The sequence below is a fragment of the Magnolia sinica genome, chromosome 10 (genome assembly GCF_029962835.1).
Source record: "Magnolia sinica isolate HGM2019 chromosome 10, MsV1, whole genome shotgun sequence".
Lineage (NCBI taxonomy): Eukaryota > Viridiplantae > Streptophyta > Magnoliopsida > Magnoliales > Magnoliaceae > Magnolia > Magnolia sinica.
The window spans coordinates 76,197,507-76,269,595 of record NC_080582.1 but is presented as its reverse complement, the minus strand read 5'-3'; the positions used below and the strand labels follow the sequence as shown (position 1 = coordinate 76,269,595).

At 39.0% G+C, this 72,089-nt stretch overlaps 2 protein-coding genes across 5 annotated transcripts; both read left to right on the top strand.

Moving 5' to 3' along the window:
* The first annotated feature begins 18,691 nt into the window (after positions 1 to 18,691).
* Positions 18,692 to 33,182, top strand: LOC131217042 (AUGMIN subunit 8). Of its 3 annotated transcripts, none has more exons than XM_058211730.1 (7): positions 18,692 to 19,017; positions 21,046 to 22,432; positions 24,153 to 24,272; positions 25,202 to 25,318; positions 25,519 to 25,608; positions 27,764 to 27,871; positions 32,003 to 33,182. In XM_058211730.1, exons 2-7 carry the CDS (start codon positions 21,155 to 21,157, stop codon positions 32,099 to 32,101), a joined length of 1,812 nt encoding a protein of 603 aa, XP_058067713.1. In that variant the 5' UTR covers positions 18,692 to 19,017; positions 21,046 to 21,154; the 3' UTR covers positions 32,102 to 33,182. The 3 variants fall into 3 exon arrangements, with proteins under 3 accessions (XP_058067713.1, XP_058067714.1, XP_058067715.1); XM_058211731.1 differs by lacking the exon at positions 18,692 to 19,017 and adding an exon at positions 20,321 to 20,781; XM_058211732.1 differs by lacking the exon at positions 18,692 to 19,017 and adding an exon at positions 20,321 to 20,797.
* A 5,189-nt stretch (positions 33,183 to 38,371) lies between these two features.
* Positions 38,372 to 71,427, top strand: LOC131217040 (alanine--tRNA ligase). 2 transcript variants are annotated; one of them, XM_058211726.1, is made up of 23 exons: positions 38,372 to 38,701; positions 43,591 to 43,829; positions 50,347 to 50,487; positions 52,903 to 53,049; positions 53,186 to 53,338; positions 57,652 to 57,781; positions 59,440 to 59,536; positions 59,746 to 59,866; positions 61,719 to 61,778; positions 62,333 to 62,383; positions 62,479 to 62,574; positions 62,771 to 62,872; positions 64,888 to 65,010; positions 65,991 to 66,134; positions 66,228 to 66,299; positions 66,698 to 66,773; positions 66,876 to 67,018; positions 67,484 to 67,592; positions 67,816 to 68,003; positions 69,166 to 69,255; positions 69,370 to 69,552; positions 69,904 to 70,077; positions 71,099 to 71,427. In XM_058211726.1, the coding sequence occupies exons 1-23, from the start codon at positions 38,377 to 38,379 to the stop codon at positions 71,168 to 71,170; spliced, it is 3,036 nt and encodes a 1,011-aa protein (XP_058067709.1). In that variant the 5' UTR covers positions 38,372 to 38,376; the 3' UTR covers positions 71,171 to 71,427. The 2 variants fall into 2 exon arrangements, with proteins under 2 accessions (XP_058067709.1, XP_058067710.1); XM_058211727.1 differs by lacking the exons at positions 66,698 to 66,773; positions 66,876 to 67,018; positions 67,484 to 67,592; positions 67,816 to 68,003.
* Positions 71,428 to 72,089: the final 662 nt, after the last annotated feature.

Sequence of the window (72,089 nt, the reverse complement as noted above, 5' to 3'; positions counted from 1 at the left end):
CATTTGAAAATTATGACTTAGTATGACACTACCCATTTGAAAATTATGACTTAGTAAAAACTTAGTCAATTTTTCGTACCATGCCCTGGGAGCTTGTTTTAGACCATATAGAGCTTTTTTAAGACGGCATACATGATCAATAAAATTAGGGTCTTCAAACCCTGTAGGTTGTTCAACATATACTTCTTCATGTAAATCGTCATTCAAAAAGGCACTCTTTACATCCATTTGATAAATTTTAAACTTTCTAAAGCATACAATGGATATAAAAAGTTTGATTGATTCAAGGCGAGCAACTGGGGCAAAGGTTTCATCGTAATCAATCCCTTCTATTTGAGTGTACCCTTGTACAACCAGTCTTGCCTTATTTCGAATAATATTCCTAAGTTCATCAGACTTATTTTTGAAAATCCACTTTGTTCTAATAATATGTTTATCTATAGGTCTAGGAACAAGGGACCAGACATCATTTCGAACAAACTGATTAAGTTCTTCGTACATAGCTACTATCCAGTTTTTGTCAGAAAGAGCTTCTTTTACATTTACTGGTTCAATCTGGGATGTAAAACACACATAGTTATATATGTTTTCTAATTGTTTACGAGTGCGCACACCAGTGAGAGGGTTTCCAAGAATTTGAGTGGTTGGATGATCTTTGACAGTCCTTAATTCAGAATAATTTTGACTTGATTAAGTATCCGGTTTATCAATCAAAAGAACTTCATCATTATCTTAACTAGGGGCAGGTGTATTCAAGTGATCATCAATGAACACATTAAGGGCTCTTAAATCACATCAGTCCTATTGTTTAGAACACAATATGCACGACTGTTTAAAGAATATCCTAAAAAGATCCCATCATTACTTTTTGTGTCAAACTTTCTCAGATTTTCACGGTCATGCAAAATATAGCACTTACTATCAAAAACTCGAAAGTATTTGATAGTAGGCTTCTTATCAAACCAAAAGTTCATAAGCAATTTTATTATTAGATTTACATGTATAAACTCGATTGATAATATAGCACACAGTTTTTAACGCTTCAGCCCAAAGATTTCTAGGGAGCTTCATACTATTCAACATTACATTTCTCATTTCTTGAAGCACTTTATTTTTCCTCACCACAATTTCATTTTGTTGTTGTGTTTTGAGCATAGAGAATTCATGCGATATCCCCTGATCGCTATAGAATTTCTCAAAACTACTATTCTCGAACTCAGATTCATGGTCACTACGGATCTTATAAACTTGAGAACCTTTTTCAGTTTGGATCCATTTGAGAATCCTTTTTACTTCATCAAGGGTTTCTGATTTATCCCTTAAAAAGGCTACCCAAGTGAATCTAGTAAAATCATCCATGATTACCAGTATGTATATTTTGCCACCTCGACTCTCCATCCTGGTAGGTCCTATAAGGTCCATATAGAGAAGCTCGAGTGGTCTGGATATAGCATTGGAGTTCACCTTTTTGTGAGAGCTCCTTGTTTGCTTGCCATACTGGCATTCACCACATATTTTGTCTACTTTTTGTAATTTAGGTAGACCTCTTATTAGTTCTCTCTTGCTCAATCTGTATAAATTACAGTAGTGTACATGTCCAAGGCGTTTACGCTTTAATTCTGTTTCATCGGTATGAACTATGTAGCAAGATTGATTAGATGAGCTACCATCGCTTACAATATAACAGTTTTCAGAAGTCCTGTGACCAGATAATATTACAGAATCCTTTTTGTTTAAGATTTCACAACTTTATTAGAAAATTTCACGTTATGATTGTTATCACATATTTGAGATATGCTTAACAGGTTGTGTTTTAGCTCTTTAACATATAAAACATTCCTAAATAAGGGGAGGTTATAGAGTTGAACCTTACCTTGGCCAATCATCTTGCAGTTGCTACCATCACCAAATGTGACTGACCCATCAGTCATATCTTTAGGATCGGTGAATAAAGCCTTGTTGCCTGTCATATGCCTGGAGCACCCACTATTAAGGTACCACTTTGAATGACTTTTAGCTTTGAAAAAAGTGTGGGCAACCAAGCAAGTAACCTTAGGAACCCATTTCATAACTGTTTTGGGTTTAAGAGTATAGTTGGTATTTTTCTGTCTGTTGTTGTAAGAATGACCTACTGAGTTAGATTTTAAGAGCTCCTTAAGCAAATCAACTATTTTTTCAGCTAAAGGGTTTTGGTTTTGAGTTTTATAGTTGACATAATTGTTTTTAGGTTTTTGAAAATTTTTAGCATTTTTAGAGAAACTTTGATTACTAGTTTTCCCTTTTGAGTTAGAGGTTTCTCCTTTCACAAACTTAGGAGGAGTATTTTTCTGTTTAGAAGGTATATTCTTATCATAGCCCAACCCGGATCTGTCGCCACATTTGCTAGATCTGGATAGAAGTTTTTCAAACTTTGGATCTCCCTGGGCATACCTTCATGTATCCTTTAAACTCAAGAATGAAGAGTTTTCAAGCTTAAGTTTATCATTTTCAGATTTAAGTTTTTCAATCAGGGAGGTTTTAAATTTTAAATCACTTTTAGTCTTTTTAAAATAATCTAAAATATAGGATTTTTCTAAAATAAGAGACTCAAAATTTTCTTTAAGTTTTAAAAACTTTTCTTTTTGAAGTTTTAGTTTTACAGCAATTTTACAACTTTCCTTGTATAGGGCATTATAAGCATCTTGTAGATCTTGTTCATTTTCATGATCACTATTCAGTTTTTCTTCACTAGTTGAATCATCATGATCTGAAAAAGTGAACTTGGCTAGAATCATAAGGGCTTTAACTTCATTGCCCGACTCAGTTTCAGAATCTTCTGATTCATAAGAGGCTTCAGTGCCAGAAGATTCATCCTAAGTAGCCAACATTCCTTTCTTTTTAGATTTGTCCTTTTTAGGACATTTGTTTGCTAAATGCTCATATTCTTGGTAGTTGTAAAATTGACTATCTTTCAAAGATTTCTAAGTTTTAGATTTAGGTTTAGATCTTTTCTTATCATTTGATTTTTGAAAATCAACCTTCTTCTTACTTTTAAAAATCTTGTAAAACTTTTTCGCTAAAAGAGTTATATCGTCTTCAGAATTTTCTTGGAAAATATATTTAGAAGATTTAAGAGCGATAGATTTACATTTAGGAGCTTTAAAGTTTAACTCATAGGTTTGTAAAGAACCAACTAGTTCTTCTACCCTCATATTGTTCGTATCACGGAGTTCCTGAATCACGGTTATCTTAGAGTTGAACCTTTTAGGAAGTGAGCATAGTATCTTTGCACACACTTTACTTTCTGAGATTTTATCGCCAAGACCCCACATAGAGTTTAATGTCATTTAATCTTGTATAAAAGTCCATAAACATTTCATTTTCTTCCATATGAATTTTCTCAAATTTAATTGTGAGGAGTTGGACTTTAGATTTCTTGACAATTGATGTACCCTCGTGTGTCATTTCTAAAATATCACAAACTTGCTTTACAGTATCACAGGATATAATTCTTTTGAACTCATCCAGTGATAGTGCGCAAGTGATTGCATTTAGTGCTTTTGCATTGACACTACTCTCATTTTTCTGAAGAGTGGCCCATGAGAAATACGGTGTTACTCTCATCGATTTTGAACCATCGATACCAGTCACTTCAGTGGTAGGTGGGATCCATTAAGTCACTGTGGCTTGCCACACACTCTCATCCATTGATTTGAGGAAAATCCTCATCTTGGCTTTCCAATAGGCATACTTAGAGCCATCAAATGGTGGAGGCCTAGTGACTGAAAGGCAATCAAAATTTGACATCTTATATATAGCTTAGATCGTTAGCTCAGGAAATGAATCAAAGAATAAAGAATTAAAAACGAGCTATTAGGCTCTGACACCACTTGAAACGGCCTAGCTATATGTCCTAAAGGGGGGGTGAATAGGACTATGCCAAGTTAAAATTATAACAGCGGAGTAAAAGAGTATGATAGCCAAATAAAGGAAATCAATTCACAATGCTGAAATAAAAAGCAGCTTTAATAATCAAGTATTGAGACATTGATACAAATGTTGTTCTAAGGACAACCTTACACCATAAAAACCAAGGGTTTATGGCAGGACAATCTTATTTCTATAATGTTCTTTGTATCAAAAACTCAAACTGAAAAGAAAATAAAAGAAATAGCAAGAAATAAATTCTAAACTATTACAACATTCCTACGATGCTTGAAATGTAAATATTACAACATTCACATCCACACATACATCCCCCAAATCTGAATGATAAAAGATATAGAAATTAAACAAATATTCAAATGACACGACACAAGAAATTATAGTGGTTCGCCTGTGTGTACACCAACTGTTAAACAACAGCCACACAGCTACTCCACTCCTAATATCCTCACACAAGGGATATCAGCGTTCACTATCAAAATAGGTTTCACAGGTTCACCTAAAACCTTCACAATTGTGTCTTTTAAATGGGCTTACACAATCTAAAAACCCTTTTTTAAATTGTGTTTTCTGGCTTTCCTTAGATAACCAGTACAATGAGATTTTTCTGACAAATCCCAAAAGAAACTAAAAAGAATGTAAATTATAATAATGTAAAATACCTGGATTTCTCCTTTTCTTTGAAGCAGCCCGGAAGAACCAATCGGAGTAGAAGTTCGAATATAGAAGTTCAATGTCCAATACTCACTTTAAAATAGTTCTAGGTTCTAATTGATTTTAAATTAAACCAGTTGGGCTTAACTTTATTTGATTTTGATTCCAAGAAGATGGAATACAGAAATTCCTCTTTTAAATCAAATTGGGATGTAGAAACAAAATCAAATGCATAAGCTAAAAAAAAGAGAATATTAAATATGCACAAAGTAGCTTAAAATGAACACAAACTTATCTCAGAGTGAAGTCTTGAATTTTCTTGAATTGAGTTATCAATCTCTGAAATTTGTGCTCTATTTATAAATGCAAAAACCTTGTCTACGACTGGTCTTGAAAACACTTCGACTGGTCGTAGAACCAACAACATTTTGAAATTTTGAGCGTTATCTGAAAAAAATCATTCTACGACTAGTCTTAGGATGTCTACGACTGGTCTTAGACCATCCACGACCGGTCGTAGCAGACCCAGGACTGGTCGTAGGAAAGCAGGATTGGTTGTTGTAGTTCGAGTAGTAGAACCAGGACTAGTCGTGGGACGAGTCGTGCACTGTTCACATGACCGATCGACTAGGTCTCAGGACAAGTAGCATAACCAAAATTTTTTTAAAATTTGCAATAACTTAGGACTGGTCGTGAAATTTCTTAAACTGGTCGAACCAATGCTAGGATTAGTCGAACAAGGTCCAGGACTAGTTTAGAGCAGACTAAAATTATATAAAAAGATTCAACTTGAATTATGTATACAAAATGGCCTACCCTAAGGTCAAACTAAGGTCTATCATACCTGAGACATGAAGTATGAACATTGCAACTTCATTCAATCAGAAGATGGTTGACCTTTGAACCTTATGAAGCTTGAGATCTTTACTTGATGTAGCTAGATCTTGAGATCTTCTAAAGCTTGGATTTGTCTTCTTAGGTTGTATTTCATTTTGCATTGAACATCTTCTTTAGACTTGAACAAGCACTCTTCTTATCGATGTAGTTCTAAATATTGAAGCTTACAGAAGAGGACCAAGTACATGACCTTACATTTCTTGAAGTAGATCACCGTACTTAACGTGAAGCATTGATGCAATGTCTTGAACATTCATATAACAACAAACTACACAAGACACATATAGAGGTTTTGGCACAACAGAATTTGACAACCAAAGGAGCATGAGACCATAGCACTTACAATCTCCCCCTTTGTCAAATTTGTGACAAAACACACTCAAATAAAAATAAGAGAAGCACAACACATACTTAACAAAGAATTATGCACCAGTTATAGCAGAAAACTAGTTACAGCCTGGTTAAAGAATCATGCACTAGTTGTCGTAAACTAACACACAACATTCATCTAGAGGCACTCCTCTATACTTACTCCCCCTAAGTAGCATACATAAAAAATTATAAATCTGCTAATGCTACTACTAATCCATGCTGCTACTAATCCATATCCATCTCCATTTCATAACCATAAGTAATCAAACTAAAAGCTTCTCCCCCTTTTTGTCACAAAATGATAAAGGAAAAATAAATGGACAAGAATAATAAATAGGAGAGTAATAGTTAAAATAACTAGGCAAGATATGAGAAAAAGATAAGTACAAGTAAAATCCACATATCATAATCCAGTTCAATCTAAAGATAGATAAAAACAATCTTACACACTGAGAGAGAGCAAAGTAGGATTGAAGTTATTACAGGCCATCAGAGAAAAACATTTAGTCAGATCCAGAAGAGGGAGCAGGAATAGATGGATCAATTTTGTGTAAACCCTTAGTAACGTGCCTCATATACTTACGCAGATAAGCAAATTGAGATGATTATGTTACACGTAATTGAGCTATCGCTTCCTTAAGAGAATTCAACCTCTCATCAACATCAGAAAGCTGAAAATTCAGATCATTTCCAAAGTTTGATCCCAGTTCATCAAAAATATCATCCATATCAACATCATCAGGAGGAAGATTCCCAGCTTCTGCTTCATTCCCTACTTCAGCACCACTACCACCAACATCCACTTGGCCAGGAGCCAATTCCAATTTCATCTTGTTAATATTTGTATTGTTGAATATAAGATGATGGATAGGTGCCTCTCCAATAGGCATAGCCACGAGCATGTGAGTGGCTAAAACAGTCATAAGATAGGCAAATGGAATATCACTATGACCTGGATGGAGACGAAACTGAATGATGGAATGACAGATTAAAGAAGGCAGACAGATGTTTACACCAGAGATGACAGAATGCAAAACACAAACCATAAAAGCAGTTAGTTCTGTTTTGTTACCAGAATGCGGGAACAGATTTAAAATAAAGATTCTGTGAAGAACCCTGTATCTGAGTAACAAATACTTTGAGGGGAGCACATTCCCTTTATGAGTCCATTGCACATCCATATTACACAGTTCTCTAGTGAGCATGCGCTTTTCTGATTCTGAGGGGTTTTTAACTAAAGTATGAATGGGAATACCCTCATCATTAACAGGAATGTCCATATGGCCAGCAATTAAATAACGATCTACATCAAATGGACCTTCTCTAGCATCAATTTTAAATGATAAATTCCTACTAGAAAAATAAGAAATACATGCAAACATAGATTGAGCAATAGATTGGTATGCAGGCCCACCCCAATGTACGATGTTATCCCATCCTACAGATTGGAGTAGAGGTAGGATACCAAAATGAGGAATATGATTAAGATCAATAGGACGTTCAACAATGACTTTGCGCATACACAAATCCCGTACATCGGAGGGATCATTTTCGAGTGACCGAAGATAGCGTTGAGTGATAGAAGTTGATCTAGAAGATGATGGACCACGGAAAGTTTTCTTTTTCCTCCTAGTATCCATTTGCAATACAAGACTCAAAGAAATAAATAAATACAAAAGATTTAAAGTGGGGTTTTGATAGATCAGATTTTTCAAAAGAAAACTCCAAAATTGTAATGAAAGATTAAATAGATTACTCCAAGAGTGAAAATGAAGTAATATTAACTAAAATCTACAAGAAAAATGCATAAAACCCACTAACCTTGAAGATCAATGAAGGTAGGTACGATTGGTCAAGTGTCGGCTTGTTGGAAAGAAAAGTGGAAATGAAGAAGAAAAGGTTTTCCCCAAATATTAAAAGATCCACCGAGTTTTACGACGGGTCGTGGAGGTGCTCGACCGGTCGTGACACGATCGGTCGAGTACACACACGACTGGTCCTGTACCGACAAAAATAAGCATTTTTTATAAAAATTTAAAATTTAAGTCATTTTCGCTAATTGCAAATAGGCCACACTACAAACTTAGTTAATTCAGACCTTATTACGCACAAGAAATCTCACTACCCAATTCATTCTAGAAATATCATGATTATCCAAACAAGCTCTAAACCGCTTGTTAGTGGGCCACTGAACCCGTGACTATAGAAATATATTCTTCTTAGTGGTCTTGACATCCATCGCGAGACATCGAGCCGAGATCGCGTATTGAATCATTCAATTTGGACTCGCAAGGCGAGTGCTTGAGTTGTGCGAATACCTTATATGAAATTCTAAAACTTAAGTGAAATAAGTCCATTACTCTTTCGCAAAGTTGTAACTTTCGAACCGTCGGTTCATGGCCAAATTTTGGGTACCGACTAAAGACATTTCTCCACATATATCTGTATAGCCGCGACCCCAATTAACTATCGGTGACCATTGAACAAACTTCTAATCATACCCGTCGATCGACGCATCTAAATGACAGGCCAATTGTATCGATGAGTAGATCATTGCTAGGGCTAATTATCCAACGGTGGGTGTCAACTCCTACGCCCCGTAGTGGCCCCCAAATGGTAGAAAAATACTCCTCTATGGCTAGTATAGTAAAAACTCAACCCTTAGTGCCATTTACACCAAATCTGGCACTATATAAAGGCTTTATTTGGGTATCCCCTCCTCCCATACGAATTTCATGCCCTAGAGCAAGAGAAAAGGGGAGGGGAAGGGAGAAGAGAAAGAGGAGAAAGGAGAAGAGAGAGAGCTTGGGTTGTGGGTGTTGATGCACCTCTGCCCTCACATCCCATATCTAGCCGCCTTGCCGTAACAAGAGTCATCGCCAGAGTTTTCCCTATAATAAATGGAGGTAAGTGTTGAATTTCACTTGTAATCTAAGGTTTCAATACTTATTTATCCTCATTCTCACAAGCTTATATGTCATTTAGGTATTTCAATGATCTTTCTCAAAACTCTAACCCAAGGAGGGCCATGAGTTGGACGAAACGTTACAAGGTGTAGACCATTATATCTATGTTATCATTTATCAACCCTTGAGGGTCTCAGTTAATGATTAGATGCTTGTACATGAATTTATACATGTTAATATGTAAATATTTTAATTTTTTTATAATATATGTTATTTGTTGAATATGGATGCCCATGTGTTTGATGAAATGCTTGAATGGTGGAATGTATTATTTTTTATGCTCATGTCCTTGATTTAATACTTAAGTGATTGTATTACTTTATGCATGCTCACATGTTTGATTTAATGCCTTAGTGAACGTAGTATCCTATGTATACTTACATGTTTGATGAAATGCCTATGTGGTTGTGTCGTTGAATTTATGTTGACGGCATGACGAATTGCTAAGTTTGTAGTGATGCTTAGGTTGCTTACAATGTTGGGTCAGTTGGTAAATCGCTCAAACCAAGGGGTGGCCCGAGTTAGGGTGGCTACCCTAGGCTTGTTTAATCGACCCGGGTTGCATACGGACGACCGACAGTAGCTTGACTACACGGGTTGTTTGCACCCAATGCCAGTTGTGTCGTAGTTCTCCCAGGTCAATTAAATTAGTCCACTAGCCGACTGATCATATATGTTTATAATGTATGACACGATTAAATGGAATCTAGGATACCCCGTTCCCAATTGATGTGTTCATTCATAACCGTTAATGCGATACGATCCCACTAAGACTCATGAGCCGGGCATGGTGGCATGGGACACCGTGTCCGAGCTGTTGGCCTATGCTGGGGTGACGAGCCTCCCTGTAGTGACCAATGAACAACTAAGACTCATGAGCCAGGCATGGTGGTATGGGACACCGTGTTTGAGCTGTTGCCCTATGCTGGGGTGACGAGCCTCCCCATAGTGACCCGTGAGCACTGATGGAGGTAATAGACCATTGTTCGAATGGCCCCTATCAAATTACCAGGCCGATAGTTGTGTGCTAGAGTACCGTTCGAACGACTCGGGCGTGAATGAAATTGGGTGACGAGCCATTTCCTTTATGTGTTTTTGGTTTTGTGTGACAAGCCCGCGCCTCAGAACTGAGTGATCATACCCCGTATTGGGTGACGATTCATACCGGGTTGATCCTCATATATTTAGGTATTTGGAATTATTGATTTGTGATATAAACGAGTGATACCTAAATTTGGATCAAGGAACACTGGTAAGGAGTCACTACGTGCGGCAACGAGCCACGTGATCTGGATAAGGACTTATGATATAACGTTGGTATCTTAGCTTCGCCAATATGCTGGATGAATTGAACTTAATAATTACTCGGCTAACATGATTATTCACCATATTGCATTAGCTTAGAATGTGGCGAACAGGCGTGGTTGTCGCGTGATGAGGAAGTGTTGTCATTTACGAAACAGGTAGTCGGAGTCGCGTGTGAGGGAGTATTGTTTGGAAAGGGCATGCATCATGTCATATCTTCATATGCACATTTAGCAAGAGTATTTAGAAATTATTTGATTTCTTGTTTGTCATTAACTGCACTGATTGTGTCGATAGCATGTGTAACTTAGAACGAATGGAACCACTGAGTTAGCTACTCACTCCCACATGAGATAGTGTTTTAAAACACCAACCAGGCATATCAATGATGCAGGTACTAGTGAGACCTCAGACCGGTAGGCTTACATCGGGTTGTGCCAATGCCATTATGTTTTGGAGAATTGAGCGTAAACTGAAAGCTTTACACTTTAATAATCTTGGGTATGTATATTGTGGCTTGTATATTCCCATTTTGGATGATCATCATAATTGGAACTGTATTTTTAACTCTTAGTCATATATTTCTAAATTTATTGTTATCTCTACCTTGCTTTAGATGCGCTAATTTGAATTGCGCTACTTTGATTATCTGTGTGTAAAATGAATTTGAATCTGAAAGGGGACACACGTGCATTCTCATTGGGTTAACACCCCGGAACTCGGGATCGAGGTCTTTATAATTGGGTGCCGATTTTCGGGGTGTTACAAGGCCCAACTTCAAAGTGGGTTGTCCATCATGCGAGGCATGCCTTACATGTAAGTCATTCATTGTTAGGGGCCAACTTTTAATGTGGATAGTCGATCATGTTAAGCTCTCCGTGATATGGGTCATCCATCGCACTGGGCTAGCATCAATGTTAATTATCCATCATGTGAGGTCACTTTTAATGTCCACTACCTATCATATAGGAAGTTGGATTGTGTATTGAGTATGCTTTTATCGTACTGAATAAACTCTATTGAGCCCACCATGAATGTAATCCACACCGTCCATTCATTTTTTAAAGCTTATTTTAGAGTTTGAGCCCAAAATTTAAGCATATCTAAAGCTCATGTGGACCACACCACAAGAAACAGTGGGAATAATGATTTCCACTATTGAAACCTTGCTAAGGCCCACAATGATGTTTATTTTTCATCAAACCTTTTCATAAGATCACACGGACATGGATGAAGGGAAAACACATATATTAGCTTAATCGAAAACTTTTGGGCCTCCCGGAACTTTTCAAGGGTAAACATTCAATTCACAGTGTTCCTCCTATTGTGTGGTCTATTTGAGCTTTGGATATGCTTCATTTTTAGGATAAGCCCTATAATTATTTGGTAAAATGGATGAATAGAGTGGATAAAATACATAAACTACATTGGACCCCACAAAGTTTACTTATAAAGTACACTTAGTAAGTAATCCTGTTCCATCATATAGAGCCCACCTTTAATACGAACCATCCATTACGTTGGTTCCACCTTAGATGTAAGTTGTCCATCATGCAAGGCTAGGGTTGTACACGAACTGAGTTAGGTCTAGGGTTGTACACAAACTGAGTTAGCTCGGTTAGCTTGCTTGACTCCACTTGAGAAAGCTCGATTTGACTCAGTTCGAAACCAAGTTCAAGCCGAGTTGAGTTGATTTTTTGAGCTCGAAAAAATTTCGAACCAAGTTTGAGCTTGTCCGAGCTTGACTCGACTTGAATCAAACCCCAACTCGAATCAAAATCGAACCAGTTCAGTGACTCGGTTACTTTGATATTGATGTCGCCCACCAAGTGTTTGATGAAATGACTCAATGAAGTGTGGGCTGGTAGCAAGGAAGGTATGCATATGATACAAATATCATGTTTTGTTGATTTTGATATTGCCTCCAAGGTGTTTGATGAAATACTTGTAAAATCGTTGTTGTTGATTTACATACAATAGAAAATTGAAGGTGCAGTCCATGCGTCTGTGAAAATGTTGCAAAGGCGAACTCGGCTCGAATTGCGCGAGTTGCTGACCAAACCGAGCCGGGCTGGCCAGTCAAGCTCGAGGATCGAGCCAAGCCAAGTTCAAGTGCCGAGGTCAGCAAGTGGCCGAGCCAAGCCGAGATATGCCAAGCTCGACTCGTGTACACCTCTAGCAAGGCCACCTTTGATATGGACCGTACATCGAGTGGAGAGATGAGAAAGAGAAAGAGAAAGACGAGAGAGAGAGAAAGGGTAAAATATCCACCCACTTTAATCATTCCTTTCCGTAAGAGTGAAGTAGTGAAACTTTTATATTTGCAAAATAGAGATTACACTAAATAATATAGTTTTTATTTAAAAACAGAGTTATTATTTGTTGAGGTACCAAACGACGCCATCTCTTATAAAACTCAGATTCTTAAAACTTTGGCCGTTTTATCAGTTGGATGTGGACGCGCAGTGCATCCAACAAGTGCCATGATTATCCAATGTGGGACCCAGGAAACCAATGGTCTAGATTAGATTACTGAACGGGACCTTCACTGTATAGGAACTGAAAACCCAAGTATAACGCGCAAAGCCTTTTGATGGCGGGCCACATCTGTCCTTTGAATGTAAGACAGTTGGCAACATTTCCTTAAAACCATTCATGATTTTCTATATGTGTGGCCCACCTGATGAGTTGACCACCCCATCTTTCGCGCTCTTGCTTTCGTGTTATTTTTAGTCTCTCAAGGTGACTTTGTCAAATCGAAGATACGAGGTGTGATCGCTCAACACGCTTGTGGGAGCCCTACGCTTCCACACGCGTACACATGAGTCATAACTTGACAAGTGTATAAGATCTGAGATTTTCATCAAGTAGAATACATGTATAGATCTTATTTCATAAAAAATCAGGGCATTTAGCTAACAAGGTGGGCCACATCGTATCAAAACAAATGAATGGCTAGAAGAAGTTACCAGTCTATTTATTTTTGTACGTTGTGGCCCAGATGAAGAGGAAATTATCTTACGTATTTATTTATAAGATATAATATTTATTTCCTACCTTATGGAAAGGTCAGATCTCTAACACGTGTTTCATATTTGCACGTGTGATCGCGTGTGAATGTGTACCGCTCTACATGCGTGTGGAATTAGGAAGCCGCCGAAAAAAGAGTTTTGCTACTATACGTTGATGTATTTTATAAGATACGTCACGACTCGAGACTAAATCCATTAGATCTCATCTTGTATCAATAATCCAAACCGTTTATATGATGGATCTATCATGGGTGGGGACAATAGAAAGCTCTAAAAATGAAGTATTTCACCTAAACAAACTTTCAATTTTTTAATTTTCAAAGATAGACGTTCCCATAACTTTTCTTTTGTTGACCATTAAATGAATTATTGGGAATAATTTTCAGTTTATAAATCATTTTTTTATATTTCATAATATCAACGGTTTGGATCACAAAATTTGAGCTCAAATCCAATGCTTATAGTACGGCTGTACCGTAAAAAACATACACCGTTTTGTAGCAAACCTTTCGAAACAGAAGTCGCGGCGGGCTACCTTCCATTCCTAACTTTGGTCCGCCGAGCAATCGTAGGTCCACACGCAACTCTGCACAGAGCGGCAACACGTGGGGCCCCACCTTCTAGATGACGTACGCGGCGTGGGATGATCAAGTCGTCAGGTGGGCCACAGATTCACGATAAGCATGGACGGCTTTGTAAAAGCTGGAAACAATACAAACAGACACTGATCGAGTCATCAGGTGGGCCACACATGCATGGTAAGCACTGACGAGTTAGAAAAAGCTGGAAACACTATACACGCATTGATCAAATCACCAGGTGGGCCCCACATGCACGGTAGGGATGGACGACTTAGAAAAAGCTGGAAACGGTATACCCAACTGTAAATGCGGGACGCGGATTGCGGCTCGCATGTCAGTGTCGATGGGAGGCGGGTCGCGGGTCGCGTCCGTGGGGCCCACCCTGATGTAATTGTTTTATCCACGCCGTTAATCGTTTTTGTCGGATTATTTGAAGATGTGATATTTGTGGACCACAAATTAGGCATTTCCAAGGATTAAGTGGACCACAAATTAAGGATTGAACGTACACAATTACATACTTATTGGGAGCTGAAGAAGTTTCAGATCAAGCTGATATTTGTTTTTTCACTTAATACATGGCTAATGAACCTTATGAATAGGTTGGATGGTAAAATAAAATAAAATCACGGTGGCCATTGGAAGGGTTTCAACGGTGGGTGTCATTATCAATGTAGCGTCTTTTGGTGTGGCCAATTGGAAATGTGTACCTCCCTTATTTTTAGTATAATATATTAAAATGGAGTCCGGATTCTCTGTTATCTGGTCAACAGATATTTCCTCATGCCTTAATCCTCATTGGTCCAGGTCACCCCTCACTAAAAAAATTAAAAAGAATTAAAAAAAGCTTCGGACGCCAAATCATTAGGGTAACAGGAAATCCCTGTTGACCAGATAACGGACGATTCCGACTCATTAAAATGTTTCGAGAAGAGCGATGAACGGCGTGGATAAAACACTTAGATCACTATGGGCCCCACATAGCCCTGCTTCGACATATTATCATCCGGCCGGGGGTCCTGCTACGGGGCTCTGCAGGATGTTCCTGCGTTGGAAAGCTTGGTAGGCCCAACATGATGTTTGTGAGAAATCTATCTCATTTATCCGTTCGGGTAGCTTATTTTAAGGTCCGAGACAAAAAATGAGAAGGATCCAGGAATGCAGTCGGCCGCGCCAAGGGAAAAGGTAGGTAGGAAAATTTCTATCTTTGAAACCTCGCTAGGCTGACAGTGATGCTGACATGTCATCCACACCGCACGTGGAATCATTCCTACTGAAATGAACTGAAATATATATATATATGTATATTGATTTAAAACTCCCTAACACCACTAATATTTCAATTGTGGATGTTCAATACTCACGTTTTTAGCACACTTAAGTATTGGGTCTGGCTCATTTTTAGCCCATGTATCTTGAAAGAGTGTGAGTGGAGGGATTTCTCACGAACAAGACGGTGGGTCCAACTTAGGAACTTCCTGCTAAAGGCTTAGGAAGTAAATTCGTGTCCACGTGGGCCCACCATGATATATGCATTTTATCTGCCCTGTTGATCCATTTCTTTCTTATTATTTTAGAATTTGAGCTAAAAAATGAGGTAAATCAAATCTCAATTTCACTACACTACCATAAAGTAGTAAAGTAATGGTGATTAAACGTCCACCATTTAAAACTTAAAAATAAAAAAAATGGGTGACATGATTCAAGATGAAACTTATGGGATGTCCTTGTACTCAGATCAGAGCCGATCAATTGGATGGTTGCAAGGAATATCAATGGCTAAAATGAGCGGCGTAGTTTTCTTGGCCATTTAATCTAAAATGGTTCCAATGTTTTAAAATGGGCCATTCAAATGGAGCAAAATCCTGGAAATTAAGGGTCCTGATTCAGTGATGGCCCTCATGATGGATGGAAAACGTGTCAATCCACGCCATTCATTAGGCAGCACTTCCTATCAACATGCCGTATATAAGCCAAAGTTTGAACTGTTGGGCCTTTTATCTGACCATCCATTTCTCTAATAGATTTTTGACCTGCCTGATTAGCGGATGGAAATTTTCTTTTGGTCCACGGAATATTCACAGGGTACCCCACTTGATGAATGGACCAGATCTCTGAAAATGTGTGCCTTTCGGCCGGATGATGGATGGAAGATGCCTACAAAATCTCATCCACCCATGTTCTCAACAGCCGTTGGATGCCCCAACTTCCAAAAAATGCCTCAAATGGCGAAGATGTGTTTTTCTGGAAAGCAATTTTTTTATCCGCGAAATTCTATTTTTGAAGAGGTTAGCTCGCATACATCCCAATGTATAGGAAAATGGTACATTGGGATTTTATCCATTGGAATTTGTATTTTCTAAATCATCCAAACCGTTCATTTGATAGGGCTACCTTTGGATGGGGTACCATTTGAAATTTTTATAAAATTGGATATTTTAACCCTTTGATTACGTAAAGTAAGTGTAGACCGTCCATTTTCATAGCAAAAACCCAAATCTCAAATGCTTGAAATAATCCAATTCAAGAGATTTTATCTGCTTTTCATCTAGAACACAAGTTGAGACTGATCCTATGAACGGTTTGGATCATTAGAATACAACCCAGATTCAAAGATCGAGCAAACCTCTTTCAGATGTGTGTATAACATCCTCACCGTCCATCATACGTGCTCCAAATTCTAGTAGTGTGGCCCACCAGAGTATTGGATCAGACTGATTCTATCCAGTGTCCATTCGTACTGTTGGGAAGCACCTGATGAACAGTTGGATGGCATGTGTCAAAGCCATGGACCCCACACAGAATCCAGAAGGTTCCTATGGGTGGCTGTCCCTATCTAGTCCACGTAATATGGCCCACCTGAGTTTTGGACCGACCTGATCTTTTGAGGTTAGGACACGACGTGAGCTGCCGCGACTGACAGATGGAGCGGATGTCTCACCAATGTCATGTAGGCCCCACACATCATTCCGCTTGCATGAGTGCATGGAACTTAAAACTGACTGTGCTCTTATTTTACAGGAATACGTGGAAATTCAATCATTTAATCCCGACCGTCTATTGTTCCAGCTCACAATTTTTCAGCCACTATTAAAAAACATACCCACCAATCAGACGATCCTAACCATCCAAAAGTGGGCCTATCTTACAGCCCTATGTTTTCCCAGCCGTGGATGCATATAACAAAGATTGTCTCATCATACCGACTCTTCACATTAACTACCTAACGGGTGCAACCACCATAGAGAAGATTCTAAATCGTCAGTTATCCCTCCCTCCACCAATAACCTCATTCTGTTATTTATTTATTTATTATTATTTATTTAGTTTTTGCGTTTTCACTTCATCCCGGTGGAAAGGAACTTATGAACGGTTGGGATGGCACGAAAAGCTTAAGTGGATATTGGAAAAGTTTCAACGGTGGGCTTTCAATATTAACTGTTTTTTAGGTGTGGCCCACTTGAATTTGAGCTTTGGTCTCATTAAGATTTTTTAAAAAAATGTATCAACGGGTTGGATTTCTCGCATACATGACGTGACCTGTCGCCGCTGACAGATGGAGCGGATGTCGAATGGGGATTGAGTCCTGCTTCTGTCCGGACGGACTCGGTCGCAGTGGCTCTTGGGCCCACAAAGATGTATTTGTTTTATCCACACCGTCCATTCATTTTTCCAGATCATTTTAGTAGCATAAAATAAATATTAGAGACATCAAAGTTTCAAATGAACCACACCACAGGTAACAGTTTTGATAATAACACCCTCTGTGTGGTCCACTTGAGCCTTCGATCTGTCTCATTTTTGGGCTTACAGACCAAAATGATCTGGAAAAATGGATAGACGGCGTGGATAAAACACATACATTAAGTTGGGCCCCACAGGAGCACGGGCAGGACAGAATCCGAGTCGCCGGATGTCTCACCCATGTCATGTGGGCTCCACATATCATTCCCCTTCTTGGAACTCGTGAGTCCATAGGACTTGACTTGTTTTCAGAGGGATCCATGGAAAGTCAGTCAATCAATTAATCCGGACCGTCTACGACGTCCGGCCCACAGTTTGCAACTCACCAATCAAACGATCCTGACCATCCAAAAGCCAGTCAATCTTATATCATCGATTTTACCAGCCATGGATGCATATGACAAAAATTGTCTCATCACACCGACTCTTCACATCAACCACCATACAGTGCAGCCCACCAAACAGAAGGTTCTAAATCGTCAGTTATCCCTGCTTCCATCAACAACCTCACCATTCATTTTCACAAGCTGGATCATGCAATCACAACCGTTCAACTGCTGCGATGCCCTTATACTTGCCTACGAAAAGAACACCTGACCACATGGACAGCTCGGATCAAACGATGATACGATCTACACGTCCATATTCAAGTAGGACCAAACCATTTCGCAGTGGACCCCACCACACTAAAGGCAAGAAACCCTCCTTGACCCAGGAAGCGGATTGCCTGCGGTGGGTGCCATAGGGATATCCATGTGGCACTGGCCCAAGCTCTGTGAGGCCAGCACGATGTATATATTCTATCGACGCCGTTCATCCGTTTTTACAGCTCATTATAGGGCATGATCCAAAAAATTATAAATATCCAATGATCAAATGGACCACACCGTAGAAAAGAGTGGGGATTGAGCGCCCACCTTTGAAAACTTCCTAGCGCCCACCGAGATGTTTTATTACCCATCCAACCTTGAAAATTTTTACGTGGTGTGGTCCATTTGAGCTTTAGATTTACATCAATATTTCCATCATGCCATTAAATGAGCTGAAAAAACGTAGGGACGGTGTGGATAAAACATATACATCACGGTGGGCCCCACAGACCTTGGGTGGTTCACGTCGTTGCTTAACCCAAGGGCAAAAATGTCATTTCACGTCCCATAACATCTCCCCTTATTCTTACTTAGCGTGAAAATAATCTCTTAAGTAGGTGCGTTTATATGAAAACAACGTGTCGTTTGTAGATTCCTCCCCTTCTAACTGAAATCCGTTTCTCTTTTTTCTCCCAATCTCTCTCTCTTTCTCTCATGACATTTCGATCTTCCTCTGCCCATCCACACATCGATTTCCAGCTGTCCGATCGATTCATCGCCATCAAGCTCCGATCTCAGACGTCCAACTTTTCTTGCCGCAGGCCGCAGGCGGAATTTCGAGCTCCGTAGATGAACAGAGGTCGAATTTGGATGATAACTGATGAAATTAGGGTTTGAAAATCTCATGAATTGCGATTCGCGGAGAGTTTTTCCTTTTCCCGTTTTGTGATCGGTAAGTTGCTCTGATCGAAGCTTGTAGAGTTTTATTTTCTCTTCTGTATTTTGCGACGGATGGAAGTTTATCTGGTTTTTGATGGGCCTCTGAGGTTGTCAGAAATGCTTCTGATTTTGATTATTAAAAAAAAAAAAAAAGTATTTCCATAATCAGAAGATTCCAATTTCGATGGATTTTTTTATAAAAATTTCTTTTCTTTTTTTTTTTTTGCATTTTGGTGAAAATTTTAATTTCAATGGATAAAATCGGTAAAAAGACTGCCCTTCAAAAATGGAGTGCTAAACTCCCTGGTTTTTTTTTTCCTGACGTGTGGAAAATAAAGGTTGTTCGCGGGAGCACATCAACTGGTGAACCGCCTATATCTAATCTTGTCTTTAGGCGATTGGACGTGTGTCTTGCTCTCCGTTGATCGGTTCGTTTGGTGGGCCCACTTTGCAGTTTCGACCGAGCATCCCAACTGTTTGGTTGGTGGACCTCTTCCTATCCAATGTGGGCCCATTAAAAGATGGTATACCCAGACCATTGTGCCCCACTACCCATGTGGACGAATCAAACAACGAAAGTAAATGTAGACAACTTTCTAGTACACATACGTGGCATCGAGAAATACTTCATACTCGGACAGTGTGATGGTTAATACACAGGCAGTCGGCAATTACTGAGAAATTGCGTACGTGGAGTAAGAAAAATTCAAATTAGGCCATCTGAAACATATCTACTAATTTAGATGTCAGTGTCCCATCAAGCCATTTCATAAGCTGGTCAAGGTTTATTAAATAGGAGCCCATGTTTGGTGAGCTAATAAAATGTCACCGAAGCTAAATTACTTATATTTAATCATTTAGATAATAAATTATTGAGCATTTATTAGACGGTTGGAAATGAAAATGTTAGATAACGTTATTTCAGAAAACAAGGATTCTAATCAGAGGTTTGTCCAACCAATCTAATTCTTATGATTTAACTATAGTAGGTTTTACAATTTGATTAATTTAATTTGAGCTAATATATGTCACTAGTTTCATTTATGAGTGCTTGCATAGGAAGCTTCATACTAAGCCAGAGCATCAAATAACACTACCTTAGCGTTACTGTCTTCTACGCCATTGATAGACAGTGGGGCTGTTGTGGCCCATCAATCACGGGTCCACTAGAAGCATCAGGAACACCAATTGTAGTTTTTTGGCGGGTTATTTAATCCTTTTTTTTTTCTGAAAAAATATTCTTGGGGATGGACATTGATCTCGGTAGCATGTGGATGTCCATGTCTCATCGCATCCTTCAGTCTATTTTATCAAAATCTCCAAAAATACTCGCAAATACAAACCGTGAAATGGAGTTATTGCAAACAAACAAAAACGCCCATTTAATACAATTCCATCCCAAACACGATACGCATCAAAAGGAGGTTTACAGCCGTCAAGAAGAAGCAACCATTGGTGGGTTTTCAGTAATTACCATTCTACCCTCTCGACATTGGTCGAGAATGTAATACACACACATGTAATCAGGAGAAGTACAAAACCCAACAAGATTCAATGGAAATGGATGCACGCCGTTCTTCTCATCCTACTCCACTTCTAAAATCCCAACGGCCTCGGCAGTGATCGTTATTTAACGGATGATGACCCTTTAATGCACGTATCTGCTGCGCCTTTGGTGTTATCCGACGCTGCGGGTACTGATCCAGCAGGCGTGTTTCCATGGGTAGATCTGCTTGGATTTGGGCTTTTGATGCTGAAAAAGAAAAACCCATTTCCTGTAAGGAGCTGCATTGGTGAATTTCCCTTGCTCTAGATCTACTTGTGTATAAAAATGGGTTCTTTTTGCCTTTTCCATTAATGGTTTTTTAATTTTTTAATTTCTATTTTCGCTTTCTCTCTCTGTAAATGTTCTTTCTTTTAATCATCTCTGTCTGCAAAAATGGGTTCCTTTTGCTTTTTCTACTATTGTGTTCTTTTCCTTTTTTCCTTCTTCCTCTCCTGTCTATGAATCTCATCAGTTTCAATCATCTCTGTATTGCAGATTTGCATCAGGGGTGGAGGGCATTTCCGAAATTAGAATAAATGAAGCCATGCCATGTTTGTGAGGTTTTATGAGGCCCCTGTCATGCGGGTAGAATTGGAGGGTGTGGATGGATTTGTGTGAGACTGAGCTAGTGCAGCAGAAGGATGCTGCCGACAACGATATAAGACCGCCGTTGGTACCATCAGAGAAGAACAATGCTGTCGTTGCTGCCCGCAAGCCACGGACGAGGGAGGTCACGTCGAGATACAAGTCCACGGTCACGCCAACACCTGCCACTCCCAGGCGGTGCTTGACTCCCAACTCAGCCCGGACGGTCAGCAGTCCGATCCCAAAACGGGCCCAATCAACTGAGAGGAGACGGCCCACGACACCCTCGTCCTCCCCATCGAGGCCTTCCACGCCTGTGAATGATTCGCCGATGCGGTCGATGGGTGGCAGGACGATGGAGGGCTTATGGCCTTCAACACGGAGCCTGTCTGTTTCATTCCAGGCTGATACTTTCTCGATTCCTGTTACCAAGAGAGAAAGACCGGTTACACCCATTTCTTCCGTTCACACGTTGAGGAATTCTGCCAATGTGGCGCATAGGCAGGCTGAAAATCCGGCTGTTCATCGTAAGGTGACGCCAGAAAGGAAGAGGACTCCTCTTAGAGGAAAGAACACTACGGATCAATCAGAGAATTCGAAGCCTGTAGAGAATCCACATGCTAGAGTCATAGATCAGCATCGGTGGCCCAGCAGAACAGGGGGGAAGGTGTCTGCCAACTCCCTAACTAGAAGCATTGATCTCACCAAATCCGCTTCTTTGCCAATTCAGGGACATGGGGTCTCCCCGACTCGGAGAACACCTGTATCTGATGGTAGGGGTTTACAGAAATCCATGAGCGAGGTGACAAGGCGAGTCTCTTTTGATGGAAGCAGAAGAGTAGAGTATGAATCAGGTTCGATTCGTTTGGTTGATGATGCCTCCTTGCGAATATCTGGAACTCTCAAGTCTGTTTCATCGAGTCCCAGGGTCTCTCCAAGTTCATTGGAAGCAGCTCCTTTCATAACTCGTCCAAGTAGAACTCAGTCATTGCCTATTACAGGGCTGCATCATCCTCCACCAAATAAGGCCACATTGTCACCGTCTTCTTCCTCTAGGGGTATGGTCAGCCCATCCCGCACGAGGCCATCAACCCCTTCAGCAAACTCTGTAACTAGTCGATCCAGCAGTTCTACTTCTGTACTTAGCTTTATTGCTGATGTTCGGAAAGGAAAGAAGGGCGCAAGCCACATAGAAGATGCTCATCAGCTGAGGCTGCTGTACAATAGATACTTGCAGTGGCGCTTTGTCAATGCTCGAGCAGACGTTGCATTGTCTATTCAGAAAGTGAGCGCAGAGGTAGGGTTCTTTGGATCCTCTGAATGCAACTCTCATATACTAGTAATTTACTAATACTTCCTACTGCTGCTATGCGGAAAATAAATACAATGCTTTACTTCTGTGGCAATTTTCATATGCTAGATGATATGGAGACTTCATACATTGGTACCGACAAAACCAGGGATCGATCAACCCTTTAGGAGAGTTTGGTTGTACGAGTGGGCAAGGAACAATCCATCTTCCAGATTGGTGTTTTGATTGCCAATGTTCTTTGAATAAGTTATCTAATGGACCCCTTGGAGACTTTGGTCTTTTTTTTTTTTTTTACACATGCACACACACCCCCACACACTCACGCCGTAGTGGGCTTTCACCACCTATGGATACTCGAACCCTTGACCGGGTGTTGAAACTCCCGAGAGTCCACCACCCGAGCAAGAGCAAGGATCCTTGGAGATTTTGGTTGTATGAATTATGTTGTTCAGATTGACACTTTAACTATCAACATTTTTGAGTAAGGTTGGAACTTATTGTCCATTCAAAAACAGCTTTCACCCATGATATATATAAGTGCATTTTTCTTGTATTCATATTCTTAGATTCTTCACTTGTACGTAGTGGGCAATGCCATCTTTCTCAGTGAATATTTCGGGTTTGATCTGTCATTCCACACCTTATATCAGTTATCAAGCTGTTTTTTCAACTTCTTTCACTGTAAACGATGCTGTTAATGTAGTTTTTAACAAATTCATGCTGAGGACTTCCCTTTGATTTCACAATGCAATGAAGAATTTTTAGAAGTTAGTTTCACAATGCAGCTACGGACACAATGGTCTCTTCATGTTGATAAAGCCATTACATGTTGATCTTGGTAAGAGTGTGATATGATTGGATATTTCTGGCCAGGGTAGATCTGTCAAAGTATACAACAAGTCGTCAGAATCTAATTTACATATTCAAGTGCTCATGGTGCATGCACTCCTAAAATAATCATCTGCAGAGCATTTTTCTGTTCCCAACAACTCTACACAATATTTCCAGGTTTCTTGCTTATGTCAGGTAAAAACTGCTACACATGAGCCTTAAACGTTAAATAAATAAATAAAATAAAACCTCAAACTTGTAGGAATGAATTACATTTTTCCTTACAATTTGAAGGTGATTGGAATCTTTAGTCTCTTTTATTTCTTAAACCTTCATAATGCCAAGATCTCTGGGTTCAGTAGACAGCAGGTATTTTGTCCTTTCATGCATCTACTACCCCGAGAATCTGATTATTCTGACCCCCCTATTCTGTTGCGGCTTTCCCTAGAAGCAAGTTGTGTTCTTTTACGTAATGAAAATATTTCATAGTTTGGAGAAAATAATAGCATGCAAAATCTGTAGGATGGCAGACATTTACAAAAGTACAACTACATAACATATTCATCTAGTTTGGATCAATTAGAGTGAATAAAAGTTAAAATATTCTTGGATTTGTGCATTGGCAATATAGCTTCCTTTGCATAAAGAAGAGGAAACATCTTATGGTTATAGAACTTAAATTTTTTTATTTTCATGCATCACATACCTTATAATTAAATTTGAATTCCCTTTGCAGTAACGTATGTATGGTGAGCAATATTTTGTTACTATCAATGGTTACAGTTTGGTATTGCATAAATTTCCAGTCTTAGTCTCATTGACTTCATGATAATTGGGTTTATAACATCTTGTAGTCCTCAATTGCATGAAACAGAATATTCTTTACAATGTGTGGAATACCACCTCAGAACTGCGTGACTCTGTCAGCATGAAAAGGATTGACCTCCAACAAATGAGGCAAGAGATGAAGCTGAACACAATTCTAAATGGACAAGTGAGCTCTCTTATGTTTTCTTCACCATTTATTCATTAAACTTGTAGACTTTATGTACGTTAGTCAACTCGCTTGGTATCAGAATTGCATGATCTTGGGCTTATTTGAAAGCTAACTCAAATAGGCTTTCAAGTGGGATCAATTTCTTGTTATTCTAGCAACATTTGAATCTGAAAAGCGGCCACCAAATATGTAATGACAAAACTAAGGAAACTCATTCCATGAGTATCCATCCCTAACAGCTAATTAAATAATAAACATATGGACTTGTGGAACCTGAATTCAACCGAACCATTTATTTTGGTCCATTTTTTTTTTTTAATCTAATCCAGATCATTGATTATACTAATCTAGATGGTTGGATGGTCTAGATCTTTGATTTGCTAGCTTGGGTGGCCTGGATAGATCATTTATAGCCTTGCATGCATCAATTCCCGTCTTGGAAGAAACTTGTCCTTGAGATAAAGTTGTTATCACAACAAACCGGCTTGTAAACATGTCTTCTTCAACTCTGGTGGTAGTTAATGATGAAGGCCTCCATGCTGGATTGTGATCTCATTCATATGATGGTGTCATATTACACCATACCTTCTTTTGCTTCTTCACAATCCTCCACATCCTAGGTGTCGATTTCCACTTCTTTTACAAGAGTAGATTTGTGAGCCTTGAATGTTGAATTCTCAGTTGTAGCCGATGCTCTTGTTCTTGATTGGCTTCTTGCTGTCGTCACACTGTCTTTCTCGTTGCAATACTCTTATATGTGCACCTTTGCTTGGCATGAATCCAGCCCACCAACCGCCCTAGTAGCGTTGTATCCTGGTCTTTGCAGGACTCTTTATTGGAATATTGGTATCATATCTCAGAATAAATTTTGGTGGCCTAAAGGATTTCTTATTCTAAATGCTTACATGGAATATTGACTGATTCAGGTGACCTACCTTGATGATTGGGCTTCAGCTGAAAGAGAGCATTCTAGTTCTTTATCTGGGGCAATTGAAGCTTTGGAGGCAAGCACTCTCCGCCTTCCCATTACTGGGGGTGCAAGGGTACGTGTTTAGTGATTATAGGAGTGCTTCCTGATTATAACAAATTCATTAAACATAAGTTGGCATGACTGGAACCAGGCTTTTGCAGTAGCTTTTTAATGAATGCATGAATGCTAATAAAATTTGTTGATAAATATAGTCATTTACAAGTTTCATGATCCTTCCAAAAAAAAAATAATACTAATTTCATGCTCTTACAGGCGGACATCCACACGGTGAAGGAAGCTGTCAGCTCTGCAGTTGATGTTATGCAAGCTATGGGGTCCTCCATCTGCTCTTTACTTTCGAGGGTGAGATTTTTGTCCCAATTTTGTGTACCAACCATTATTCAAACACTCATTTCTTTCTTTTCTTTTGTTGCCTGTTTGGAATGTGGGATTAGGTGGTATGGAAATTCATTTGGTCCAATGTAAATTCCATCCTGCATTTGGAATGGATGGGAATGATTGGATTAATCCAGGTAACATATCATCCAGCCCCAACAGGAGATATGGCGGGATTTCCGGTGGAATCTGAAATCCACTACATCTGTGTGCCCCACATTGATGCATGTGTTTTATCCACACCATCTTTCCATATGTGCCCTTTATCCACGCCATCCATAAGTGACACTTGAGTTGCATAAGCATATAGGTGACCAGCTCCAGTTGTGAAATTTGGTCCATTGATTATAATTTCATGGTCCACCAAATGCTGGTTTCACTTAATTCAGTGTTTTTTCCGAATCAAGAATTTGATCCTATACGTGGAATTGGCAATCAAAATTCCATTATATTTCCAAACATATAATCATTGTGTAATAATAGTGCTAATTCCACCTAATGCAATTCAATACCACCTAATCCTGCGTTCCAAACGGGCCCAAGTATCTGTACATATTTATTGGCCTTGTGTAGTCAGGGTTATGGGTGCAACTCAGGCAGGCTGGATGGGTTGAGGGTCAACCTGAGCCCAACCTGACCTCATGAGGACCCAACCCATAACCCAACCCGATCCCAATTCCAACCCGAACCCAACCCAATGTCCTCTATGCTCAACCCAACCTGACCCGACCCTAACAGACTCAAATACATGTGGATTATTCCCAAACTGACCTAACCTGACCCAAATTTGGTCAACCTGAATTCAAATTCGTTGGCATTTTTCAACCTGAACCCAACGTGAGGACCTTGACAACCTAATCTAAACTTGGGTTGAGTCTATCGGGTGGGTTGACGGGAACACAAGTTGCAGCCCTACTCAGGGTTTCCTGATTTCAAATTATTTTATCATTTATAGATTGTTACACTCCCAAGTGTTTTCAAATAGTTGTCTGAACTTTATACTTGCATGTGCGAGTAATGCCTTAAACGAACTTTTCAGCAGATGGTAATTACATCCTCTTTCTAATGACAATTAGCTACACCATATTGAAAGATAATTTTTTGTTCCCATAGTCTCTTCAAATTACTGATTTCACACTAGTGAAAAGTTTATATGCGACTAGGACGATAGGTGTGGGAAATACCTAAGTACTGTCCAGAAAAATTAAGAATAAGACTATCAATATATCCTCTTTACCAGCGAATGTAATGCTACAAGCTGGTTATGGAAATCAAACATTGATGAGCCATCACATGGATATTGACGATGATTTGATCATCAAATGTGTAAAGGCATTCTCAAGCTGCAGTTCTGGAGGCCCTGGAAACTTAGATTGTCTTTAACATGCCCTACATTTATTTTCACTGTAATGAATTTGTGCCTGACTTTAATAAGCTTGTGTTTATTGTCAAAGACTATGCAATTAGATACATGGCACATCTATTGTTGCAGCACTTACATTTATATCTGATTTCCCCATCGATGAATTTCAGCTGAACTGTCCCTATTGCTGTCATGGCTCATTTTCTGCCTTCTGGACTTGAATGTGATTTCTTGCTTTCTGGTCCTCCAAGGCCTTGGATTCTCCCATGCACGCACACAAACCAGCAGAGCTACCTTATCATGCTAGACTGATAGTTGAGTTCAGGGTGAGAATAAGAGGTCCAGAGGCAAAGTGAGATTCTGGAGTGGTAGGAAGATCTTGGGCAGAAGCCGGGGCGCTTGATGAGCCAAGCCTAGGTTTTTTGGACCCAAATTCTGAACTCGTGGTTGATGGCTATTCAATTGCTTGATTTGGCCCAGCCATGCCCATTGACAGCCCACAGTAGAAGCTGCCTGGACTAAGATCTGAGTGATCTGACATCCCTAGGCTTGAAGGAGTTACTGGTTGATATTTCAACACATCTCACCAGCCAAGGGCAATTGGCCAGTGCTTAATGCAAAAGATCTGCCCATCATGCTTGGATCCAACAGGGAGGTCTAGTCACATGTCAATAGGGATTTTCTGAATGTCAATTGCTAGTATGTTTTCTTTAGTTACTACCCCAGATTCATAACATTTGAGATTTTTATTTTGCACAGGTGGAGGGGGTAAACCATTTGGTTTCTGAACTTGCTAATGTAGCTGCACAGGAGAGAGCTATGCTTGATGAATGTGGAGATCTATTAGCTTCGACAGCAGCGATGCAGGTAAATAACAGAAATTCATGCATGCATCCTTATATTTGCACGTGAGCATACAAAATATGGAAGCACTATTCTAGCATTAACTCTCTTTTTGGATGCCACTATATTTTCTTTGGGTGGCCATTTTGAAGTGGCAATTTATGGCTACCAGACAAACACAAGTAGTATGAGCCATGGATTTATATTCTGCTTCAACACTTTATTGGGCCACAACACTGCTTATTACTCTTCCACATGACCAGATTTTATCTCACAAACGTACAATACCTAGCAGTAGACCTCCTATCTGTTAAAGAACCTACCCAGTCTGCATCAGATTACCTTACGATCCGAAGATGACTGTTTTGTCTATACAAAATTCCCTGTCATGGCACTCCTTTTAAGATACTGCAGAATCCGAACAATTATATCCATGTGAGTTACCCACGAAGAGCTCATAAACTGGCTTACCGCACTCATGGCATAAGGTATGTTTGGCTGAGTGATAGTCTAGTTGGCAGAGATAGTGTAGTGCTTGTGAGTTATCCAAGGGTTTGATCCCTGGTTGTGTTACTTTGTAAACCTTACTAGTAAAAAGGGGGGGAAATCTAGGTGGGTTGTACATCTCTGTATTCATTAACAGATATTAAGGTTAATAACGTGTGGTTGATTGAATTGTTTTTTTTGTTTTTTTTTGTTTTTTTCTCGAATTTGTAATTGAAAAATATATTTTTTTCCAAAAATTCTAAAAGTTTTGTCAATCTTTAAACTAGCCTCTAACCACTTTAATCTGATTTTTCCATGCTGTAATTGTAAGTTAAATGGGTGAAATGGGGGATATTTCGAATTTTCTCCAATGTCCCCCATTTTCCCCAAACTCACAAATCGGAGGTTAAAATCCATGATTAAGTATGCGAAATATGCAAAATCATAGATTATCATTTTTTATAATGATTCTAAGTGGTTTAAAGCAGAAAAACTGTTTAAATTCAAAAAAAAAAAAAAAGTAAAAGATTTCGTTCACCCACTCTCTGATCTTGATTTCTGCATCCAAATCCCATTTTCTCCAAACAATAAAAAAGGAGTGGTCAAAATCAGCTTAGGAGGCCAATGAAAGAAAAAAGAAATGATGAAAATTTTGATTTTTGATGATGTTTTTCCTAAAACTTGCAAGGGGAATGTTGTATTGCACAAGGGTTGGTATCGACGATATGATTTGTACAAAGTTTTTTTTAACTGAAATGTTGATGATATATCACAATGAATTGATATCTTGTCGCTACATTGCGTTATATGGGGAAATATCACTCAATGTTGAGTATTTTCATAACTACACATGGGTTTTGTATCGTCCACGTGCAATACCGATAGTATCGGCCAAATACTGAAATCACTGCATGCGTGTAGGCTTAGCAAACCTTAGAACTAATACTGCAAGCAATTAAAAATAACAATCAAGGCTTGTCTTTAACATCTGCACACGTGTGTGCTAGATATGTGTGTCAAACATGACATTGCCTATTTGAAAAAACAAAACAAAAAAACAAAAAACAAAAAAAAAACAGTTTCCTGGTAGTGTTACCCTTCAAATTGGATAGGATAATCACGGAGTGCTAAAAACTTCAAAATCTAATGCATTGAACTTCTGATTCTACCTATCCTCGTTTTACTTTCTTGGTAGGGTCCAAAATTTCAAACTGAAAGCTGCATGGGGAAGGAACTACTACCTAAGCAGCTGTTTGAACTTGCAGGGAAAGTCTACTTTCATATGACAAAATGGCTGACATTGGTAACGCGTACAATCTTGTCAGCAGGTGTTTTATATCACAGTATATTTTCTCTAAGAAGTTCCGAATGAGCCCTTAAACCTTTTAAAGAAATGAAACTAAAATTGCATAATGAAGTTTTTTTTTTCTGTGATCTTTAAAAACTTATATAAGTTAAATATTAAAAAAATCAGCTGTCTGCCTCGCGTTAGAATGAATTGTGATAAAAGAGGCTACACTCTCATAAAAACCAGCAAAAGCATGAATAATCAAGATTGAGTATCTTTTACACAATTTCTAGCAACTCATCCATCTCTTGGAAAGGAAGTGGAAATGGTTTCAGTTCATGAGACTTACCAACCAAAAAAAAAAAAGAAGCTACACACAATCTTATCAAAATCGTTATCGTATGGTAAATCGTAGTAGGGGTTGAATTGTATCGAATCGCAAATCATAAGTTTTTTTTTTTTTTTTTTTACAATTTTCTTTAAAAAAATATAAATAAATCAGTTTTTTTTTTTAAAAATAAAAATAAAAATTCATCAATCTTCCTTTTGCCATCAATGTGCCATGCAATGATAGTGTTAAAGGATTCTTATTCCTTTATTCTTTTACTTATTCTTTTTTCTTCTTTTTTTTTGTCTTTCTAGAAATTTCCCTTAAAGAAACATACAAGGGTCCCTTAATAATTTATGTTCTTGCTACCTTTCTCACCGTGGAAAAGTGGCCTTTGATACTACAGACAGACGAAAAAAAGATAATTTGATTTCTAAACATCATTCCATAACACATATTAGTCAGCATGATCATAATCATCCATAAAAACAGTACATGCAAGTCATACGATCAGTTAAGAAAGTAAGAAATCACAAAAAAAGCCACCTTATTTAACATTGAGTAGAGTATATATAATTTAATCTCTTATAAAGAACAAATAAAATAATTTACCTTTTCCAAACGATTCTTAAAGTCCCCACCGATATAAAAATATAAAATAAAAGCAAAGTGAAGTTTAAAATAGAAGAGTACAAGTATAATTTGAATTGTATATTGGGATTTGAATCGTAAATCGTAGTATTCAAATCATAGATTCGTGGGATGCATATAAAAAGGGATTCAAGGTTGAGATTCAAATCATTTTGCTTAAGGTTTGACTAAAATAGTAAATCGTAAATCATAGGATTTTGACAAAACTGGCTACGCATACCATAGTTCAAAAACTCATGACTCAACTCGATGTCCAGCTGGGTCAGGTTGACCAGAAGGCTTCTCTAATATTTATTGAACAAGTCTTTACTTGTCTCTATTCGATATGTGGTAATTAAGTTACTAATATTTATGAAATTTTAAAATAGTTGTCTGCTATACAGGTAAAATGTACAAATAGTTGAAAATAAGCAAAATATAGATCCCAGCCTGCTGGTTAGAGATGGTAATTCTGGTAGAGATCTTGGGTTCAAAACGTACCTCCTACTTTCTACTATTATTATTATTATTAATTGCATATTGTTTCCAAGCAAGTGACTCAGTTCGAGCCACGTTCCCTTGACCAAGTCATTCACTCAACAGGTCAAACAGAGTCGAGACTGAGTCACACTCACAATCAGGTTTCCTAGTGACTAAGGTTGAAATCTCGTCGAGTGACTCTGCCAAGCTTTGAGTAGAGTGACAGTCTTGGAACAACGACTCAGGCATGTTTGTTTTTGTGCAATACTGTTGAAATGAAAGCGATATGCACAGAATCCTAATTGATGCCATGCGAAATGAAGAATGGTGTAAAATCTGTTTTCAATTTCCAATCCAATACCCAAAAAATGGAGAAATCGATCTCTCCCAAACAAGTTGACAAATCTATTTCCAACTCTAAAAGGAAATAAAGCGGTCCCCCCCCCCCCCCACCAAAAAAATAAAAAAAAGATTTTATTGAGAGCTCAAAGATTATGATGACAGCCCAGGTTCAAAGCAAAAGAGCCCAATTATGGAAGGGTTGAGATAATCCAATTGACAGCTTTTATTGGTTGACTTTCCACCATAAAAAGTGATACTCATCAAATAAACGCTTTGGATCATTGTACGATGACCCAGATTGGAAGTTTAAAGTGTCGAAGTATCATATTGCAATATGTCAGGATGTATTCAAGCCAACCTCTCCACCGAAAACTCCACTTCAGACCAAATACACAGATTTCCCAATGGAGTACATTGTTTCCCATTGCCTGTGGATTCCATGTCTGTTTTCAATATCAATGAAATGGTTTCAACAAAAATAAACACACTTGAAGGATGTTTTCAATATCAATATAATTTAATTGCAGTTGTGCATACCCACACATTCGCATATGAGAGCACATGTATGTGTTGTATCTTACCCAATGATGTTCCCAAACAGGTAGAGGAATCCAGCCTCAGAACGCATCTCATTCAACGGAAACAAGCCATGCATAAGGCGGAGCAGCCAATATCAGCAGCAATTCAGGCATTCGTGTGACTGCCACTTGAAGCTCCTCGCACTTTACAACTTACTGTTTCCGATTGTCCTTGGCAGAGATAACAACATGCCCGCGATGTTCAGTGAGTGTAAATTGGCCTCTTTTTTACTGCAGCGGGCACATTATTTACTATTATTATTCTTTTCTCGCAAGAGGGCTCGCCGAGCTCTTCCCTTTTGCTCGTGTAATTTTTGTACCCCACACATGAAAAGAAAATCAAAGAAGGTAAATCGTGAAAAAGAAGAAGAAGATGCGTAACAACTGTATGTGTGTCTGTGAGTCCACGCATCTGAGTACTTTCTTGGATTCATGACCCATGATCATGGGGTCAGAAGCCTGCACTTGAGCATTATACTTGCATTTGGTCGTCTGCCTTAATAGAGCGGGGCAGCCTATCAAGCCATGCCACAGGAGTTGTGGATCTTTTGGTTGGTGCATTCATGAACCACAAGGATGTGACCGCTGAGCGCCCATCATGTGTGGCTTCAAAGAGGTGGTTCGAATTGGGCCTGAAAGCGGGACCCAGTGGACCACCATCCAATGTATATTCGGCTTATCAGAATGATTTGAAGGCGGCCCTGGTAAGATAATGCAGCTTCAATATAACTTGAAATCAGTGTTGCTCCCATCTCCACAGTCAGGCTGCTGGTCCGGGTCCCGCACATTAACAGAAAAGATTTGTACAATCATAGTCCAGATTCAGCGGAAGAAGTCAGGCTGCTGCTGCTTATTCAGAGGGCGAAAACCAGGATCAAGAATCTTAGGTTTGTGTTTAGACTAACATAATGCATATGGATTCCAATACTTCAGAGATACAGTAAGTTCATAGCACGATTGGAGGTTATTTTGAGAACGAGTTAGCATTGAACACACGAAATGGCGGCTGGGGGATTTATGGATGCAATTTGCATCTGTGAATGGTGATTTTGCTTGTAACAGGGATTGGATTTAAATGAATCATTGTTTAGTGTTGAAAATATTTGAATTTATTATTTATTTTATTTTTCTGAAAATTTGAAAACCTAATGTAATTATTGTATCTTGATCAATTCTAATTAAAATTGATGTTTTCAGTAGAAAGACTTGTCTTGCCAATTTTTTTAGACAGTTCTTTTCCTTGCGTTTAGAATTCCTAGAGAATTTTGATTGTCAGAGTGGAGGAGTGTGGGGCCCGCCTGGTATGTGCATGACATCCAACCTGTCCAACAGGTGCACCCCACCATGATGGTCAAACCAAGTAAAAATCAAGCCAGTCAAATCGTCAGTTAGGCCTCTCCATGAGAAACAATGTGCACCACACAAAAACCTCCGAATTTGCATGCAGCCCACCTGATGATTGGATTTGCCTGACTCTTTTTTTTTTTTTTTTTTTAGTTCACACTACACTGTTAGCCACGCCTGCTAGGGATCGATACCAAGACCTCAGTGTTGAAACGTGGTATCTTTCACTCGGTCTCCCACTTGAGCTATGGACCGGGGTGTCTAAGAGGTATGTTTGGCTCAGGTGCGTTTGTTTGCGCAAAAAAAAGAAAAAGAATTGCAATTGCAAGGCTGATAAAGTGCAAAATAGCCAACTTGCAAAGCTCACATTGTGTGCGTCGCCCCAAAATCCACTTGCGCACCCAAACGCACCCTTAATCATTTTACAAATTCTGTCATCTTTTTTGCTTGTTGGTTGCACCAAATCACCAAATCCAAACACACCCTTACCTGAGTTTCCAATCCCTATCTGATATTTGGTGAAACTACCTACTTGTTATACAAAGTATATTTTTGTAAATTTAGATATGCCATCCAATCCATTGACATTGACTCTCCACATCAAGATGAATCCCATCCATTCACATAAGATGAAGGTACTCGCCGAAAATCACGCTGTCCTTGGTGTACCACACCACGTAGACTATGGTGGGTGAAGTGACGAATGGAAAGCGGCCCCACCATAAAGACTTCAGGATGGGATATGCGGTCCACGGTGTTATGAATACGTCATCAAAACCATTCATCAGGTGCTCTCCCACCACGATTAGCGGACACCAGCACTCAAGAGATTCCAAAATTCAGGTGGGCCACGACAAGTGAATCTAGACTGTAGGTATGGTTGTACATTGCTTCCCATGCGTGTCCCACCTGAATTTTCAAAAGGTATGGTTATTTGGCATGTGGGGTTTGGATTCTACTTACACATCACAGTGGGCCCCACGCCGCTCAAACGTGTGGCAATTCCAGAATGCATGTGATACTATATAGGGTGGGCCACCATGTAAAATCACATAGGCTGGACGTCTTACTGGCCGATTAGTAGCATGATGGTGGGGATATCAGAACCGACGATCAGATGCTGATCATTTGAGTGAGAACCTAGTCAGGCTAATGACTACTTGCAAGAACTCTAGGGTGCCAATGTGCCAGGTGCAATGTATCTGGGCGGTTCATCAGGTGGGCCGGATTGGCACCAAGGTTGATCCGGTCACGGTGAGGTGGTCCACGTGTACACTGTATGCCATCTGTCAATCTCGGGACTGCCTCATCTTCAGCGGCGTAAGTTTTAATCCGCGGCATCTAAACTACTGGACCTGCCTCATGGACGGCTTGGATGCTCTGAAAGCATACTGTCGATGCAGTACGGTGCGGAGGACAAAGGGTCCATCACGTTCATGAAGTCAACGATGTATTTTAAAACGTCAGTGTCTGAAGAGGTTTGCACGGTCCTGATCGCCTGTTTAATCATGGGCCCGATTGACCCTCGTGGCCCACCTAAACAAAGGGGTATGTAGATTCCAGAACCATCGGACACCCCGGATCCTGCCATCTGTACGGCCCTGAACGCGGGCCCCACCTTGATGTATGTGTTATATATCCACGCCGTCCATCCGCTTTGCTAGCTCATTTTAGGGCATGGTCCCAAAAATGAAACAGAGACAAATCCCAGGTGGACCACACCATAGGAAACGGTGGTCATTGAATTCCCACCATTGAAAACCTCCTAGGGTCCACCGTATAATGTTTGTTAGCCATCCGACCTCTTAATTAGGTCACAGAGATCCGGATGAACAGAAAACGCAAATATCAGCTTGATCCAAAAAATTTTGTAGCCCACAGGAAGTTTTTAACGGTGGAAATTCAATCCTTACTTTATAATCACCTGAGATTCAAATGAGCTGGCAAAACTGACAGACCAACGGGGTGGATATACAACACATACATCGAAGTGGGCCCCACAAACCATTGGACGGCGTGCATATCCAACACATACATCTAAGTGGTCCCCACGGTCATTGCCCCACCCACTTGGCTGGATCTGAGGTTGCACCGAATCTACGTTCCATCGAATCAGACCTTAAACTGAAATCCAACTTCGTTAAGAATATTTTTGCATGTTACTTCATGGAATATAAGCATCCACCTGATGGATAGGACTTTTTTAAAGAAAATTTATTATTCTGATTCGCAACTAGATTAATCTAACTATGGTGGGCCCAGAAGCTGGGCCCACATGTCGAAAGCATCATCACCGTCTACTAAATCATTACATAATAAGCCATAACAAATGTCTAACAATATGATCACATGCCATGGGAACTAGGGCTGTACACGAACCGAGTTAGCTTGTACGTTGGCTCCACCCGATTCAAAAAAGTTCAGTTTGAAATTGAGTTCGAGCCAAGTCGAGTTGGTTTTTTAAGTTCAAAAAAATAACGAACTGAGTTCAAGCTTGACTAAGCTCGACTTGACTTGAATCAAACTTAGTTTGGTGACTCGATTACTATGATATTGACGGTACTGACCAAGTATTTGATGAAATGACTCGGTGAAGTGTTAGCCGGTGGTAAGGAAGGTATGCATGTGAAACAAATACATTTTTTCTTGATTTTGATACTGCATACAAGGTAAATACATGAAAAATTGGTGCTGTTGTTTTACATATAGTGAGAATATGAAGGTGTAGTTTATGTGTTTGTGAAAATGTTACATAGGCAAACTCGACTCAATCTTGGGTCAATTTGGCCTAATCTACTGGCCAAACTGAGCCGAGTCGGCTGGTCAACTTAAGGATCAAGCCAAGTTCAAGCTCAGGTCAACTAGTGGATGAGCCAAGTCTAACTATGCCAACCTCGACACAGCTCAACTTGGTTCAACTCATGTATACCTCTAATTGGAACATATCGTAATTACCAACCCTATGTGTGGGCCCCATCCGTCGTCTGTATGTGAAATCCAAACCGTGCATCTGGTGCAACTCTCTATGGGAACCGTCAATCCCAAGTATCACTCCTAAAAAAAAAAAAAAAAAGGTGGGACACACTACTGGGAGAAATGGACAATCACCCCTAAAACATGTATGCTTACAAATTTTTTTTTTTTTTTGGAAATGCCTTCGTTTCGGTGTCCCGTTCATCCCATGGTCCGAATCTGATGATTGGGTTGGATAACACGTGCACAAGACGGTGGACCCCACTTGTAAATCCCATGGAAAAATTGAAATAGATTCTACGGTCTCGATGTAAGGGTCATGGTGCACCCCACCCAGTACTTACAAATGATATCCATGGTTCGTTGATCCACACCGTTAATTGATGTATAAGGACTTCTGTTACCAACTCGCCTTTTGTTCGAGTGTCATGGTCGATATCCATGTTGCATGAGTGCTTACTAATCTAGATCGTCCAAATACTGGTCCCCCACCGTAGCCCATCTGAGCCATCCACTCACTGGGATTTTAACCATCAGATATGGGAACTGGCCATTTTTCTTTTAGATTGAGGTTCGAAGGGTTGTTTATCCGTTACCATCCGGTTGTTTTTATTTCAGGGATTTGGCCCGTGATCTGCACGGTCAGGATAGGTGCAACTGCAGGCACATGTAGGAGTTATTTGATCTGGCGGAGTACGATACTTCATACTCAGGAACTCGAAAATTGTGCACGTAGCATACATCAACTAAAATCAGACCGTCTAAATTGCACTATCCACTGTAGCTGAGCCACTGCCCTAAAATCTGGTTAGTTGAAAAATCCTAACATCTGATAGAGAAATGATCGGATAAAACATAGGATGCTGCCACATCGTGTTTCTTGCACCCCACATGTTACACGCGTATCAAATCCTAGCCGTTCAAAAATGTGGGCCCCGCTATGAAGATTAACTACAGTGTAACTCATACTGATCAACTCATCCGGGCCACACACGTTTTACATAAGTTCAGATCGTTGGCCACCCATTGACTTTTGATGGTGTGGCATGGTTAGGTCAGACTCTTCTTGCACGCCAAGTAATACTCATGATAGGCCCGCCTTTTGTACGTTTCAGATGTCCTACACGTAGGCAGGAAAAACACCATACCATGCTATGGTTGTATGGGACGCGGTTTGGCTGGGAACCCAACATCAGCCAGCTAGCTGATGTCAAAAGCTCTGTGGGCCCCATCATGATGTATTTGGTTTATCCACGCCGTCCATACGTCTTTACAGATTATTTTATAGGATAATACCAAAATTTAGGGAAATAAACATAACAAGTGGACCACACCACAGGAAGGAATGGGGATTGAACGTTTAGCATTGAAAACTTTTTGAGAGCTATAAAAGTTTTGGATCAAGCTGATTTTCATGTTTTCCTCCATTTAGGTCTGTGTGACCTTATGAACGGGTTGGATAAAAAATAAACATTACTGTGGGCCCTAGGAATATTTCAACGGTGGACATCATTCTCCGCACTGTTTCCTGTGGTGTGGTCCAATTGACCTTTGGATCTATCTAAATTTTTTGGATTATACTCTAAAGTTATTTTTAAAATGGATGGACAGCATGGATAAAATATATACATCAATGTGGGCCCCACAGAGCTTTGGCATCAGCTAGCTGGCTGATGCTGGGGTCATCAGCTAAACCCCGTCCGGTTGCATGTGATCATTCATAAACGGGAGGAAGCAATGGCAATTGATCTTGGTATCAGGACCGTGGATCTAGTGGGTCATCACGCCGCTGGGCCGTGTCCTAAAAAACCAACACAATCGTAGATGCCAGTCACCAATAATCAAGCTGGAAATGGCGATCAACGGTCCACAAATCAACAAGCACAACTCACAACCATCAGATGGATAGAACCATCCAGTCATCCCCATTCTTCGTACATGGACCATCTAGAAGACGTCCCACGAAAGCAACGGTCCATATCATATTTAAAAAACCGGTGGGCCCCACACTCAACGCACCTTCCACGGAAGACCCCGTCCATACAAGCATTTTCTTTTCTCAAAGCATTTTTGCATTTCAATGCCTCCAACCCTTCTCTCTTTTGGACGCTGCAATATAAAAAACCCTCAAAAGCAGTTGCTATCTGTTTTCTCTTCATTCCCATTTCTGCCGCCATCTTTCCAGATTAGGGTTAGGGTTTTGGCCCAAAAGAGCTTCTTTTCGTCCTCCTCTATCTCTCGGTGGTCCGCGGCGATGGCAAGTGACGGACTACAGGAGGTAGTGTGGCCCGCGAGCAGAGTGCGGGACACGTTCATCAGCTTCTTCGAAGGGAAGGGCCACGTCAATTGGAGCTCCAGCCCTGTCGTGCCGGTGAACGATCCCACGCTGCTTTTCGCCAATGCCGGTTCGTGTTTTTTGCCTTCTTCATTCTTTCTCTGTTTTTGTAGTTATGATTTTTGTTTCTGTGTGTTGCAGTTTTTGTTGTTTTTAATGTGATTGCAGCGGTTTTTTCGGATTAGTGTTGGAATTGTTGTATCAATTGGGATTCTGCTTTTAAAAAAAAAAAAAAACTTTTTGGTTGATGAATGACAATTTTAGTAAGGGCCTGTTTGGGAAGCTTGGAAAGTATTTTGGTGGAGAATGCTTTCCAAGAAAATGACATTTTCCCTTGTTTGGGAGTTCACTTTTTGTCAGAAACATTCTCTCTCTCTCTCTCTCTCTCTCTCTCTCTCTCTCTCTCTCTCTCTATATATATATATATATATATATATATATATATATTCATGGAAAGAATGCTAAAAAATCCCAGCCCTTCTGCTGTTTATTTTATTTTATTTTATTTATTTTTAAAACTTCTGTCCAGATGGTTTCTTTGAAATAACTTTCTCCAAGCTCCCAAACACGACCTAAAGAAAAAACAAAGAAAGTTTTAAAATTGAAATTGGTGTATTGGCTACTGTATCATTCACCACCTATATAGCGCTGAATTGGCCCACATTGCCCTGAATTGGGCTAATACAGCTGTATTGTTCATGGACAAGACTGGTGCGTGTTGGCAATAGTTACTGGTTTCAATGATACTTTAAACGTTGGATGCAAGGGGGTGGATTAAAATAGACATCTCTGGGACTATGCAAGCACCCGGGAGCAAGCTAAGCCTGGACAGAAGAAGAAGCAGACGCACACCACAAACACTTTATACATAATATTTTTGGCCAAAATCCTGGGATCTCCAGGGGGCGATGGAGATACCAGAGCATGGCTGGTCCAGACATGATGCCCCATTAGCACCCGTTCGCCTAGCCATTGGTGACCAGTGGATACCTACGGTTAACACCCCTATAGCTAACTTAATGCAAAGCCCAGAAGGGGATTGATGCAGGACAAAATGATCTAACCTATAATGATGCCATGAAAATTAAAAGACATTAACTAGAGCAATGGAACGATAAAATAAAGCTAATTTACCATAAATTTAGAAATTCATGTGTCCAAATCCAAGCCCACTACAATCCCGCATCGCGAATCTCATAAAGTACTGATGACCGGGACCTATGGGAGATAGAACCCTCATCCTAGCATAGGGTTAAATCTGAATTCAATGGAAATCATGTGTCTTGTAAGAGTTTTGGCGTGTTAGGGCTGTTTAAAGGCTATGGAATGTGGGAAATGGGTTTAGGGCATCTAGGCTTAGAGGAATTAGGGTTTCAAACATTAGGGTTGATGTTTTGAGAGGTTTCGGATTATGATATCACATTTTGAGTTTAAGGGATTTAGGGTTTCTAGAATTGGGAATATGGTTTTAGGTTGTGGGAACTAGGGATTTATGATTTGGATAAGGGATTTTAGAATTTGGGAAGTTTAGGGTTAGGATTTTGGGGATATTAGGATTACGGTTTTTGTGATTTAGGTTTAGGGTTTTAAGGCCCGTCTGATCTATGGGATTAAATGGTATGAAATTGCATTAGATGGGATCAACACCATTATTGCACAATGATTGCATGTCCGGAGTTTCCTGCTTGAACGCGTATAGCGCACGGAAGGTTCGGTGCGGGAATCTTGTGGGGTCCACTTGTGATGCATGTTGAGAGATCCACTCCGCTCGTCTGGTGCGTCATAAGGCGTTTGATTACTATCCCAAAGACAAGGCATATTTGTTGATCAATTGGGCTGCACTCCATTGTAAAAGTGGGTAGTGGAATGCCTACCGTTGAAACTTCCTTTCTTATTCTTTTTCCTTTTTTTTTAAAAAAAAAAAAAAACATACGCACAAGCACTGGTGTGAAAGCTTCACATGTGTATTGTTTATTGGATGGACAACCCAAATACCTAGCAATGGACGGTCGTGATGGCTGGTAAGGAGCTTCAATTGTTGCTATGTTATTGTCCAAACTGTGAAGAAGAAGATGTGGAGATGTCAGTGACGCAAATCTTGCTCCGGTGGTAGACTCTTAGGAGTTTCAACTCTTGGTCAAGGGTTCGAGCATCCATAGGTGGTGAAATCCCACTACGGTCAGTGATGCAAATCTCCAATTTTGCAATGACTGAGTGTCCCTCTCGCAATTTCCAATTTTGCGAGATAGAAGACTTCATTGTAGACCAAGTGGAATATGAACACACAAATGATCCAGAAGATGATGAGCATGAACTTGAGGAAGGCCTCGATGGCTTAAATGAAAACAAGTTATCATTAGTGGTCAGAAGGATTCTGATAGCACAAAAGGAAGAGGCCCAAGAAGACTGACTGCGAATGAATATTTTCCATATACGAGTATCGTGTGGTCGAAAGGTTGTCAATGTCATTATTGACGGAGGCAACAACATGAACTTAGTCTCACAAAGCATGGTGCACAAGTTGAAATTGAAACCTCAAACGCATCCCAAGCCATACGAGATTGCGTGAGTGAATGACACATTCATTCCTGTGACTAAGAGGTGCTTAGTCAACTTCTCTCTGGGTCATTATGAAGAATTGCTTTGGTGTGACATCATTCCAATGAAGGTCACACATATTACTGGGGCGCCCGTGGATATACGACAGGGATGTAACTAACAAGGGTCGCAAGAACGCATATAGCTTTATATACAAAGAAAAGCCCGTAGCTCTTAACCCTATGAAAGATGACGAATTTAAAGATGCAAAGTCGGCTTTCACAGTGTTGAGTATGGCCCGATTCGTGGAGGAGAGTCGTGAACGTTATATATAGACTTGCAACGAAAAAGAGAAGCTCTAATAATATAAAATGACCAAACTGTCCCTAAATCCCACCACTACAATATAGGCCTTATGTAAATGGGCCATATCTCACCCAAACGAACTTGGAATTGCATGATATTGGGCTCGTTTTAAAGCTTACTCGATAGGCTATCAAATGAGACCAATTTCGTGTCATTCCAACATCATTTGGTGCCCCAAAAGGGGCCCGCCAATAAAGTGATGTAAATACAAAGGATAATTTATTAACCAAATCATGGCTTAATCTCACACTAAAGACTAGTTACATAAATAAAACCTATGAAATTGATGACCATATGTATTTTTTTAAAAAAAGAAATCATATGATTGTTTCAATAGGCCCCACAAGTTAAGTTGAACATTGATCCCATCTTATTGATCATCAAAACATTGATTTGGTCAAGATCAACAATTAAGACAATACGAATGATATAATATACTAGATCTTAGATTAACCAGCTTATCTGGCCATTTGGTTACATCATAACTTGTTTGCTTTATTGTTCGCAAAGTGATGAACATGGATAAACTCTGTCTTGGCGAACCTTGTAGATCTTTGGTTTCGTTGGAAATGCTTGTTAGCCTCCAAGGGGAATTTTCGAGATTTAACCACTGGATGACATTCCGCGAATCCCCCTCAAATATTGTAGGATTGTTCTGCTTAGGTATAGCAATTTTGATACATTGTAGAACTGCATGGGCTTTGTTTCCGATGGAGCACCTATTGAAATTGCACTTGAGATCACCAACGGTGGGTGCCGACACCTCTCCATAGTCTTTTACAGGAACCACTCTCTTGCAATGAACTCCCTCCATTTGGTGAAGACAACTATTGGAAACCATCGGATCCGGCAAAAAAAAAATAAAAAATCCAATCCGCTAATTCATCGTACAAAATAATCCCTTGATTTCCTCTTTCAAGTATGGGCAAAGGGTTCTTATTTGCATTTCTCCTAATATGCTTGAGGTCGTTAGTGCCAAGCCAATGTTAGGTTAGTCATTATGTTTGGAAGGTATGAGTTTATAATGTCCCGTTCGGTTTAATCCTCCAATGTTCATGCATGGAGGTTCCAGGCATGGTATTTAAAATCAGTTACGTAACGGCCGTTACATAACAGTTACGTAACAGTAACGGTCATAACCGTTATGCGTTACAGGGTTGAAATAGCCATAACGGCCGTTATAGAAAAATGGGCCGTAACGGACCGTAACGGTCCAGTAACAAGAATTTTCAAAAAATAAAAAACGGCCATAACGGCTGATACGGGTTTGTAATAGCCGTTACGATCTGTATCATAATGGTAATGGTGGTGGCCGCTACGGCCACCGTTACCGTTTTGGAACACCTTGGTTCTAGGATTAGTTGTTTGATTATGTGACAAATAACCATAATAAGGGCACTCTATAGCATTTAGATCAGAAAAGATGTCTTTTCACATTGGCTTCACTAGACGTTCAAAAGGGCTATTCTCAGCACCAAGTTTGGGGCCTCCTCTCCAAGCAAGAGTTGCAAAACTGCTTCCTTTGTGTTGGCATCTTTTAGATTTAGTTTGAGATCTGACTTCTTTTCTTCATAAACATCCTTAGTTCTTACTGTATTAGAAACCTTGTTGTCAATGTATTAAGTACAGGGATATCCCAACGTTGAATGTTGATAGTCACATACTTTTGTCTGAATTTAAATTCACAAGTAAAAAAGAAGTCTAAATCTAACTTAGTTTTGGTTGGCAATTCTATTGTAATTGTGAATGTCATGTAAAGCTTTTGAGCTGTAAAAGAAAATTTAGTGAAAGCTAGATTACAAAAAAAGAGAGCAAAGGCATAGCCAAGATAGTAAACTTTGATGGGATTGACTTCCACTAGTAAAATGCAGAAGGCCATGCGGTTTGCATCATAGGATTCAAATGATATTTGCAATATCAATATTTAAAAGATGTGGAATATATTTGTTTTTAATTATGCCTCCATATCATCTATGGCTTCATATTGCACTATTGTATATCCAACTGCCTCATAATGTGAGCAGAACTTTTGTTTGAAATGTTTTACTTTTGCAGGAATGAACCAGTTCAAGCCAATCTTCTTAGGAACTGTTGATCCCAATACTCCCTTAAGTAAATTCAGTCGTGTTTGTAACACCCAAAAGTGCATTCGTGCTGGGGGGAAACACAATGATCTTGATGACGTAGGGAAAGACACCTATCATCATACCTTCTTCGAAATGCTTGGAAACTGGTCGTTTGGAGATTATTTCAAAAAGGAAGCCATTGGATGGGCATGGGAGCTTCTCACGCAGGTTAGTGGAGGTGGACCGGAGGGTCCACAACTTTCTGAAATATATTTGGTTAATTTACTAATATTGGTGTGGATTATTTTCTATGGGTTTTCATTTTCGGTTTTTATGGTTGTGTACATCATATTATGCCATAAATAGTTGTAGAATACTTAGATTAGATGATCCTTGTGTTTCTTGATTTGGGTGTTGATGATTTTATCTTTCTTGGTTCCTTTTAAATTTAATCTGAATATTTGTCAGATTTACTCATCCGCATGTCATTTTAACCTTTTTGTGGCTCTGCTGTGAGATTCTTGTGTGAATCTAGACCATATCATCCAGTATAATCATGCTTTTAAATATAGGTTATGAATTATGATACAACACATTAGTCATATCGTAACCATATCGGCCTCCCCCATTATGCAGTACAGGGTGGTGAACCAGTCTGTTATGAAAAAATGGTCTGTATCAGCCTATACAGTCGATGGCGTATCGCCAGCCTGTGATAATCAATATATGGCCAATATTGGCGAATTGCAAACATTGCTTGGGTCCCCACATGTGCCCAGTATCGCTCGAGTGTGTCCCTTTTCTGATGTACTCGGTATGAACTCCACCTAGTAGTTTGTGCCAACTGGTTCCCAGCTGGTCATTGTATATTACCAAACACTCTTGAAGCTGACCCCAAATAGTTGGGACAAGGCCGTTATGATTATGATTATGATGGTGTATTCGCTTCATTTGCATTTTCCGTCCACATGTATTCGTTAGCAATGGTGGCATTATTTGGCAATATGCAACCCTTTTTTTCTGGCAACTTGTACTTGTAGATGTTTTTCATTGATTGTCTTATGTCTTATGTATATCAGTATTATGTCTTTTCGATATAACATGTTTTTGAATGCTAGCGATTGTAATCTTTTTTTGAACTTTTTTCTTTTTGAGAAATTGAACATTTATTAAAAACACCAAGAGGCACAACAGAAAACAGACAAAAACAAAAGCAGAAAAATAAAATACAATACGGCTCACCCTCTTGGTTAGGAACCCCATTCCCTAAAAAGCAAAAGCGTCTTTCTAACAGCAGATCCCATAGGCTGTCCTCATCCTGAAAACATGTTTCATTCCTCTCAAACCAGAACACCACAAATAAGCCACACACACGACAAGACAAGACAAGACAAGACAAGAAAAAAATCCTCCAAAGAGTTCGACATTACCCAAGACATGTTGAAAGCCACCCCAAACACCTTTTGCAAAGGGACAATGAAGAAAAAGGATGCTCAACTGATTCCTCATTCGACATGCCCAATAGGCAGACATTTGGCAGCACCATCCCTCTCTTTCGGAGATTGTCTATAGTTAAGATCCTACTATGTCCCACAGGCCATCGAAGGCCATCCCCTTCGTCGTTCAAATAAAACTTGTGTATGAGCATCTAACTGCATTATCCGACTCTCGGAACACCTCAAGAAAGGAGTGCACTGAATAGCCACCTGACTTATCCCCGAACTAAAATGGCTCGTCCCTAGCATTCGGGCAGGGAAGATACCTTGCAACAAGGAGAATAACCTCACTAGCTCCTCAATTTCATCATTGGACATATTATGCTGGAATGGGGGAAGCCGCATTCCACCCTTATCTTGGCTGATGTAGCAATCAATGACATAGATCGCTTGGTTTGGGCATATAGCTTCGCAAGGCGAGGGAATTGAGATCTAAGGGATGAATCCCCTATCCTAATGTCATCCTAGAAATTCATGTTGACCCTGCTGCCCAAAGAGATTCCTCTCGCAGGGAGAACTTGTTCAGCCATTCAAGCAATGTGTTTTCAGCAAAAAGAGTCCTTGCACATCAAGGACTCCTTTGTCCATCTACCTAAGCTAGAGGCATCATACTTTCCCGCAATAACCTTTCTCCACAAACTCTCCTCCACCCCAAATCTCCACACCCATTTTCCCACCAACACCAAATTAACCTCCTCCAACACTTTAATACTGGCTCTAGCCTCATTGTAATGTCTGCATTGAGAAGATGGTATTTAGTGAAAATAGTCCACTTTCTTATTGTGGAGTGGGCCTCCATTGTTCTTCATATCAGCGAATGTAATCTGTTTTCGTTTTCTTAGGTGTCTTGGCCTGTTTTCTCAGTGGGTCAAGTCCCTCTTTTGTAATCCTTTTTTCTTAATATAATTATCTTGTTACTTTTCAAAAAAGAAAAAAAAAAGAAAAAAAAAGATGGTATTTGCTTTGCTTGGCAACCCCTTGCAAAAGAAAATCTTTGCGAAGTTTGTCAATCCTCAAGAGAACTGATTTCAGGCAGCAGAAGAGAGACATAAAATATAGGGATAGATTCGAAAGGGCAGATTTGATAAGAGTGATTTTTCCTCCTGAGGAGAGCAATTTACCTTTTCAATGGGAAAGTTTCCTCTCCATTTTCTCAATAACTACATCCTAGAGATGATTTGCCGATTTTTCGATAATCAATTGAAGGCCCAAGTGTATAGAAGGGAATGACCCTACCTGGCATCCTAGCACCCCTGCATGAGTGGAGGCTTCCCCCTCCATTAGATTAATCCCCAATAGTTCACTTTTCAAGAGGTTAACCTTTAGACTGGAAACAAGTACAAAGCACCAAAAAATCTTGTGCAAGTTGTCCACCTTATCCTCGTTAGTGTCACCAAAAAACAAGTGTACCATCTACAAATTGCTTATGGGACAAGGGACTTGCAACACCCTGAACCTTCAAACGCTCAAACAAACCCACTGATTGCCCTCTACTGAGCATCCTGCTTAGAGTTTTTGAAACCACTATGAACACAAGAGGCGATAGAGGATCTTCCTGGTGGAGAGAAGAATAATCCCTCACTGCTGCATCGATACAATCACACGTCTCTCTCGGTCTCTCCTTCCTCTCTCTCCTTCATCTTCTTCCCCTTCTACTCTCTCTCTCTCTCTCTTCCTCTCTTCCTGCAACCTAGTCTTTTCAAAATGAAAAGCTAAGGCGACGCGTTTTTAAAAAAAATGACGACTGAGTGTCCCTGCCCCTTTAAGGCGAGACTATTCCTTGCGGATGTGCGCAATCACCTGCCAAGGTGACACGTTGTTCATCCATGGTATTTAAAAGGTCGGCCCCATCATGATATTTATGTTAAATCCACCCCAACACCATGTGTGTCACCCCATCTTAGGTCCAAAGCCCAAACATCAGCCCTATCTATGTTTCAGGTGGACCACACGATTGGAAACAGTGTACAAGTAACGCTCACCCTCCAAACTCTTTCCCTTGGTGTGGCCCACCTGAATCATGGTTGGGCCTGATTTTTGGGCCTCATACCTAATTTTGTTGTGTACTTTAATTGTTGAGTCAATGATGTCAAAATTGTTATCTTATTTATTGCAAATCGTATTAGGGGATGTTTGGTACTGAATAAAAAATCATATCGTAACTCGTAAGATTTTTTAAAAAGATTTTCTTGAAAAAATTGAAAAATATGAAAATATAAATAAATTAAAAAATAATCAATAATCCTTTCACTGTCAATATGCACCAAGTAATACCATGTTATGATCGTGTTAAAGAATTCTTATCTTTCCTTATTGTTATTATTTGTCTTTCAAGAAACTTTCCTGAAAAAATATATTAGGATTCTTTAATAATTTAATATAAGGATTCTTTAATAATTTATATTCGTGTCACCTTCGTGAATGTAGAATCACGTTGGAAAAGCGGCATTTGATCATGTAGACCAACAAAAAATAAATAAAATTTTGGTTTCTAACCATTATTCCACAATATAGATAAGTCAATATGATCATAACCATCCATAGATCAAGTTGGAGTTTCAACCAAGGTATTCCATAGCACTAATGGTGGCTGTAACGGCCACCATTGTTACCTTTACATATGGGCTGTAACAGCCGTTACGGCCCCCATAACGGCTGTTACGGTCTCTTTTTTCTTTTCTTTTTTTCTTTTTTTTTTTCTATTGAAAAAAACTCGAAAACCTATATCGGCCCCGTAATGGGCTGTTACGGGGCCATTACAGCCTTTACGGGGGACGTAACGGGCTGTTAGGGGGGCTTACAGCCTTTATGGGTCATTTTATTCGTAACGGCCGTTACGACCTTTACGACCCCATAACGTGTAACGGTTGCCACCATTACCTTTATGTAATGGCTTTTACGGCCCCGTAACGGCCTTTACGACACACCATGGTTTTGACTAGTTAAAAAGTAAGAAATTATAAATAAAAGCTCCATGATGTGATGTTGAATAGAATATATATCATTTACTCTCTTATAAAGAACACAGTAAAATAATTTACCTTTTCTAAACAATTCTTAAAGCCCCCAATAATTTAAATATATAAAATGAAAGCCAAGTGAAAATCAAACAGAAGAGAACAAGCATAATTTGAATCGCAAATTGGGATTTGAATTGTAAATTGTTGCCTATAGGATTCAAATCATAAAATCGCAGGATTTATATAAAAGGGGATTCAAGGTGGGCTTCAAACCATTTTGCTTAAGATTCGGCTCAAATTGTAAATCTTAAATCGTAGAATTTTGACAATGAGTTTGTATAATCATCATGGTGAGCCCTGTAAAAATTAAGGGTGCTATTTCTTCAAATTGTTTCCTTTGGTGTGGCCCACTTGAATCATAGATCAACATTATTTTTTGGCCTTGGGCCTAACGTGAGATTATACATTCAATGATCAGAGTGGATTTCACACATCCCATCATGGTGGGTCCCATAAAAAAAATTAAGGGTGGGCACCCCTTTGCCTACTGTTTAGAAGGTAATATATTTATAAGAAAAAATATGGGCCCCTTGAATTTTTATGGGGCCCAGCTTGATGTGTATGTGAGATCCACTTTGACCATTTGATGTGCACTCTCACATTAGGCCCAAGGCCAAAAAATCAAGTTGACTTGTGATTCAGGCGGGCCGCATTGAAGGAAACAATTTGCAGAGAGACGTCCACTCTTGATTTTTTTAGGGGCCTTTGTGATGATTATATAAAATCCACTTGAATCATTAAATGGCACTACGAAATTTAGGCATGGGGGTCCAAAAATCAGGCTCAAAATGTTATTTAGGTGTGCCACACCAAGGAAAAGTTTGGAGGGTGAGCATTACCCTATACATTGTTTCCAATTATGTTGTCCACTTGAACCACATATAGGGTTGATTTTTGGGCCCTAGGCCTAACACGAGGTCACGCACTTGGTGGTTAGCGTGGATTTCGCATAAATGTCTTTGTGGGATCCACTTGAACAATTATTCCTTGCTCACCAACTTTCCCAATGTGTATGATATTCACACGCATGACACTGATGTGCATGCATTGTGAAATTTTACACATGTCATATATTAACTCAAATTAAATCAATTAAATTGTGGAATCCATTGTCTAATAAGTCATAATCCCAAAATTATATTGTTTGAACGATCCTGACGTTTGATTCATGGACACTTGTTTGTTAACATAGGACTATTGTATATTTTTCATTCTTAACTATCTAATAAATGTCCACCAATCTCATCTGGACGATGAAATAAATCTAGTTTTCTTCTTCTTCTTCTTCTTTTTTTTTTAATAATTTTTTTTTTTATTTTTTATAATTATTATGAGACATTATTACACATTTTAATTTCAATTCTTTGCATGTCATATGTGCCTTTAAAAAAAAATTAATTGATTGTGTTTTCATACATATCTTCTATGATTAATGAATTATATGAATTAATTTTGAATGTAGTTGCATCACTTCCGTTAGACAATGCATAGTTTAGGACTCTATGTGAAGGACACTTGTTATGTGCACTTTTTTGTGATTTTTTTAATTTGGAAGTGTTTAATGATTTGTTTATTTATTTTTTTTTATTTTATTTTTAAAATCTCCTGAACTTTAATTGAAAAATTCGACCAATTTTCCAATGTTTCCCAAAAATAGTGAAACATTATGTGATACATCTGATATTTCCCATTGATGATCGATATGTTTCCATACCCCAAGGGTGCGATACATTTGTTGATACTGATACAGAAAACATTGTTTAGAGGGTAGGAAGTTATTTTCTAGTAGATGTAGGCCTATTTTAGAGATTGAAACACAAGAGTTGAGTGTGATTTGATGAACTGGAGCAAAAAGGAACTCATTTGATAATCTCTCTCTCTCAGAAAAAAAAAGGAACTCATTTGATAATTATGTTCATAATGACGATTTGTCAATTAAAATCATGAATATTAAATAGGTAAATTGCAATTTTTTACAGAGGAAAATAACGTATAATATGATAAGAAAGAGAGATGAGCCATTCTTTGGCAAGAAAATTACTTGATGCGGTTGGAAAAAAAGAATTTCAATTTTTATTTCTACATGATTGTACATCACTGCTTGTTGAACTTCAATTTCTGTTTTCTTTTGGATGCCACTTAGGTTTATGATTCTTGGACAATTACTTTTTGAAAGAAATCAGATGAAGTGCTTGCTCCAGTTATTGAATTTTTGCCCACCAATTTCAGGTTTATAAACTACCTGCTGACCGCTTTTATGCCACCTACTTTGGGGGTGATGAGAAGTCTGGCCTTGCTGCTGATAATGAAGCGAGGGACATATGGCTGAAATATTTGCCTGCGGAACGTGTGCTGCCTTTTGGTTGTAAAGTAAGTGATGTTAAACTACTCATGGTACATACTTTTTAAGTGTATGGGTTGTCTCACCAATGCTGATATTTTAAACTCACCCTTTATATCATTGTAAGTTTTGACAATGGCCTCCTTATACCGTGATACCATTGGGTTTGAGTAAGTCTCACAGGTTTTAGGTTACTTTGCAGGTCTCAATGGTATGTTGCCATGTATTTTACATTTTCATCATTGATATTAACACTGAGACCACATCTCAGATTTTAATGGAAAAAAAGAAGAATATAACCACATCTCAGACTAAAGATAAATGATGTTCACTTTCAACTTTTTAATTCTACCCTATTTGTCTCTTCCACACCCTGGTTTGCCATGCAGCTCTACACTTTATTTTGTTTGGAAGGTTTTTTTAAGAAAGAAGAAGACAAAAACTTTGTAGATATTTTAGCTGTCACCTCTTGATATTTTAACTGTCATTTCTTCTACCGTTTTTTGCTCTAATGTTTTTTCCCCCGCTATACGAACTACGTGAACCATTGAAAAAAATGACATTTGAAGGCTCTAGGGGTTTAAAATTAGTAGAACCAATACAATATCTGAAATGCTACTTTGGGATGAATGATTAATAGATGAGGCTTATGTTAAAATCGATGGCTAAGAGATTCCTAAAGGTGACGTGTTTGGCTACTTTGGTTTTATAGTGAAAAGGATGGATTGATCAATTAAGTTGTTTCCAAGAAAATTAGAGCTGGGCAGTTGAAGTTGTGTTTGCGGAGTGCCTGCTTGATCACTGCACTGCTGATGAAATTGAAGGGAACAATTCATAGGATGGTTATTTGACCAGTTATGCTACACGGGTGGAGCGTTGAGCAACTAGGAAGCAACATGGGAAGAGGATGAAGGTTGCATGAATGTTTATGTTGAAATGGCTGTGTGGGAGACAGGAGTACTAAGGATAAAATCAATATTGAGGTCATCCGAAGCAACCTTTGCTATATTTAGGCGACCATTAAAAAAAATCAGAGAGATTGGTTGTGAAAATACAGTAGTACATGTTGCATCAAGGTTCCAACTAACAATAGTATTCCTAAGATTATGGAGCTTATTTTTCTGAAGAAAAGGAGAGAGGTGTGGGAGTAGTAAAGGACAGAGGTGTGTGAGCACTTGGGATAGAATTAAGATTGAGGTCATCTGAAGCAACCTTTGCTATCTATGAAATTTAGGTGACCATTCAAAAACTCAGAGAGATCGTTTGTGAAATACAGAAGTTCGTATTGCATCAAGGTTGGGACTCACAATAGTTTTCCTAAGATTTTGGAGCTTATTTTTCTAAACAAGAGGACAGAGGTGTTGCCTTCATGATGATTGCTTGATAAACAAAACCATGATATTGGAGGACAATTTTTTCACAACTGAAGCAACAGTGATGGAATATTATTTTTGGAAGGTAATGGGATTTTGTTAGAAGAAAGTGCTGAGATGGTGCAAAAATTACAGCCCAAGAAGAAAAAGAAAAATTAAAATCCACCATTGCACTCATTAAGTATAATAATTAGTATCTGTTCTCTTTATCTCATGCAGTTATGCTGCAGGATAAGCTTTTTTTTTTGTTTTCATAGTTCTCTTTCATTTGTTTCACAGTTGTTGTTTGGAACTTATATAATCTTGTTGCTGTGGTATCTTCTTGCAATGGTGAAAGCCCGATTAATAATTTTGTTGTGTTCTCTTTTTCTTTTTAAAACTCTGAGCAGGACAGCTTCTGGGAGATGGGTGATACTGGTCCATGTGGCCCTTGTACTGAAATCCATTATGATAGGAATAGAATTGAGACTGAGGTCATCTGAATCAACCTTTGCTATTTATAGAATTTAGGTGACCATTCAAAAAATCAGAGAGAGTTTGTGAATATACAGAAGTATGTAAAGATTGGGACTCACAATAGTTTTCCTAAGATTATGGGGCTTTTTTTTTTTTGTTTTGTTTTTTAAAAGAAATGGATGGAAGTGTTGCTTCACGATGATTTCTGGATACAAAAACCATAATATTGGAGGGCAATTTTTCAGAACTGAAACAACAGTGATGGAATATATTTTTTTGTAAGGTAACAGGATTTTGTTAGAAGAAAGCGCTGATATAACACAAAAATTACAGCCCAAGAAGAAAAAGAAAAATTACTATCCTCCATTGCTCTCATTAAGTATAATTAGTATGTGTTCTCTCTATCTCATGCAGTTATGCTGCAGGATAAGCTCTTTTTTTAAAAAAGAAATTTTTTTTTTTTAAATTTTTTTTCCTTCATAGTGTTCTTTCATTTGTTTCACAGTTGCTGTTTTGAACTTATATAATCTTGTTGTTGTGGTATCTTCTTGCAATGGTGAAATCCCCATTAATCCTTTTGTTGTGTTTTCTTTTTCTTTTTAAAACTCTGAGCAGGACAACTTCTGGGAGATGGGTGATACTGGTCCATGTGGGCCTTGTACTGAAATCCATTATGATAGGATTGGTAACCGGGATGCTGCTGCTTTGGTTAATAATGACGATCCTACATGCATTGAGATATGGAACCTTGTGTTTATTCAGGTATAAATTTTGAATAATGTTTTCATAGTTTTCTTCATGAGTGGGACTTGCTGTTTTGTAACTGTTGTGTTTTCTTGATAGAAGTATGTTATCTATGTGATCCTCTTTAACATATGCTCTGGTTACTCCCCTGCAGTTCAATAGGGAAAGTGATGGCTCTTTAAAACCTTTACCTGCAAAACATGTTGACACAGGAATGGGTTTCGAACGCTTAACTTCGGTTCTTCAAAAGAAAATGAGCAATTATGACACTGATGTATTCTTGCCCATATTTGATGCTATCCAGCAGGTACGCCAGTAACATACCGATTTTTTTTTTCTTGAATTATGTACTTTTTGTGATGGAAATGTATATTTAAATTAGTTGATATAATTCAAATAAATTTCTTTCTACCTAGGAAAACATAATGATCAATATGTAAGGATTGCAAGGTTAGACCAGGAGAATTTGACTATGCAACATAGGTTAATGGTTATGGGTGTTTACATTAAGAGATGGAAAGCAAGGAGTGAAATGAATAGCTGTCAAGAAACTAGGTGGTGGAATTTAAAAAGAGAGAACAATGTTATTTAGAAATAAATGGAAGAAGTGGAATGTTGAGGTAGAAGTAAATATTATATGGAATGAGATGGCTTAGTGCATTAGGAAGTGACAAAAGATGTTTTAGGAATATGTAAAGGGAAAAGCCAATTATGCAAGGAAACTTGGTGGTGGAATGACAATGTCCAAAAAGCTATTCAAGAGAAAAGTTTATGTTTCAAAGCTTAGAAAGGGGCTAGAAACAGTGATTTTTTTTTTAACAATATAGAAATGCCAAAAAGATTGCTCAGGAAGTAGTAAGGCTAAACGTAAGGCTTATGGGGATCTTTAATATAGATTGGGGACGAGAAGGTGAGAAAGATGTCTTCAAACTAGTAAAAATGAGAGAGAGGAAGAGTAGGTACCCAGATCATATTAGATATATTAAGAGCGATAACCAGAGGTTACTAGTAAAGGACAATGAGATCAAGGAAAGGTGGAAAAGCTATTTTCAAAAACATTGTTGACCACTTTGAGAGCATAGGGATACAAGGAACCATAAACTCAAAGACGTTTTGAGAAAGTTGAAAACAGGAAAGGCCCTTGGATGCGATGGTATACCAATAAAGATTTGGAAGTGTATGGGAAATACTGGTTTATTTTGGTTTTTATAAAGTTTTTCAACAAGATTGTCTGATTGAAATAAATGTCAGATGAATGGAGGAAAAGCATCCCTGTACCTATTTATAAGAATAAGGAAAACATACAGAGTTGCACTAACTATCGTGGGATTAAACTTATGAGTCATATTGTGAAATCTTTTGGAGAGAGTGATTGAGCAAAGACTAAGGCATGGTTTCATGCCTAGGAGGTGTACCAGTAAAGCTATTTTTCTACTTAGATAATTGTGGAGAAATATAGGGAGAGGAAGGATGCTACATGGACTTTATTGACTCATAGAAAGCATAGGATAGGGTCCCTAGAGAGTTAATTTGGCTGGAGTTGGGAAAGAGAGGAGGACAATATTAACATGATTAAGGATATGAATGGCAGAGAGGCAACAAATGTAAGTACTTAGTGGAGAGACAAGTGACTTTCCAATTACCATTGGCTTGCATCAGGGGTCAACATGGAGCCTATACTTTTTTGTATTGGTTATGGACGTTTTAACGAGGCATTTGCAGGAATAGATCCTATGGTTTATGTTGTTGTTTGTGGATGACATAGCTTTGATTGACAAGATGAGGGAGGGCGTATACACAAAGCTAGATTTACGAAGGGGTGCCTTAGAAAAAAGAATCTAAAGGATTTAAAATTAGTTAGACTAAAACAGAGTAGCCGGAGTATAATTTTAGTAATAGTAAGAATGAAAACAATGGGAGTAAAAACGATGAATTAGTTAAGATTGCTGACCAAGAAGTTCCCAAAATGACCACTTTTGATACCTTGGGTCAATAGTTCATGACAGTGGAGAGATTGAGAAGGGTGTTGCCCATAGAATTCAAGCTGGGTGGAGAAATGGAGATGTGCTTTTGGAGTTTATGCGATCGTCATGTACCCCTCAAATTGAAACGGGCTGTTTGGATACCCACCAATTATTGGTGAAGTTAACCAAAAAAAAAAACGGTTAACTCTTTTTAGCCATGTTTGATTAAGCAATGAAAAGTGGCAAGGTTTTAACCAAAAAACCCTCAAAATTTGGTTATATTTGGTTATATTTTAAATCTCCTGATATTAGTTTTCTTTTTAACCACTCTCTCTCTCTCTCTCTCTCTCTTTCTCACCTAGATATAGAACTAGAGGTGGCAACAGTTCGGGTTTAGGCTGGACCTAGCCCAGCCTGAAACTTACGGCTCTATGCTTGAGTTCGGCCCATGCCTAGCACTGGAATTGGTTTACATCGGCTCAACCATGCTCTGCACAAATTTTGATAAAATGTTTACCTCTCTTCCCTGTTTTTTCGGTTTCTCTTTTAATACAATTCTTGTGACTTTTCAAAAAAAAAAGAAAAAACAGACCATGCTCTGCACAAAATTGCACAAAATTTGATAAAATCCCTATTTCCCACCTGGCCACACATTTGCCAAGAAACACTTAAAATCAACAAAATTAGTGTCCACATTCAAGATGCATAGGTTGCTAATCAAGGATTAGAATGACATTTGTGAGATATAAGGCATATATAGGAAGTCAGGTCTTGCCGGGTTTGGCTATGCCAGGTCAGGCTAAATTGACTCGAGCCCAAGCCTGGCTCGAAAAATTGATCAGGCGATGCATGTCAAGCCCAAGTTCGGCATGTGGGCCAAGCTAATAGGTCCAAGTCTGGTTCAAAGCTAAGTCAGGTTCATTGGGCCACCCGACCATTGCCACCCGTACCCACCACTGCACATGAGAAATGTGCAAGTCAAAATTTTTTATTTTTTGAAAGACGATGCAATTTATTAGTGCTGAAGGCAAAAGAAAAAGAAACTGTACACAGAAAATAGGAAAAGAAAACTATAGCAGAAAAAGAAAAGAAAAGACAGCCCAAACCCAAGCTCAACTAGATCAAAGAGCCAACTCAGTTGAATCATAAACCATCCAAATACATGATTAATATGTAACTCAAAATTAAACCATCCAAATAGTTGGCTGCATGTCAGATGGATCATAAACCAAACAGATTATTAATATGTAATTCAAATTAAACCATCCAAATAGTGGGCCCCACTTTAGATGGATCATGAACCAACAAAAATTTGGGATATCATATTTTAATTATCAGATCTGTGGATGCTGGGTTTGGCTAGGCCAGGTCAAGCTTAAATGACTCCAGCCCAAGCCTGGCTTGAAAAATTGATCAGGCCATGCATGTCAAGCCCAAGTTTGGCATGCAGGCCAAGCTAATAGGTCCAAGTCTGGTTCAAAGCTAGGTCAGGTGCATTGGGCCACCCGACCATTGCCACCCTTACCCACCACTGGACATGAGAAATGTGTAAGTCAAATATATATACATATATATTGAAAGATGATGCAATTTATTAGTACCGATGGCAAAAGAAAAAGAAGCTATACACAGAAAAGAGAAAAAGAAGACCACAGCAGAAAAAAGAAAATAAAGTACAAAGCCCAAACCCAAACTCAACGAGATCAAAGAGCCAGCTCTGATGGATCATAAACCATCCAAATACATGATTAATATGTAACTCAAAATTAAACCATCAGTTAGCTGCACTTCAGATGGATCATTAACCAAACACATGATTAATATGTAATTCAAATTAAACCTTCCAAATAGTGGGCCCCACTTTAGACGGATCATGAACCAACGAAAAATGGGATGTCATATTTTAATTATCAGATGTGTGGATGCCTGATGGATGGTACTTTGTTTATTTAATTTCAATTCTAGAATAGTCTCATTATTTTTTAAACAGAGTTCAAAACTATTCCATATTAACATGTGTTAGCAAACAGGGGTAAAAATTTGTACAGAACTAAACCATTATTTTTACTTCCAATCTTTCTTTTTTTAACCATAACCAATACTTTTGTTGTATCCAAACAGCCCCAAAGGGAAATTTAATAGGATAGCTATAAGACCAACCATGCTTTATAGGACAAAATGTTGGGCAGTTAAGGAACAACATGTTCATAGGGTGAGTGTAGCTGACATGAGGATGTTGAGATGGAAGAGTGGCAAGACAAGGACAAAATTAGAAATGAATGCATTCGAGGAAACTTAAGAGTAGTATCGATAGGTAATAAGATGAGGGAAAGTAGACTTAGATGATTTGTTCATGTGCAATGCAGACGAAGAACTCCACTAGTTAGAACGTGTGAGTTGGTATAAGACTGAAGGCTCTAAAAGGGCAAGGGGGCCTAAGGTACATGGATTGAGGTAGTAAGAAAAGACTTGATAGAGTGGAATGGTGGAACATGATTCACATAGCCGACCCCAATTAATTGGGATAAGGCTTAGATGATGATGATTATGATGAATTAGTTGATATAATTCATTACTTAATTGTATATTCTAAGTTCTGTTTTTTGAAATCTGATGTTCGGTAAATTGTTTTTGACTTTCTTTTTTATTTTGGTAGGCAACAGGGGCCCAACCTTACTCTGGGAAAGTTGGAGTAGATGATGTAGACAAAGTTGACATGGCTTATAGGGTTGTCGCTGACCACATTAGAACTCTTTCATTCGCCATTGCTGATGGTTCTCGTCCAGGTAAGTTTTCCATATGTCACTACTTAGTTACAAAGTTGCAACAGCTAACAAAAAAAAAGGATTCACCAAATAGAAGAGAAAAATATAGCAACGAGTTCAGCAAAATCCTTTGATCATTCAAATAGAGACAATAAGAACCATTTAGTAAAGGAAATACTCTGCAAAACGGGTTCGGAGCAACGAGTCCCAATGGGCAAAAGAGGAGGAAATCAACCCAACAAGGGACCAGTATGAGCCCACAAATCAAAATTTCAATCCAAAGACTTTTTATAGTAGTCTCTATACTCTAGTTTGAATAATACTTGAAAAAAGTTAGGGCTTGTCTGGATTTGTGGAAACCAAAAAGTAGATGCATAAAGGAAAACATTATATCTGAAGAAAACTATGGAAAATGAAATTTGTGGAAAAGAATCCTCACCTGTTTGTTTTAGCATTCATGATTTCAATGAAATGTGGAATGGTCAATAGTAAAAAAAGTGAGAGTTGTCTCTCAAAAAGGGTAGAAATCTCCATTTTTTTGGTTTTAGAGAGGACCATCGACCATCTATTTATTCATTGCCATTTTGCTGCCAGTGTATGGCACCATTTCCTATCCTTCTTCAATACTGCTTGGGTGATGCCAAAGTCAGTAGAAGTTTGCTTTGGGCTTGGCACAGGAGAGGAGTGGGGAGAGGGGGCAAAGCAGTATGTAGACTGACTCTTTTGGCAGTTTTTTCTTTGGGTGATCTGGGGGTCCAGAAATGGGAGATGTTTTCACAATGAGCGGGAGAGTTGGGATGAGGTCATTGTTAAATGTTAAAGTTTTGGTGTCAGATTGGGCATCGTATGTAAAGGAAGTCCCGTCAAGGCCTTTCTTTCTAGTCGTTTGGCTTGTTGGTTGTTGTCTCACTTCTTGCGAGCTTTTAATAAAAATTTAGTCACTTTTCAAAAAGGAGAAGAAGCAAATGGCCCTTTTATGAGGAAAACAGAGGAAATGAAAACTGATTTCCTCATCACTCTTAGCTTTAGCAAACGTGGGAAACCTTCACGAAAGGGCTCGTTTGGTTGCTTGTATTTGGAATGCATTTGGAATCCTCAATTGCATCTGGCATCCTGTATTTTAGAATGCATTGAAATCCAAAGTTTGTGTTTGGTAGCCTGTATTAGGAAAGCATTGGAATCTTGTAGTATATTCATAGAAGCCTGAATTTGATTAAGCAAATCATTTCAGTACCCCAAAATGGTGTACATGTGTAACATTGTAGATGGTCATTGTACTAAGCCCATCAAAACATATACTTTGGGTAAAATTGAGGTAATTCCAAGGCTCAGGTGGGCCTGGCAATTTTAAACGAATGTATCAAAAGCTCATATGTAAGAGATGATGTACATGTGTAATATCTGGTCCCAACGTTAAATTTTTTTTAAGGGGTCACAATGATGTGTATGTGAAATCTACTCCTGCCATTAGATGGGTAATCCAACATTAGGCCCGGGGCCAATAATTAAGGCTAACCTGTGATTCAAATGGGCCACACCAGGTATTGGTCTTTTTTGCAACACCCACCACCCCCCCCCCTCTGTCACTATGAATGCTTTCTGTGTTTTGCTAGATTATGTAATTGTTTAATTGGAGTGACAAAATGCATGAAGTTCTGAGAAGTTCTATTTGACTGTAGGTAATGAGGGTCGTGAATATGTTCTGCGGCGAATTCTTCGGCGTGCTGTTCGATATGGAAGAGAAGTCCTGAAAGCTGAAGAAGGTTTTTTCAGTGGGTAAGAATGATCAATGTGCTTCAAAGCAGTAGCCTATAAATATTGGATAGCTACATTACTTTTCCTTGATTTCTTTTCTCATTAGGATGCTACATAATGTTGTTTATTTGGCACTTGCTCTTTGAATGCTCAAAGATGAGTAAAGACTTAAAATTTAATTAATATGATACTTGCTAGAAGTAATTTATCTCCGATGATTATGTTGCTAGGCTGGTAAGTGTTGTTGTGAATGTGTTGGGGGATACATTTCCAGAGCTGAGGCAAGGTGAAGCGAACATAAGAAACATCATTGCAGAGGAGGAAACGAGTTTTGGAAAGACACTGGTTAAGGTACTCTGCTTAATAATTTTAGTGAACATGATGTTCATTTATTATCATCGTCATGCCTTTGAAAAGTTTGTTGTCATCATCATCATCATCATGGTAATGAGAGTTTTATTATAAACAAACAGAAAAGAATACAAAGATGAATTCAAGAAAGAGAAGGGATGATGAGCTTGGCACCTCCCAAGAGGCATCGATCTCCTTTTTATTACATCCAATAAATGCGTGGATGACAACACCAATTCTATCACTTTATCCTCTGCTATCTGGAAAACCTTAGCTGGCACCTCTGCTTTGTTGTTTAATGTTCTATTGTTACGCTTCTTTCAGACAATGTTTTCCATATTGGTATTGACGGATGTATCGCACCCTTGGGAGTTATTGCATGAGAAATGCTAGATGTATTGCACAATTTTTCACAATTTTGGGAAACATTGGGAAAGTGGTTTAATTTTCAATGAAACTTTAGGGCCCGTTTGGCCGGGTGGATTGGAAGGGATTGAATGGTATTAGGGTGGATGGCATGGATTTCTAGGTAATGATGGTGTTGTCAGTGGATTGTCTGGAGATCCATGGGATTGATATATCCCTGGATTGCTATATCCAGTCTGTTTGGCGCGCCCGGCCAATCCCGGTATTAAACCTTCTCATCCCTTCTAATCCCTCGAACCAAACACGTCCCAGGCAAATTTGAACGATTACGGTGGATTGGATGGGATTTAAATGTAATGATGGTGTTGTCAGCGGATTGTCTTGAGATACATGGGATTGGGATCAGATCACCGACTCTGTTTGGCACGCCAGGCCAATCCCGGGATTTGACTTCCAATCCCCTGCAATACCATCCAATCCCTTCCAATCCGACCGGCCAAACGGGCCCTTAGGGGATGGTAAAATAGACATCACAAAAAACATTGGGAAAGTGGTTTGAATATTCACTTGGAAATCGAAATATCACAAAAAACAAGTGCACATAAATAGGTTTCCTTTGTATAATTTCCTAAACTATCCACTGTCTGACAGAAGTGAATATTCAAAATCAATTCATATCATTTATAAACCTAAGAAGACATGTATGAAAACAAGTAATTTCCCCCATGTTCCCTAAATCCCCAAATTAGAGGTTAAAATCCATGATTGAGCATGCAAATTCTTGGATTTCTGCCTTATTTCTACTGATTCCAAGTGGTTTACATTTTTTTATTTTTATTTTTTAAAGAAAAAAAATCAAATTTATAAATTTTAAAAAAAAAAAAAAAAAAAAAAAGTCCTAACAGTTTCAAAATCCAGCCTAATCTTGAAGCTGGGTTGGGCCAGGGCCCATCTAGAAATCTGAGGCCCTGGGTTGGGCCTTCTATACAAGGCCCATGCCAGGCTAAGGCCTTGGGCCAAGTAGTGTGGGCCTGGCCAAGCAAACTAATTAGTAGAATAGTTAGATTAGGAAAGTTATTGAAGAGAGACCTATAAATACGAGGCCATACAAATAGTATAGACATGTATTTTCAAGTGATCGGAATATGTGAGAAGAGTGATTCTTCTAGCTTTGGTAGTGGTTTGATGCCCTAGAGAACTGTTGGAGGCCTGTCAACGGTACTTTTATCTATCTGGGATCTCTTTCCCACCTACATGGAGTTATTAGAGTAATTTTGTTCCTAAAATCTGGTAGGCAATTACCTGAATCTTGTACATTATCACTATGACTATTGATAAGATCTTCGCTGGAAAAAAAAAGGGGCTTTAGCACTTGCCTAATTTGAAATGTTCAGTTATTTCTGTATGCTTTTCCATAGAAGAAACACAGTCTCTTGTGCTTGTTTAGATAATAAAAGAAACATGACATACAATGACCTGTCTTCAGGGAATTGAGAAGTTCAAGAAGGCTGCTCAGGAGGTTCAGGGGAACATATTCGGTGGACAGGCAAGTTCATTTCCTGTTTATTTATACCTTATTTCTTCTTCCATTTTATGACTGTATGGTTGGGTACATGAGTTGATTTTCATCAACTAGTTTATCTTGTTTGCGTAGTTCAAAAGCTTTGATCTATATCAGCTTACAATTCTAAGATCACAAACCATTATTCATGGAGGACATATGAGAAGTCTTGTCGTGAGCCATTGACATGTTTTATCTACTCTTGGTGTGAGTACGGATGTCTAGTTCAGTGACAACTTACACAGAACACCGTATTTTCTTTCAAAATAATTGAATGAACCTGTGGGTTGTAGCATCACGTGGTCTCATGGATATCATCTGATGGGTATCAGAACTTCGGATATGCAATACAAGAAACAGTGCATCCCTGTTTCATCCTATTGAAATTTCTTTAATGTTAATATATCACATGTACGTTATAATTATTTTTTAAAGTTTTCAGACTATCTGCTTTCTGTTATTATTTGAGAAGCTTTTAAATCACATGTTGATGAGTGCTCTATATCTTGGTATCTTAGCATGCAAATTTCTTGTTGCAGGATGCATTTGTTTTGTGGGACACTTATGGGTTCCCTGTAGATTTGACCCAGGTATGCGGATTAATGGTTTTACCTTGTACAAAATTTTCTTATGCAAGGCTTGCAACAATATAAACTTGGTGTGTCCTCACTTTCTTCTCTTTCAGCTAATGGCAGCAGAAAAAGGTTTGACAGTTGATATGGAAGGTTTCAACAAGGCCATGGATGAAGCCAGGGAAAAGTCTAGGAACGCATCTAATAAGGTATCTGCTTCCGAGCCTTTTCATTATCTCTCACTCTCTCTGCTTGTCATGGATGAAGCCAGGAAAAAGTCTAGGAACTCATCTCATTTTGGTCTTGTGTACTGGCTTCAGTTTGGAGTTTTCAAATAGGTTGGCATTTTTGGTTTTTTATCTGCAATTTTGTCTAACATCTTGAGGTTATGTTAATTCTTGGCAGCAAGTTGGTGATTCCATAGTGATGGATGCTGATGCAACCTCAGAACTGCATAAGAGGGGGGTGGCTGCAACTGATGACAGCAGCAAGTTCAAATGGTATCGGGTCAGTATACTTATTGATCCACATATTCTGTTTTCAGAATTTTCACTCGAGATTATCAAATGGGTTACCATTGAATCTTTGGTACAATTGTATCATAAATGTTGTAGAGTCTTTTCATATTTTCCCAATGACAAAAAAAAAGGAGGGAAGTAAGACATGTATCATTTCTAATAGTTTTACTTAATGAATAGCTTTTTTCACTGTTAGCAGATTGGTAAAACTTGCCACTTGTCTGCTTCTCTTTCATCGATTAGCCCATAAACATAGCCGTGTGCCAACCTGACATGTATGGCGGGAATCCAAGCTGTGCATCAGGTGTGTCCCAATGCATTGATGACCTGGTGTGAAAATCAAGCTGGTCAACTCTTCAGGTGTGCAGTGGGCTTCATGTATGAAAACAACAGATGGTTTTCAGAAAGTTTCGAACTATCTGTATTCTTCATTCATGTATGCCACATTGTTTGACCAGGTTATCTGCCCAGCCGAAGCCACCTGATTCACGGTTTGGATGTCCTCCACAAGTGCCAGGTTAGGGTCACATGTGGTCCAATGTTTTCCGTATTGTTATTGTGTAATATGTCGCACCCTTGGGATACAAATACATATTAGTTACAGCATGGGATATATCTATTGTATCATATAATTTATCGTTGTTGTTGGGAAACATGGGGAAACATTGGGAAATTGGTCGAATTTTTTAATGTAACTTGAGGGATTGTTAAAAAAGACACCAATACACATTTAGAAAAAAAACAAGCACACATAATAGGTTTCCTCTGTATAGGGTCCTAATCCATGTGCTGTCTGACTAAACTGATGCAATTACATTCAAAGTCGATTCATAAAATTTATAAATGTAAGAAAGACATGTATGGAAACATAAGCATTACATTTAAAAGCAAACAAAGAAATAGAAAACTTGAAATATACCTGTGCATTTCAAAAAAAAAAAAAGTTTTTTCAACAATTTTTAATTAAAAACTTTTTTTTTTCCTGAAAAATTTCCAAATTGCCAAGAATGTGTAGATCATGTTATACATATGTTTGAACACTAAGATTGCAACTGATTTGGGAAAAATTATGGACATTTTGATTTTCCCCCAATTTTCCGCCACTCGGCACATCTCCCACAAATCTCATAATCGAAGCTCCAAACCCATAAATTTTCATGCAAAATATGAAGAATCATTGATTTCTTACCATTTAACACTATTATGACATATAAAAACGGAAAAAAAAAATAAATTTGAATTAAAACTTAAAAAATACGCATCTTTTAGAATCCGGCCCCAAGAAGCTTCCGATCGCGATTTCGGAGAAATTTTGAAGATTTTCTTCCAAATAACTAGAGTGGACTGGTCAAAATCACCTAACAATGTACTCCGAACTTTTCTTTTTTGCAAAAAATATCGATTTTTGTGAAAATTTGAGGATTTTCCGGACAAACCAGCATTGATTTTCTTTTATCCCTTTCGATATTGCACTTGGTATGCCTGATACATTAAGAATTTCTGAAGGGGGAGTGGATATTTCGCACGATATCGCAATATCATGCGATATATTGCACAATACCATGAAAAAATGGATATTAAAGCTGGGTTTTGTATCGCCCAGCTGGGATAACAGATATATCGTGGGATATGTTGGTGATATTTCAAGATACTGAAAACACTGATGTGGCCTCATATTAGGGTGTATATGCGCTTAACAGAACTCTTTCGGTTTTCTTTTAAATTCATGAAAGGACAGTATACATCAGATTGTAGTATGCGGTCAATTTATGACACGAGAGATATTGTATCTACAAAAGCTATTCAAATATCCATCTTCTGATCCTTGTATTAATGTTTCCTTATCAAGATTCAGTCACTTGTCAATAAGGTACTTTTCATAGACTAACTTATTTTTCTGTTTGATGAAACATTTCTTGTTTATTTGGATGGTTTCTTTTTCTATTTGGGATATCATGATGGCCACTAAGTATCTGTTGTGAATTTTCTACATCAATTTGTCAGGATCACGAGTGTTCAGTAAAAGCTATATACAATGGAGCTGAATTCTTAGAGAAGGCCTCCGCCGGTGATGAAGTCGGTGTGGTGTTGGACAGTACAAGCTTCTATGCTGAACAAGGTGGTCAGGTACTGTTAGCTGGCACATTTTCAACTTTGTTAGTTTATCCGCCATGTTGAATCAACCAGCCTAGAATTTATGGTCTGAGTTCCATGCTGCTGGAAATCTTGAATTTTACTCAGTACTCCATGATAGACACTGGTATCTTTTCAGTAGCCTTCGAGACTGTAAGAAAGTTTTGAAAGCTTGTTAATCCACTATGTTGGATATGAATAAAGGTTTGATGGATTGTACTATTTACTGAGGCTTCAGATTGACAGATGAAACATGAAACTGTTATCACCCATGTATTAAATTCAAAGAATGCTAATGCTTTTAGAAGTTGGATTGCAATTGCTTTAAGATATTCTAGTTTAGAAGGACACCGTCTACAATTTTTTTTCCCTACCATCTTTTGAAAGCTGTTTTTCTAGTTTAATATTTTTTAGAGCTTTGAGCATCATAGAATTGCATAGACATTTTCTAGTCTTCTCTCCAGTCAACGCCAATTAGTTGCGATAAGGCTTGGATCATAATTTTCTAGTCTTTTCTCAAAGCTCTTCAGTACCCTTTTCCTGTGAAGTACTTGGGCTGCCATTTTTGTGACACTAAGGTGCACCATTTTTGCGATGACATGCATTCCATGGCGTAGGTGTGATTGGTATCCTATTGTGAATGCTTGGATGCCAACTAGTTTAACTTATCAAGAATCAGGCATTCAAGCTCCAGCAGTTTTCCTTTTTCCTTTGAAAAAGAGAGACTAGAGAAAACCTTCTACTGATGGATCTTTGCATGAAGGTTCTCATTAGAAAAGATTTTCAGATCTGGCAGATAACTGATGCATTGGTTATTGCTGCTTGCTCTTCATTGTTGTATTCTTGTAATGCACATATTCCGTACAAAGACCATAAGTACATCTTCTTTTGGTTCACCTAATTCCATATACATGTCCGAACAGAATATAGAGCCATACCTGCTATCTTGTTTGACTTGTTCCATTTGGTTTCAGATTTACGATACTGGATCTCTTGAAGGCTCCTTTGGATCATTTAAGGTCAGTAATGTCCAAATTTATGGAGGCTTTATACTCCACATTGGCTCTTTTGGTGGGGAGACTGGCAAGTTTTCTGTTGGTGATAAAGTAATCTGCAAGGTAATACCTTCATTGCTTCAGCATTTTGCTCTCTTTTGTTAACTGCTCTTGTATTTGTGGGTCATCATTTGCAGTTGCTGGTGCCATGAACAGGTTGACTATGACAGGCGTACTCTCATTGCCCCGAACCATACTTGCACCCACATGCTAAACTTTGCTCTCAGGGTATGCAATCAAATTCTTAATGGATGCTATTTACAGTTGCCCCTCTGAAAGCACCAAACAGGAGTGCCACGTATGTGTCAAAGTGGCACACATGAGATTCACCGTTCATTGGACAGCCCCTATGGCGAACATGTCCTAGCCAAAAGGAAGGACAGTCCGCTCATCAGGTGGCAACATGTGTACAGAAGAATGGATGGTTAAAAAGTATAGCCAATGGTCTACATTCAACGTGGGTGTGGCTCAATCAGTTCACCAGGCCACCTGGTACAGGTGTCACTTTGGCACACGGGATGTTTGTGTTTGGCACTCGCAAATGGATGTTGGGCAACAGTAGCAATCATCTAGCTCCAATTTGCCTGTGCTGTTGGTTCACTCAATGTCGCTGCAATATGATGCAGGAAGTGCTTGGGGATCATGTTGACCAGAAGGGATCCATTGTACTTCCTGAAAAATTACGATTTGATTTCTCGCATGGTAAGTTGTATTCCATTTTTCATTAATTATGTGTGTTCTTATTATTCAATTCGTTCAGAGTATATACACAGTCATTTTTTAAATCCATTGCACTTTGAACAGGCAAGCCTATTCACCCTAACGATTTGAGAAGAATTGAGTCGATTGTGAACGATCAGATTAGAGATGAATTAGACGTGTTTGCGAGTGAGACAAGCCTTGTTGATGCCAAGCGTATAGCTGGTTTACGAGCTGTCTTTGGAGAAGTAAGCAATTGTTTCTTCTTGTAGCAGTGAGTTTGACATTACTTTATCTTTGAGGAAAAATATGATAATGTTTGATTGAGCAGGCTTGGCCCAGCAAACTGTGCATTTGTGGCCCACTCTTTGGCAAGCAAAAAATTATTAATATATGCAAGCACTGGATGATCCTGCCTGAACAATTCCCATTGCTTGTGATTGCTCATTTGTAAGCCACCAACCGGATGGCTAGGATCATCTGATTGGATCTCCTTGAATAAAACTTTGTCGCCTTCCGAAAAAAGAAAAAAGAAAAAGGATCATCTGATAGGAAGATGCCCTATCCCATGTTGGGGCCACCAGATGGATGGCCTATGTCACTGAAAGGTTGGGCCACTTGTACCATTGCTGGACTGAACAATAAAACTCTTTCATTTTATTGTGCATCATATGATGCCCTTTTCATCTCTATGCTGTTTGTGCATTGTGTAGGTCTATCCTGACCCAGTCAGGGTTGTGTCGATTGGTCGGAGTGTGGAGGACCTCCTGGCTAATCCTGAAAACAGAGAATGGTTTTCAATTTCAACAGAACTCTGTGGAGGTCAATGTCATTGTGGAACTCTTTCACTATGTTTATTATTATTATTATTATTATTATTTATTTTTGTTTGAAAGGTAACACTACCAGGGATTGAACCCTGGATCACTTGCACACATGAGACAGTCTCCACCAGCTCATCTTATGAGCAGGAGACTCTTTCACTATGTTTCTCAAGGATTTTCTTGTCAGTGCATTTGAAAGCTGATTTTGTTGAAATATCCAGGAACCCATATATCAAATACAAGAGAAGCCAAAGCATTTGCCCTTTTATCTGAGGAAGGAATTGCTAAGGGCATCCGTAGAATAACAGCCGTTACAACTGAATGTGCTTTCAAGGCATTGGAAACAGCCCAGTCTCTTGAGCGGGAAATAAATGAGGCGTATAATGCAGAAGGAAGATTGCTGGCCCAGGTACCGGCTAACTATTTCTTTTATGTTCCAGGAAAAAAAAAATAAAAAAATCTAAGAAATCATACCCATCACTAGGAGTTATCGTCGCCTCACTGCTTTGATTCTACATTTCTTGGATAGTAGGATGGATACCATTTATATGATGTATCGAGTCGGAGCATTTTTAAGCCAATATGCACCTCCAATATGATGGCATGTGTAGCATATAGCCAACCAGTGCTCTGGTAGCCCCCCACTGTATTGATTACCTGTCCAAAAATCAGGCTAGGTCACACATCTACGGTAGAAATGGACAGTTCAAAAGTAGTTACTGATGGTCCGATTCTTCATGCCGGTGGTGCCTACCTGAGTGAGACTGCATGGACAGGTATATGCATGTTGCCATATACATGCATATGCACGTCTCCCTAGCCAGCAAGCACCATGCAGGTGCATGTGTGTGAATATGAGCTGTGCATCATGTCATGCCAATGCCCCACGAATTATAGATTTCTTCATTCCAAGAATGCATAAATGCATAACTGTGCCGTACAATTATACAGCAACTCATACAAACAGCCATGCACTCTCATGAAACAAAAGACTGGCCATTGGCACATATTAGCATGCCCATGCTTCTTATTGCTAGAAATGTTTTCATGTCCTTTAAATGATAAATGCCCAGTTGTGGTTGTTTCTATTCTTTCTTGGCTTTTGTGGTGAGGAAATTTACCTTGTCTTTCCTCGGACAAGCATTTTCTGCATACAACAGAGGATGGCTAGCCCGGAGTAGAATTTCATGCCCTCCTGCAACTGTGTCATGTTTAGGATCTGGGCCATTCATCAGGTAGGCTTCCACTGTTCATGTGCCATGATATGAAAGTTGACCTGATCCTATTATGAAGGTTGACCACATCAGCGTGGAAAAAAAGTCAAAAAGAAAAGAAAAGGAGAGTGAGTATTGAGAACTAACAAACACTACATTCTTCCTGCACGTGTGCCAACCTGATGCCCAGACCACCATTATTTCTAGCCACATCACAGAAATGTTGGGGTCCAGCCAATCAACATACCAACTCCCATACACAGACTCAAAATCCTTTCTCATGTCTTTCCATGGAGCTCACGCAATATTTTTCTTGTGAAAAGACAGACATAAGTTGATTTTTTCCCCCATTGCCAGATAGTAGCTTCTCTGAAAAGTCGTGTAGATGCTGCAGCAATTCCAGCAGCTATGAAAGCAGATCTCAGAACAAAGATCTCCCAACTGGATGTAAGTATAGCTGGGCCACACCAACATTTTCTTATCACCACCTTTTACAACTGGTTGAATCAATCATTTCTTGTGGTATTAGATCTATACTAAAGATAAACTATACATTATCAGGGTGAAGTTAGAAAGGCACAAAAGAAGATTGGGGAAGAAAATATTCAGAAAGCAGTGAAGGCAGCAGTTGAAGTTGCAGAGACTGCGTCTTCAGAAGGTAAATTGTTCTGCATCACTCATGTCGACGTGGGTGTGGACGCAACTGCAATCCGTGAAGCAGTTCTTAAGGTCTTGGAGCAGAAGGTAATCAACTTCCCTGCACAAGTTTCTTAGACGTGTTTGTCGGCATGCATTACATGCATATATGTTACGTACGTACATATGCATGTGTGCATGCATATGCATTCTTGTGCACTTTCTCATTGGTTTATGTGCTTGTGTGCACATACATCTCAAACACACCAGATGTGTATGCTGTACAGCATGTGCATGCATGCATGCACGTACATGTGCATATGCATGTTTATGGGTATTACAATAAACTCAGTGATTTTATGTGCTTGCACATACATGTCTGCATGCATCCATATAGCATTATTTGCATGCTTGCAGGTATGTACTACAAACTTGCTGATTATTTTAGTGGCTTTACAGGGAATATCAGTAATGGTGTTTAGTACAGATGAGGCCACAAACAAGGCCGTCGTGTGTGCTGGGGTACCTGCTGAAGTAGAAAAGAATGGGCTGGCAGCATCGAAGTGGTTGACAGCAGCTGTTGAACCACTCAAGGGGAAGGGCGGAGGAAAAGCAGGTCTTGCTCAGGGCCAGGTTAGCAGCTCAAACTGTCTAGAAATCTGTCCTTCATGAAAAATGTGAAGTAACTTGTGACTAAAAAGGGAAAAAAAAAAATCATGGTTGTAGCATCTTATTGCACCAACAATCCATACATGGGCCCCAGTTTCTTACGGTCAAATTGCTAGCGTGGTGAGCCCGATAGTGGTGGATGGGAGGTGACCCCAGAATCTCTCCTGTTGGGTGGGAGATACTGCAAAATCTTCCTTGTTGGATGTTCCCAACTGTTTGATTGGCCCTTTTGAGTGCGGACATTGGTCGTATGCAAGGTGTTCTGTAAAGGTAACGGTGGCTGTAATGGCCACCACCGTTACCTATATGATACGGGGCATACTGGTTGTTACGGCCCCGTAACGGCTGTTACAATCTCTCTTTATTTATTTATTTATTTATTGAAAAAACTCCCGAAAAAAAATGTATCTGTCCCGTAATGTTGATTAAAAAGTATAAAAAACCTATATATGTCCCGTGATAGACCATTACGGGGCTATTATGGCCTTTATAGGGGAAGTAATGTGCTGTTAACGGCAATTATGGGTCATTTTTTTCCATAATGGCTGTTACGACCGTTACGACCCCGTAACGTGTAACGGTTGCCACCATTACCTTTACATAATGGCCTTTACGGCACATCATGATCGTATGCTACTTTCCATTTCCCTTCAGTTGGATCATCTGACAGAGGAGTCATTTCAGAATACCCCATTGAATGGTGGAGCCCACTAGAACAATGGACTGGGAAACCCAAAGGTGGGCCCCACCAAACAATTGAGATAAAAAAGAGTTGTTTCTCAATCATGTATCGTATAATTGTATGATGGTCTTTCTAAACCCATTTCCTTTGGTGTTTCTCAACCCTTGTCCCTCAGGTTGGATCATTCCGCTCATTCGATGAGCTGGTGGAGATATTGTAGTGTGTGAGTGATCCAGGGTTCGATACCTGGTAGTGTTACCTTTCAAAATAATAATAATAATTGTATGATGGTTTTAAATGTAGGGGAGCGATGCATCACGGGTCCAAGAGGCAATGGATGTGGCAACAAGATTTGCATCTATGAAGTTGAGGTAATAACAAATAATGAGTGTCGCCATCCACAGAAGCAATTCGAGTACCTCACTGGTGGTGTTTACTTCATTGTTTTGGTCTCCTGATTGGAGACTGAATGGAATTACGATTTGTTGTTTTGGTGAATTTACAGAAGTTATTTAAAAGTATTGTTAAATATGAGACAGTTAAAAAAAAAAAAAACTAGATGCGCATACATGAAATGAAATTTTGTTATGGTATTTGACCCGTGTTATAACAAATTCGAAATTCAAACTCTCCTTCACAGTGCAAAAGCTGAGTGGTATTTTCCTCTTTTGAAAAAAAAATTTTAATTTTAATTCCTTGAGTTGAATATGCAAGTGTTTGTTAGCCGTCAATTTGCAGTCCAAAAACTGAAAGGGTAGGACGTCTTATTAGGCATTGTCCATCCCTTGTTTCGGAACACTGATGAACCTGAGTATACTTCACGCATCCTCGGGTGGGATGGCATCCTTATTCCATCACTTTGAGGAAAGACCTATATCCTTCCCCCCTTTACATAGAAATGGTATGTTGTTGTATAAAGTCGAGGACTGCAAGTTCTGGCAAATGAGAATATGCCCCATGGAAGATAATCCCACGGACATTTCTTGGATGGGTCATGCTTCCAGTCTTACAAATTTGAATGTTCGTACTAATGCTGTGAGTTTTCCCAATTAAATCCGAGCCGTTGCATCTCTTCTCAATTGTATTTTTATAGGCAAAACAATTGGAAGGTTGAGATTCTCAGTGGATAGATTTTGGGGGTGTAGTCCGTGGGACAAAGCAGATCAATGGTCTGGATTACTAAACAATCAGCCCTACTGGTAAGAGTTGAAAACCTGCTGTGCAGACGTTAGGTTGCTTGTTTGAAAGTCCACCCATATGGATGTGACTGGGTTGAGCCAGGCCCTGGCTCACC

Coding starts and splice junctions, on each gene's coding strand:
- LOC131217040 (XM_058211726.1), top strand. CDS start 38,377: ATGCCTCCAACCCTTCTCTCTTTTGGACGCTGCAATATAAAAAACCCT. Junction 53,050..53,185: donor GGAACCTTGTGTTTATTCAG/GTATAAATTTTG, acceptor ACTCCCCTGCAG/TTCAATAGGGAAAGTGATGG. Junction 61,779..62,332: donor GGAACATATTCGGTGGACAG/GCAAGTTCATTT, acceptor TTCTTGTTGCAG/GATGCATTTGTTTTGTGGGA.
- LOC131217042 (XM_058211730.1), top strand. CDS start 21,155: ATGGATTTGTGTGAGACTGAGCTAGTGCAGCAGAAGGATGCTGCCGAC. Junction 22,433..24,152: donor TTCAGAAAGTGAGCGCAGAG/GTAGGGTTCTTT, acceptor TGCATGAAACAG/AATATTCTTTACAATGTGTG. Junction 27,872..32,002: donor CTTCGACAGCAGCGATGCAG/GTAAATAACAGA, acceptor GTTCCCAAACAG/GTAGAGGAATCCAGCCTCAG.